Consider the following 71,093-nt stretch of genomic DNA (forward strand, 5'->3'; position numbering starts at 1 on the left):
AGGGTCTCACTAAGTTGCGGAGGCTGACCTCACTTAAACATGTGATCCTCCTGCCTCAGCCTCCTGAGTTTCTGGGATTACAGGTGTGCACCGCTGTGCCTGGTTCAGGTTTATGTGCTAAATAGATTATTTCGCTTGAGTATCCATTGGGATTGCTGGGTCCTGTGGTTTAAGTGTATGTCTAACATTTTAAGAAACTTCCAAACTGCTTTCTAAAGTGACTGTACCATTTTGCATTCCTCTGCAATGCGTGAGAGTTCCAGTTGCTCTGTCTCCTCAGCAGCACTTATCAGTATTTTCTCCCCATTCTAATAGGTATGTAGTAGTAGCTCATTGTAGTTTGAAAGTACATTTCCTCATTGACTAATGATGACTAATGATGCTCATGTGCTTACTTAACATCCGTGTATCTTCTTGGGTGAAGTGTCTGAACACATCTTTTGCCCATTTTTAAATTGGGTTGCTCATTTTCTTACTTGGAGAATTCTTAGAGAATGCTTTATATATTCTGGATATACTTTGTCAGTTTGTGATAGATGGTGGCTTGTCTTTTTATTTTCTTAACAGTGTCTCATAAAGTAAATATTTTTAGTTTTAATGAAATCCCATTTACCATTTCTGTCTCACTTTTCTTTTAAAAGTTTTATATGCTTTACATTTAGGTCTATGATTCTTTTAAACTTAATTTCTAGATGCAATGTAACATACAGGTATTTTTTTCCTGCATATGGATGTCCAATTGTTTCAGCACCATTTACTGAAAATGCTATCTTTTTTATTGAGTTGCTTTTTCACCTTTGTCAAAATCTAGTTGACCATATTTGTGTGGATCTCTTTCTGAACTCTCTATTATGTGCCTCATAGATACATCATTAGATATACATGAGATTCATCTAGACACACACACACACACACACACACACACACACACTGCCTATACTATGCTGGTTTAATAACCATAGGTTTTATAAAATCTTGGAACCAGATGGTTTGAGTCCTTAAATTTTGTTCTTTGTTTAAGGTTGTTTGGCTCTTCCAGGTTCTTTGACTTTCCATATGGATGTTAGAATCAACTTGTCAATCGATCAATCAGTATATCAATCGATCTATCATCTATCTTTCTATAAAAAGCCTGTTGGAACATTGATTATGGAACATTGATTATGAACATTGAGTTTTTACATAAACTTGGAGAGAATTTATATTTCAATAATTTTGAGCCTTCGATTAAGAACATGGTATGTCTCTATTTATGTATGTCTTCTCTAATGTTTTCACCAGTATTTTGTGCTTTTCAGCATACAGATCCTGCCCATATTTTCTTAGTTTGTAAAACTCAGAATTTCACTTCATGAAGTTGCCCCCTCCATTCTGAACACTTCATCTCCTGACTTGTCACCGGTGTGTCTTGGTGAGTTTTCTCAGGTGAATTTTCTTATTATAGCATGCTTACTGCAAAGGGAAATTGTAACTCTTGCAAAAGACCAACAGATTTCATGAGGTTGATGAGAGCATTTTGGGAGAATTACTGTAATCCACACAGCCAGTGACAAAGGAAAGTCCAGATGAGTTGGGCAAATTAACAACAAAGAGAAATTCAACAAAGAAGATGACAAAAAGTGACTTTAAGGGAGACTACTTTGATCATCAAAGGATTATGAGATAGCTTTGGGAAAATTAATGAGCCTGGAATATTTTTACAAAATTACTCTGTGTAAATCAAAGATAAAACACAAAGAAGCTACATATATATGTTTTCCTGTGTATTTTTAGTGGGAAAATAACAACACTTGAGTCATCCTTTAAGTTAGAAAAATGGTTGTAGTGAAAACCTAAATTTTCTTAAATAAAATATGAAAAGTTTTCCATAATTTTGAATTTCATTTCCTCCTTCCCTCTCTCCCTTTCCTTCCTGTTAACACTGAATGATTACATGTTCCAGATTTGATACTCTTCTCTTTTTCAAGACTTATTTCCTTTAAATTTCACAAAAACTCTGAGAGTTGGCATTGTATTCCCGTTTCATTGAAAGATGAGGAAATTGGCTCAGAGAGGTTAAGAAACGTACCTGTCTGTAAGTGGCAAGCACTGACTCACAGCTACTCCATCACCTGGCTTGGGACTGAGGGCTTTTTCAGGACACAGGATTTTAGAGTTAAACCCAGGAAAATTCAGTTCAAGCCAGGATAGGTTTGCCTCCCTATAGAGCTACCCAGTAGGGCCCAGAGAATGGTCTGGGCGTGTTTTGCTAAGATGGCCTGACCTTGCCTAAGTCCTGCCCTATACATGCCGGTGTTTTCCTTCAGCATTGCTGTCACCAAGTTATGGGTGTTGTGTCAGCAAATGCCCCGGATCACTTTGCTCGCTTCCCTATGCTCTGCAAAATGTTGGCGGCCTCACGTGGTACCCCAGGCAGGGCTCTACCAGTTCCTGCCCAGTGCCCTGTGCCTATTGGTCTCCCTGCTCAGTGAGGAAGAGCGTTCTCTGTGGTTCCTGGAGTTCAGAAGTAGAGTTTGGTTTGCTTTCTTTGATGTGTAGATTCACTTCCTGCCCAGAGACTTATCTGAAAACAAAACCTTGCTCAGCACAGCTCCTGAGTAATATCAAACATACCCCCTGCGACCATCACTCAGGAACATTATGAGTAAACTGCACAACCTACACTCTCGGTGTGAAAGCACTTTGGAAAGTCCTGCGAAGTCTCTGAGTGTTGATACATGCCCCAAATTTCCAGACAGCCCAAGTGACCTCAAATTGGTCCCAGCTGTTTTTCTTCTGGTCTTTTTTTTTTTTTCTTCTGGTCTTGAGACAGAACATTAAGTATTTCTATGCATTGCAGATCTGTGGGGATCACCTGCCTGGAAAACCAGCTCTCTCTGATCCCGTAGATCCAGAAAGTTGCTGGAAATTTTGGGGCAAAGAACTCTAAAGGGACTGGGCACTGTGGCACATGCCTGAAAGCCTAGTGACTTGGGAAGCTGAGGCAAGGAGGATTGTGAGTTGGAGGCCAGACTCAGCGACATAACTAGACCTTTTCTCGAAAACCAACCAACCAACAAAACAAACAAAGCCCTCAAGCTCCAAAGGCGAAAAGATTCGGGTCCTACAGAGTAAGTGCAAAGAAGACTTCAAGGCAAACAAACAATAAAGACAATTCTCTCAAACAACAGTTTTTCTGGGTTCCAAAGTAATGACTTCATAAACAATTTAGTTAACTTAATTAAGTCTCTGTTACATTAATAGTGAACTCAAAACGTTTTTAAACAAAACTTTCAATGTTAAAAATGGTATCTAGAGACAAATTTTGCTTATCAATTTTTCTGGTTTTCAATGATAGGAATGCTTAAAATTAATGCTTTTTCACTGCTGTGACTAAAAACCTGATAATTTTAAGGAGGAAAAATTTATTTGGGGGCTCATGGTTTCAGAGGTCTCAGTCCAAAGATAGTCTGCTCCATTCCTTGGGGCTCCCTGGAGGTGAGGCAGAAGAGTGGGGTGGAGGGATGCTCAGGAAGCAGAGACTCCACACACCAGATACAAAATATACATCTCAAAGGCACGCCCACAATGACCCACCTCTTCTAGCTACACCCTTCTCGCCTTCAGCTACCACTCAGTTAAGCTCATCTGGGGATTAATTCACTTACTAGGTTAAGGCTTTCACAACCCAATCATTTCTCCTCTAAATCTTCTTGCATTGTCTCACACATGAGCTTTTGGGAGACACCTCACATCCAAATCATAACATGATGTTCAAATAACTTCTGTGATTACAAAATTACCTGCTGATTATAGAAAACTTGGAAACACAAATAAGAAAGAAAAATTACTCACAATTCCATGTCCTGGAAGTGCATGTCTACTACAAAACAAAACAAAAACAAACTGGGATCTGGCTGTAAATAATGCATTGGGTTCTGCTTCAGTTTTTTTTTTTTTTTTTCCTTCTTCTTTTTGCTTCACCTTGAATTCAGCTCAAGGTGACCACGTGACAACATGTTTAATGGCTGCCCAGTACTGTTTTATGACTCTGCCATAATTTACCTAACCAATCTCTTATTGTGGGACATTTATATTGTTTCCAGTTTTTACTTTGTAAATAACACTGATCTGAGGCTGTTAGCGTCTGAGGTTAATCCTTAGAAGGGGGTTGCTGGATAGCTTGGAGTTGGGTTTCGAGGATCAGAGATTGAATGTGTCACCTCCGGGACAGAGGGATTTAACATAAGGATTCTTGACCTGGGAGGTCCCCAGAACCAGGACAGGTAGGGATTGCAGCTGTTTCTAGCCCAGCATCGACCCTCCAGGATTGGCTTGGGAAACCCCAAAGGGACAGAAAGGCAGAGCTGGATGTGGACACGGAGGCAGGGGCCTGTGGGGCAGGGAGGGATGATGGGGTGTGCTGTGACTGTCACAAGCCCAAGGATCCAGGTGCCTGGGCCCCTTACTACTGTGAATTGAGATTCTCTGTTAGCCGGGCTGCTGGAGATCTCAGTACCCCATCCTCTGGAGAGGGACAGGGGACGAGGTCCTGCCTGTCTCTTCCCCGTTACAGCCTGGCACCAAGGAGGAGCAGAACCGGAGCCTAGGCGCGTTGTGCAGCTGAACTCGACGACCACCTCTCTGATCCAGGTTGCCCGTCAACATCCAGGACCCCTGGAGCCTGAAGCGCGCCGCTGCCGGTGATGGGCGCCGGGTGAGTGGGGAGTGGCTGGGGCTCGGGGGAGGAGCCTGGCGATGCTGAGCCGGGTTGAGCATTTGTTGACGCAGCTCGCCCCCTTGTGGTGCGGAGGGTGCATTCTGGCCCAACCTCCGGCTCCCAGGTCTGGGGAAGCCTACTGCAGATCTGCTTCCTCCTGGGAGTCAGGAAGCCAGATCCAGCCCCAGCTCTACCTCTAACCTACTGTGTGGTTCTGGCCAATCACACCCGTCTCTGGGTCTCACTTTGGTCATCTGTGAAATAAAGGAAGTCCTGTCTGCCTCATAGATTTGGTCTGGGGAGGGGAAGGTTTTGAGTTGCCGCTCCTCTTGCCCATTTTGGTCAGACTATGTACCCAGGGCACGTATGCGCAGAAGATCCCAGAGAGCACTGGATTTGGGCCCTACCGTGGTGCTGCCTGAAGCCTCGAGACTCAGGGTGGGCTGCAGCCTTCCTGAGGCTCTCTCCTCCTGCGTCCAGTTAAACAGGAGTCAAACGGACTCCACAGTGTGGCCAAGAATTCAGAGCCAGGTCCCACTGGAGGGTTGGAAGGTCAGGGATCGCCTCATTTGGAGGTGATTTAGCACCTGGAGGCTTCCAACTGGAAGATCTCTTGATGCAAACAGCCTTTTCCCTGTGGGCATTCGTTGAAAACTATCAGTAGTGACTGCTTAACAAGGCAGCTGTGGCAGCCAGGGATAGCAGCTGGGCAAGCAAGAAGCTGACCAAAAATTTTAAAAGGAAAAGTTGAGGAATGAGCTGTCCATGGAGGGTTTGAAAACCTTTGGCATTTTCTCGGGACTCTAGAAGTCCATACATGTGTAGGGCTGTGCATGTGCTAAGGAAAGGCCCTGGCTCTATTTGCCAATTGCAAGTGGTGTTGCAGCCCCAAGTACCCAAGGCCCTGCCTTCCATGCAGACTGGGGGCAGGAGGGTTGGGTGTGCATAGCGGCTGGGTGAGGGCTCTGGGCAGAGAGAAGGCTGGACTCAGTGTCCCTTGTTATTTTCTGTTGCAATCCATTTTCTCGGTGACTTGAATGTCCCCTTACCCACTGGGTTCCTTTGATGATGGTGATGGCGGGTGTATGTGTACGTGTGTATGTGCAGAGCCTGCGGACTATGTCAGTATATATGTGTGCATGTGTTCACATACATGTGCGCACGCATGTGTTTGTTTCACATGAGCTCTTCCAGCTCTAGAAATGGAAGAATTTCAAGATTTTTCTTTATTTAGGTATAAAAAAAATACAGTACGTCTCATGCACCAGTGTGGCCAATATAGAGTCATTATCTGTAGAGCAATTATGGGAAAGAGAAGGTTATAAGAATTGTTTATCCAACTAAAAAACCTGAATTAAAATTGTTAACCTAAATAGCAACCTGCTTATTATACAAAAACCCTATTCTATATGTTTGTGAGGACTAGAAACTTGTAAGTATTATTAGTAAAAAAATTATGAAAAATTAATTATTAGTTTAAAAAGATGTCGGTGTTGCCTACAGTCCTCCGCAGTGTGAGGGGCCTTGCCAGGGGAAGGAAGCGTGGCCTGTGATGAAGGATGGGCTGGAGAGCTGGTCTCCTTCCTTGCCCCTCTGCATCTGGACGCCACTTCCACAAGGTATGTTTGCAGTGGGAAGTTCCACACGCAGCTTAAAGTGGGCAATGCACAGGTGCTGCAAAGCTTGGGCAGGGCAGGGGCCTCGCCTTCGGGGTGTGCCTGGGGGTCAGTTCCCTGAGATGTGGCAACCACAAGGCGTAAAGGCAAGTGACACTCTGTCACACACTCATGTTTGGGTTTGACCTTGGCCAGACTTGCTGAGGGCCACATCTTGGGTGCCTCTAAATCAAGAGATAAGTAGACAGAGAAAATAAAGAGGGAGCAGGAGTGACCCGCTGAGGCAGAGACAGACAGGTCTTATGCTCCAGAAACATCTGCCCCTCACAGGCAAGCCTGGGTTGGGGTTGATGAGTGTCAAATTGGGGTATCACCTACTCCGGATGCTCTCTGGAAATGGTGGGTATGGAGGTGGCCCTCACCCTATGATCTGTCACTCTTGGTCTTCACTGTCCCTCCAGGATGAATTCACAGTTGCTTCAGGTTCAACAAGCCATTTCCATGAATTTGGCTGAACGGGTCCATGCTCTGTACAGCACAATTACTGGAGTGGCAGGCCAGTGAGGTCGACTCAGGACCCAAGGTCAGGAGCTGCCAGATGGCCCCGTCTTCCCTCTTGTCAGGCCTGGGGAGGGGCTGGGGAATGGAGCACTGAGGATGCATGAGGCAGGGCTGTGAGGGCAGGCATGATGGACAGGCACAGTTTCCCTTGGAGCTGGGCTGCAGAGAGTCTTATCCCGTAGGTCATGCCATCCAGCCCTCTCTTGCCAGGCAGATAGTCACCAGGATCTCACCAGCCCACTTCCCCAGGGAACTCTGGGGAAGACCTCCCAGCAGTTGAACAAGGCCTGCTTTGCTTGGCAGCTTTGCAGAGCCAGAGTAAGTCTTTGGGTTAGATCCGTGGTCTGGGGGACAAGCCCAGAACCATGACTTTTCCAGCGTTTGGGGGTAGCCCATCACTGAAATATGCTCCTTGATATTTCAGAGACCTGGAGTTTGCTACCCTGGGGATGTGAGGCCTTTGGCACCCACAAGAAACGACGCTGGACTGGGAAGTCAGTGCCACACTTGGAAGTCTTGGTGTCTGGTGTCTGACTGGCCTGGGCTGCAGTGGGTTGGGGTTCCCAGGACCAGAGGGCCAGGGCCCCTAATACGCCAGCTCCTCCCGGGGGTCCGAACCGTAGAGCTCCGCCAGCATCTTGAACCTGGGGCCCCAGTCATTGAGGAAGTCGTAATCAATATCCGAGTCGGAGGAGTCGGTGCCCAGGGAGCTGAGCGACTCCGCGATGGACTCGGAGCCCTCATAGCCATAGATGTGCAGCGTATCGTAGGGGGGCCCGCCGCCATCCTGGTCTGCCTCGTCCTTCTTCACCTCGATCATGGTGGCCATCTCTCCGGGCCCACCGTGCGCCCCGGGCCCCAACCGTGGTGGCTTCTTCACCTGGGTGTAGACGGCCGGCTGGGCGTCCAGCGCAGGCCGCGGGGGCTTGGCCCCGCCGTGGCGCACCGAGTTCAGCACTGACACGTCATAGCTGGTGGTGTCCATCTCGCCGCCGCCCTCCTCGTCGTAAGTGACCAGCTGCTCGTGGATCTCTGGCACGCTCTTGCCGTGGGCACGGGCTTGCTTCCGGAGCCGCCTCCGCAGGAAGATGAGCAGAGTGATCACTGCCAGCCCGCAAGCAGAGCGAAGGACCAGTCAGAGAGGCTCAGCTCCCCGGGCCCCTGCCCCCACTCACCAGCCCTGTCCACCCGCTGCGGATTCCAAGGCCAGCCCAGACTCCCAGGGAAGCTCCAGGGCTGGACCAACACAGGCTTGGTTGGGTCCAGGCACCAGGTGGGTCCACCCCCTCCCCATGGGACAGTCGCCTTCCCTCCTCCATGCCCTTGTCTGGGTGGTAGTAAGCCCTGGGGCTGGTGTGTGTGAACAGAGTAGGGCTTCCTCAAGTTAATTCTCGTCTGCCAGTCTCAGTCCTCTTGCCTCCTCATTTCCCATCTCATACCGGGGCGGCAAATTTTTCCATGTCATCTCCAAAAGTCCAGGAGGTTGGGACGGAAATGGGGAAAGAGTTGGAATTTTGAGCACAAACCTTCTGAGTCATTATTTTGTTAAGCCTGTGATGATGATAATGGATTATGGTAGTGCTGGTAGACATGATACTCGTTGCCCAGCAGCAGCCACTCTATTGAGCACCTACTGTATACATGCTTGGCACTACATTGGGCACATTCTCCTATGATCTCACTTCATGTAGGTATTGCTATACCTATTTTGTGGTTGAGGAAAGTGATCTCAGAGAGGTCAGGTGACTCACCTAGAGTCTTGGGGTCAGGCAGTGCTGTGGATGTCCACCCTGGTGGAAACTCTGAGGGGTGTGGCCTTATGAGTGTCTACAATCCCTGAACCACGTGTTACAGAGTTCCTGTAATTAGGCTCAGGCCATCACCCTGGGCTCTGTCTTGCTCACCGTGAGTTACTTAATAAGCTGTTCCATACAAGAGGCAAGTTGGAATGCCCTGGGAGACATCTCACTGAGTCTTAGTTTCCTTGTAAAATGGAAATGATGATTTCTCTGCTCTGCTTATATTTGGAAAGGGTGGTTATGAGGCCAAATGCAATTGTATAGGTGGTGGCAATGTTATTTTGTTATTATTACTAAGCATTATTTGAGGGGGAATCAGGCCTGGACTTTCTACCATGGAAACCAGAGAGGGGGGCAACCCAGTGGAGCCACCGGCAGGGAAGGCCTGAAGTGTACACCTTGTGTGCCACAGCATCCCAGTCCTTGTCTTTGTGGTGCAAGGCTAATCTGGACCCCCATGGGCTTCTTGCAGGACTGACCCTGGATTTATCTAATGGCAGGTGAAGTATGGAAGAATTTATATGCTTGGGAGGAGTCCTCAGTGACCAGAGCTGATGGACAGGCACCACCTCCTCTGTCTCTAGTGGAGAGATGCTAAGGGAAGCTCTATGCTGCTTCCTGGTTCCCCAATGGAACAAAGCCTGTGGCCACGGGTAACTTCTGTGACATCTGGTCCTTTATGGGCTGTCTTCCTTGCTTACTCCAATCCCTCTCCTCTTTATGAGATCTCCAAATAAATGACTTGCACCCAAATCCTTGACCCAGGGTTTGCTTCCTGCTTTCTGGGGAACCCAAACTAAGGCAAACTCCTAAAACTTATGAGGCCCAAATCACAAAACAGAAACCAAAACCAAAACCAAAATACAGATAATATAAAAGTTTGAGGAATTCTATAAAAGGAAAGAAAACCTTCAGTGACAATCTAGAGGTTTTTAAATGTTCCATTTTAGAACTAGATCATTTTTAAAAAATTAAAATAGGTTTTATGTAAATAAATTCCCAGAACAGTGCCTGGCACACAGTAAGTGCTCAAAATGTATATGTTGAAGGAGTGAATGTGTACCTAGAGATTTTTATTTTTATTTTTATCTTTATTTTTGGTGCTGGGGATTGAACTTGGGGCCTCACATATGCTAGGCAAGTATCTACCACTGAGCTACACATTTGGGCCCAAGCTATTTTGAAATGGTGTTGGCTTAAAGAGTGGGGGAGGGTCTTGAGCCCTGCCCCATCCTTCTTCTCCTCCTTGTGCTGGCATTCCACGCTTGATACCCAGGTGGTGGAACTCAGCATCCCTGTAGTCTACACGTGGAACCTTGAACCCCCGGGTGGTGCACTGGCTCAGGCTGCCTTGTGGGCGGGAAGCAGGACTGAGCCCGGATCCCTGGCTTCTTCTGTGAAGCCTCCTCATTGTCTCCTCCCGACACCCTGGGCACTGACCTGTGATGGTGAGGATGCAGAGGAAGATGGCTACCAGCGCCTGGATGCTGACGCCCATCTGGGCAGCTGCCTCCTCACAGAAGGTGAACTCGCCCCACTCATTGCACTTGCACACGGCCACGGTCAGCATGTTGGTGCTGGTCAGGCTCGGCTTCCCATTGTCCGAGATAAGTATGGGCAGGTGGTGCACCTTGGCCCGTTCCCGGTCAAACTGCCCATACTTGACTGTGACATTGGCTGTGTTATCTGGAAAAACCAAGGTCATAGAGTAAGGCTATGCTAGAGAAGTCCACCCCCTCGTACGATGGAACAAAGGGAGCCCTCCTCCACTGTACCAGCCCCACGCTGCCTGGACTGCTTCTCTGCCCTGTGCATCCCCTGCCTCATTTCTAGCCATTGAAGCGCAGGCCTGTTCTTTCCTAGAGGGGATATTTTAGGCAGTTGCATGGTCCCAGCTGAGAAGAGTGGCTCATCTGGATTTAAAATCTTGTGGGCAACTGGTATGCCATTTCCCTTTCTTTATCTCCAAACCCCTTTCCAAGAACAGAGGCCTTTCTCTTTGGCTCAACTAATTATTGCAAGGCTTCAAGCTTCCACAGCAATCAGGAAAAATAAAGTTTTAAAAAGTCTTTTAGCACTGGGCTAACTTCTGTGTCTGCCTTCTTGGAGGATCCTTTGTTATCAAGGAGATTTACAGTACTGAGAGAATGCCTTTGCCATCGAGGGTTCCCTGGCCAGTCCAACTGGGAATGTGCTTTGTCTAAGTATTGGCTTCCCCTCCCAGCCCCAATCACTGGTTTCCTGTATATAAGAATCCCCAAGGAGCCTAAACACACACACACACACACACACACACACACACACACACACACACACACTTATTCTTGCTCTTTCTTCTGATTCAGTGGTTCTGGGCAAAGGATAGAAAATCTGCCTTCTGTAGGTTCCTGGGAAGTGTAATACCAATGGAGAGAGAATTTACTGAGTCATACAGGTTGGACATACTCAGGAAACCAGTCAAGAGCCAAGACTTTCAAAAGCAAGGCAATTACGTTTCATTATTCACAATTACATTTAAGTCTTAAGTCTGTCTAAATGATACACCATTGACATTTTGTGGGAGAAATGAGGGATTTTGACGTGTAGGACATTCATGTGTAAGTAAATCTGAAATCCACAGGCTTACCTCCTGGTTGCATGTGGGTGTCTTTGGGGTGGCACTTAAGCTTCGACCCCTTGGCAGGCCCTATCCAGGTGTATTTGAGGTAACATTGGGAATGGTATTTTTGTTAAATGTTGAATGGCTTGTCATTAACTGTCAACACATCATAGTCCCCTTCTCATCCCAAGGACGTTTCTTAAGACAGGTCTCTGGCTGATTCCTGGGTCTGCTCCTGACTGTCGGGGGTGTCAGTGGGCTGCTTCAGTACAGGGGTCCTCACAGTTTTGCCAGTAAGGAACAGTTAGAGAGCTCCTGCCCTGAAGACCCTGGGTGAAGAATTGCTTTATTTAACCCTTAGGAGGATTTTTCTCTACTTTTTTCTGAGGAAGTTGCAGAGGCCATGAAACACTTTCCACTTTTGATTAGAATTAAATCAACTCAGCATCATCTTCGCAGTAACTGCACATCCCTCAGAAGCTCTGATTGGCCACTGCTGACCTCATAGGACTCTCTGGGGTTTGATTGGTGGACCAGATGTGCTGTGATTAGTGGACCAGATCCTGTTTAGGGTAAGTAGTCATTGTAGCTGAATTAAAACAAATTTCACTATATCTTTGGGATTTAAGGCTGCATGTTTCCAGTTTTGACTATTTGGGAGGGATCTCAAAGCTCCATATCATAGAATGATTTGAAATTTTTCTGAGGTGCAGAGACCCCAGTGTGGAGATGGATCCTTTGTGAACGGACCTAACTGCCTGCACCCCCTTATCTATTCTGTACTTCTCTTGACCAGAGCATCTTAGAGGGGAATGTGGATGTGGTGGCTTGGCCAGGGCATCTCTGCCCACTGTATAATTTATATAGTGGGAATTGTACAAAATGTTCTGTAACATAAAAATCCTTGTGGGGGACTGCCCACCATTCTCTAACTTAGTTCTCGACTCCGGTGTTTCAGGGCTTAAGTAACCCCATTCCTGACACTGTTACAAGCCTACTGATTACTGTGTTGCTCACCATGATTATCCGTGAGGGTGAAGTTGCTGTCCTCAGTACTCAGGGTGTATCTGAACTTGACATTCCGTGGAGTTATGTCCTTGTCTATTGCAGAGATCTGCACAACCAGCTGGAGTATGGGAGAGGGGATTGTCAGTGTGGTTTTGGAATGACCTGGAGTTCAAGGATGGAGGTTTTGGGTTTAGACCTAAGCATGGCTGCCTCTCACCTGCAACCTTCACCTACATGGTCTCCACAAAGCCACTCTTTCCTCCACTATTCCAGACCCCTGACCCAATCTCTCCATCTACACTTCAGACATTGTCTGAGGCTTCGTTTCTCATCTGTAAAATGGGGATGGTATTACTTTTCCTCAGGGTTGTTGTACAGGTTACATGAAGCTCGGTGGAACTGCAGCTGGCTGTCTACCCCTCAGCCTGCCCCCAGGGGGCGCTACCTCACCCTCCCACCCAAGCCAGACTCACCTTGCCAGGGGCCACGTTCTCACACACTTTGGGCTCATAGGGCTGGGCGAACATTGGGGCGTTGTCATTCTCATCTAAAACTTCAATGTGGACCTGCACAATGGATTCTTTACCTGTGGGGATCCCTGCAGTGGAAAGGACTAGTCACTACAGTGGGCTCAGCGGATGCCAGCCCCTGAGGGTTGGAAGGTGTTTGAATGGGTAGTCCTGGAAAGTGTCTGGTGGAAGTCACTTTTTTTCCCAGCAAGAGGGCTCTGTAGGCCTCTGGAAGAGAGGCCAGGGTGGCATTCTGGATGGAGGCAGTGTGGAGGAGGAGGCCAGTAACGCTTTGCTCAAGAGGAAGTTTGCTGAAGTATTATGTGTAAAAATAAAAAATGGTAAGCAACTAAGTGCACTTAAAAAAGTTTTAATTAACAAAATTAATAATTAAATAAATGTAATTAATTAAAATCATGTAATTTAATACTTATTTTATCATTCAAATAATTCACAACCTCTCTGGGCCCGGGTGGGACCTGGATTTAGTGGGAATATTTATCCTTCTCCTTGAGGGTGGTTGTGATTTTCTCATATAGGTCAAGCATGCAAAACCTCCACTTGTCTGAAGTTAGAGACACTAACAATCTTGAGTTAGAAAAACTGCCTCAGGTTTTGAATTAAACCCACTAACTGGTGTCAATGCTGTTCCCCTCTCCCACAGAAAGCGTGTTTCCCAAATGTCCTTAATGATAAGCATCATGTGGTGCTTGTTGCATGCACATTCTTGGCCTCATCTGTGCTCACTGGACCAGAACCTCCAGAGGGGAGTCTGAGAAGCTCTGTGTTGAGTAGGTGAGTTTCATCACTGAGTCATCTACTTAGCCTGTTTTTATAACAGTGCTTCTCAAACTCTGTTGTACATGAAATTCTGATTCAGTCTGGGGTGAGGCTTGAGATTCTGCACAGCTAGCAAGCTCTCAGGTGACATCAATGCAACTGACCCCAAGGACCACACTCAGGCATGGAAACTTGATAGCATCTCAGCTAGGGATGCTTTGCCAGGAGCTTATATAGACCCCAAGTGACAAATGATACCAGCTTTGAAAGAATGAGGGAAAAAGAAAAGAGCCCAGTATGGGTGTGTGTGGGGGGGTGGGTCCCTGGAGATGCAGCCGGGCCACTCACCACTAGAATCCAGTTCTTTGGCCTCCACAGTCAGGTTATACCAGGGGTAGGTTTCTCTGTCCAGTTCTTTCTCATTGTAAATACCTCCCTGCTTGGTTATGCGGAAGAATTGGCCTTTGTCACTGGTCCTGCGGATGGAGTATCTGTCCAGGGGAGAGGGTTTCAGGGCTTTCTGTTATTTTTTGAAGAGTCAAACTCCTCAGCATGACATACAAGGCTCTTCAGAATCTACCCCTACATCCTCCTCCACCCTCCTCTCTCACTGCTCATTGTTCTCTACCACCCAGAGCAGTGAGTACAAACAAAAGGGATTCAGGGAGCAAGACCATGTCTGATCTGAGTGTGCTGCTGGCTCAGGAATGAAAGGGGTACCTGAGACCATCGGTAGCACTCCAGAGCTGAGCAGGTGACCCTGCAATCAACTAGACCACAGCCGGGATACTTTTGTGGGTATGATCAATGAAAAGATAGGTGGGCAAGAGTCAGGGAAAAATAGAAAAGGAGCTGGAAGAGATAAGAAGTGATAAAGGAGAAAAAATTTGCGAAATAAGAAAATGGAAAAGTTCTTGCAGAAATCAGGAAGTTAGAAAGAGATAGAATATGTGTGTGTGTGTGTGTGTGTGTGTGTGTGTATGTGTGTGTTTACATGTATGTATATATGTCAATATACATATCATATGTATAAAAAATAGTAGCCTTTGCTGAGGAAGATCCCAGAACAAATAGATCAGAAGAAATAACAAAAATATAATAGGAAAACTTTCCTGATATGAAGAAAGTCTGGAGTTCATAGATTAATAGAGGCCATTGATATCAGGTATCCTGATGGCACTTTTGAATTTCAAGGCTGTGTGAAGAAACTTTGAAAAGAGTACAGACTCTCAGAAAAAAATAAGTTCCTTATTAATAAAGAGAAATAAGACTCACCCCAGATGCTCCCATAAAATTGCTAGAACATATTGATAGGAAGGTGTTTATTGAAGGAAAGTGTTTATAACTTGAAGATTATATAAACACACCCAGGTGATACTAAAATAAGAAGGGAAAAGCCTAAGTTTTTCTGTAAATATGCAAGCAGTTAGGAAACATGGGGGTCCTGAATTTTGGTTTTGAATACTTACTCTAAGAAATGTCTCAATATGAAGTAAAAATGTGGTTTAGGAGGAATTAGAAATGAAGCTGTTGTGGGTGGGAATTAACTAGAAAATATGGGTCCAGGAAAACTTTTAACATTTTACAGGTAGAAGTAAATCTCACTGATAGAAGTAAAAATGGATACATGTCCCATGCAAATATCTAGGAGGGGGAGGTTTATAGCAAAGACCAAGAACAAGAAGCAACACCATTACATTTGAGAAATGGGAAATGTAAAACAAGAATAAAAGAACTAAGATCAAACGTATCACTTATGGTGAAAAACGTAAATAGGTTGAACACAAAGTATGTCAGTTTAGATTAAAAAGCACAGCCATGTGCATTCTGCTTTCGAGACAACTTAATGTCAAATGACCTAGAAAAGTTAAAAGTAAAGGATGGAAAATTTATATCAGGCAAATAGAAATAACATGAAAACAAACCCAACAAACACAACATTAGGCAACCTGGAATCAAAGGCCAAATGTTTAAGCAGAACAAATTTGGGTAATTTCATAGCGTGAAATTTACAAGCCATAATGAAGGTAAAATAGTTGTAAGTCTTAGTAAGCTGAATAGAAAAACTAAAATGCATAAAGCAAAATCTTGAATATTTAAAAAAAAATGGGCACAAATACCATTGTTATTACCATTATGGTTTGGTTTGTAAGTACTGAAGCGCCCGTTAATGCAGGATACCCAGAGGAGAAATGATTATATTTTGGGAGCTGTAACCTAATCAGTTCATCCTAGTTTGAATGGACTCACTGGGTGGTAACTGTAGGCAGGTAGGGCATGGCTGGAGAAGGTGGGTCACTGGTGGTGTTCCCTGGAAGGGTGCATCTTCCCTGTGGTCCCTGTCCCCCTCTCCTGGCTATCATGTCCTGAACTGTTTTCCTCTGATGCACTCTTCCGCCATGATGTTATGTTGATCATGAACTGAACCTCTGAAACCATGAGCCAAAATAAACTTTTCCTCCTCTGTTGTTCTTGTTGGGTCTTTTGGTCACAGGGACACAAAGCTGAGTAAAACAATTACATCACAAAACAAGCTAAAAGAAATCCAAAAATAATTCCCCACCACTTGTAGATGAACAGAAAAAAATTGAAGTCAATATATTAAATAAACCTATGGATCAAAGGAGCAACAAAAAGTGTAATTACAGACTATATGGGATAGAATGGCAAAGAAGAAGTAGTCCCCAAATTTATGAGATGTAACTGAAATGCAGGGACTTGTTTTATCCTTAATAAGAAGGCCTAATACCATAGAAACATTTGCTCTTCTAAAATTGATATATACACATAAATCTTATTGGAATCCAAATGTTTTTTAAAAACTAGATAAAAAGATTTTAAAGTTCATATGGAAGAATGAACATTTCAGAATGGATAAAAATTATATAAAATAAAGAAGAAACAGGGAGAGACTTGCCTTACACTAAAATTTAGCAGAAAGCTACCAAATAAAACAGAATACCACAGAACAATAAAGAATCCAGAAAGAGATTCAAGTATACACAAGAACTTAGGGCACCACAGTGCTGGGGAAATAATGACTTTTAATAAATGGTGCTGGAATTATTGACCACCCAGGTAGAATAATAAGACTGGACTGAGTTCATACTTACTCTCAAATATCATATAGCTTATTCCAGAGGGTGGAGGAAAGGTGTTTAGTTATGAAAGACTAGTAAGTGCTTTGATTTGAACACATTGCCCAAAAGTTCCTGTGTTGAAAATCTGATCCCCAAATTTATATGTCAATGACATCTGGAGATAGGGCTTTTGGGAAGTAATTAGGATTGGATGAGGACAGGAAGTGGGGGTGGTCCCCATGGTGGCATTAGTGGCTTTATAGAAAGAGGAAGAGAGATCTAGGCTGGCAAGCCAGGCTCTGTCTTGCCAAGAAAGCCCTCTGCCATATATGATACAGCAAGGTCCCCACCAGATGCTGACCAGGTGCCACGCTCTTGAACTTCCCAGTCGCCAGAACTGTGAACAAAACAGACTTCTGTTCTTTTTAAATTACCGAGTCTGTTGTATTCAATTATGGCAACAGAAAACTTTCAGTAAGACTTTCAGAAAGTACTGATGAAAAGGGCATGATACCATCCAAAGAAAAATTTAAAAACACAAACAACAGCAAATGCAGTATAAATCTCTGTCTCTGTGTGAACATAAGGAAAGGTGTGATAGGACCGCTAAGCCCCTAACATGAGCTGTTGTGATGTGGGCGTTATCGGTTTTCTTTACAGACCTTTGTATTGTTTCAGTGTGTGAAATCAACATATCTTTACTTGTGTGGTTTTCAGGACAAATTTAGTAAAACATTTTTGTTTTACTAAATTTCTAAATAACTAAAATTTACTAAATTTCTAAATAACTAAAAGGGGCTTCAGGTATGTCATCTGATTGGCTGCTCTCTTACTGTCGGGTCTCATTTGATGGGACCCGTGGGACTCGTGGGCCAAAGAACAGATCCTTCAAGGTCAAGCAGAGGTCAAACAGGACAGCCTGGACTGTGAAAGGTGGGGGTGCCCAGCAGGGCGAGATCCCAGCAGGCCGGAGGCGTTGGTGGAGAGAGCTTGGGCCACTGATCTGCCTCCGCCACTTTCATGCTGGTGCAGGGTGAAGCCCATTTTCCTCTCTGGTTCTCGGTCTCAACCAGCAGCCACAAGAGCATCAATGCTAGGACTGTCACTGTGGTTATCATCAACACACCCCCGCCCCTTACCCAATGCTGCGCCGGGCCTTGTCGGGATCTACGGCCATCACGGAGCCGATCAGAGGTTTCTTCTGGTTTTCCCACAGCTGGAAGTGGTAGTAGAGCTGCTGGAAGGCGGGGGGCTCGTCCACGTCCGTGATGTTGATGATGACCCGGGCTTTGTTTCTGCCGGAGATGCCGCTTAGGTATCGGAGGTTGATGGTGGGGTCTGTGGCCTCGATGGTGAACACGTACTGCTGGATGAGCTCGTAGTCCAGCGGCTGCGCAGGGGAGAAATATGGTGACCCTTGCTCTGAGCCAAGCATCCTGCGAGGTAGCACTAGGGTGGCAACTGTTTGACACTACGGCCCAGACCAGTGACGTTTCCAGGGTCATCAAGAGTGGCCGGGCCTGGGGTCTATCTTCAGCTGCCCCGGCCTCATTTCACTGGCCTCACAGCCACACCCCCAACCCTGGCCCTGTTCCCAGTCCCCTGCTCTCAAGGTGATCACAGACCAATGGCTCTCTCCATAGGTCCTCAGGGACAGGCCTTTTCTTTATGCCTTTACTCAAAAGACTTCTCCTGCGTGTGTCATCCCTCAAGCGGCAGTGAGGAGGCGACCAGAGGCCCGCTCAGAGGCCTCCTGGCTAGGTAGTGCTCCCTGCCTTCTGTTGCTGTGTAGCAATAAACACAACGGCTACACTTTTTTATTTGTGCCTCTGTCTTCCCTACTTGCTGAGAGCTTTGTGGACCCTGGAGGCTGGATGTCTCCCCCTGTGTCTCTGGTCTTCAGCTTAGGGCTTGGCCACAGAAGGATTCAGGCTCAGAACCCCCAGTCCTCTGCATGGCCATTCTGGAGGCCCGTTGAGGTCCCTGACAGGACCTCTCCCTTCTCTTCCGTATTCAGTCTGATTTCTGCAGCTGCTGTGCATGGCCACCAGTGTCCTCGTGCACTCATTGTTTCCGTGCATGCCGATGACTTTCTTCTGGCCAGGACACAGGAAGAACAGAAAGTGTCAGAGGAATGCTCTGACAACATCGCAGGACTGGGTGTATAAATGCCCCCACTCCACCCCTTCCTGCAACTCAGATGTGCTCTCCCTGTTCCCCAGATGCCCTCCATGAGATTGGACCCCATTTGCCCACCTGCTCATTAATGAGTTCAGTATTAGCTTCCTTCTTTTCACCTGAAATGACTCCCAGGGATCACCTTCTTTAAGTAAGCAATATGCACCCAAATCCTTGCTTCCGGTTCTGATTCTGGGGCAACACTGGGTCTCAGTCTTCATGAGCACGTGGCTAGTTCTGAACTGACTCAGAGCATTCTCCTCTGGCTCAGGAACAGCCCCAGGGTAGATCCTGTGGCTGCTGCAAGCCCCAAGCCCTACATCTGAGGCCATTGTTGCAGCCTACCAACCTTCATGGGTTTGATGATGCCCTCGTTGCGGGTAGGATCCGTCTCGATGGTGAAGGTGTCCCTGTATTCGCCCTGCACGATGCTGTACTTGGTCATCCTGTTCTGAGGCTCGTCTGGGTCATCGACAAACAGAGAACCCACAGGGCTGCCCACACGGATGTCTTCAGGCACCGTAAAGGTGTACTTGGCTGATGCAAATAGAATACCCCAAAAGGTGTTGGATTAATGAGATAGATAAGGCTAATGATCTTTCATATCATCCTACCATATTTTGATACAGGAAATAGACATGATAAAATAATGATGATGAGAATAATTGATTTAGGATTTTAAGGCAAAGAGGTCTGTTCTGTCTGTCCATTCATCCACCTGTCCATCTCTCTGTCCATCCAGCACATGGTTATCGAGCACCTACTACATGCCAGGCACTTTGCTAGGGATTTATCAGTTGGTAAGAGAGACAAGTCTTGCCTTCAGGGAGTTTATGCCATGCAACCCAAGGTCCCTTCAGGAGAACTGGCTCATCCTGAAGCTGAGCCTCTATTTACATCAGCATTGGAGGATGCAGTGAGTACAGCCAACCAACTCTCCTGCCCAACCCCACCTAAGACACGGGACAAGCTCTTATAAGATATTTTGTGGGGCACGATTCAGTTTTAGGTGGGGTAAGGCTCAGCCTTGGCTGTGTATCCCTGCTCCCTGGCTCATGGGGATTTTCTAGCTGGGACTGAGTCTCAGGGTCTGGGTTCTTTCGATCCCATGGGATCTGAGTGAAATTGCTCCTGTGTCCTAGTGGACAGTGATCATATCCAGTAGGGCCTGTGATTCCCCTCTGGTCTGTGAGGAGACCATCACCAGGGGCAGCTGGACAGCCTTGGGAGTGTGGAGTAGGGCTGGAACAGGGCCCCTTCTGCACCCAAACATCTTCTCTGGGCCCACCTTGGGGTAGGGGGAGAGAGGAGGGATTTGGGACATCTCCCTCAGAGTTCCCAAGTCACTGAGTGCCACAACCCCCACCCACCCAGGGCCCTAGGGGAGGGGCTCACTCTGAGTGAAGATGGGGAAGTTGTCGTTGACATCTTGCAGAGTGATTAGCACGGTGGTGGTGCCTGATTCTCCCCGGAGGCCCTGGGCATCTCGTGCCTCCACCACAATCTCGTACCTGGCCTGCTTCTCTCGGTCCAAGTTGTTGGTTGTGGTGAAAATGAGTCCTACAAAAAAAAGTATCCCCAAGAGCCTTGTTACTGGGGGAACTTTGAGACAATACAGATGCCTGGGCCCTATGCAGAGAACCTAGGTGATTCCACTGAGCAGCTAGGCTGAGAACCATGTGTCTACAGGTTACTACTCTGCATCAGTTAAAGATGAACAAACAGGATAGTCTAATATTGATCCTAGTCAGCTGGAGCATTGTGTTAAGAAAGATCATGATGCCACATCCAGACTCAGTGTGGAAGAGTTCTGTGATGGATTGATGATGTCTGCCTTGGTGCACTGTGGAGTAGTGCAGGTATCTGTGCTATGCATTTGCTATTACTCTGACTCTACAGCAGCCTGAACAACTGACCTTCTTGCTTCCATGACTCAGTCATTACTGTTTTTTTTTCTTTTAAAAATCTGTTAAATCAAACTAAATTTGACCGGAAATTCCTCTGTACTTGCATACTTGAGTCCTTCTGTAATGAATGGCAACCTAACTCAGTATGTAAATGAGTTGAAACCTAAATGTGCTTCTGTCAATCACTGGCTGCCAGATGTTCAAACCTGTTCAAAATAAGGCAAATGCCTGAGCCGTAACCAGTCCAGCTTTTTTCTGGACCTCACTTCTGTTTTCTGTATAGTACTTTCCTTTCCATAAACGTTATCCAGACCTGGAGTTTCTCCAATCCTCTTTTGGTTCTGGGGTTGCCTGATTTGTGAATTGTTTTTTGCTCAATTAAACCCTGTTAAATTTAATTCGTCTAAAGCGTTTTCTTTTAAAAAGTCACGAAATACATGAAATACTATGTGGCTATGCTTTCCCTGGAATTACCTAATTCCAGCTTTGTGGCTACCATGATGAACAGTCCTGTTTTCTGGGTAAGGGGAGTAAGACTTTCAGAGGTTAGTAGGCTCATCCAGCATCTCTAGAGAGGGTCAGTAGCAGAGTTGGGTCTGGAAAGCAGGTCAACTGTATGTGAACCGGTATAAAGAACTGTTAGGCAGCACTCTCTTGCTCACTGCTTGGGTACCAAGCTCCTGATGTCCCCTGGATTTAAGTCCACGTCCTGGGTACCTGTCTGCTTCCTTCTCCCCCAAACCAGCACCATTTTGTCTTTCTGCATAATATCCATCACTTCCATGGGACAGTGCTGTTTAGAAGTTGGTGACACACGTCAGGCTGGACTTTCCTCAGCATCTGTACCCAGAATATTCATGTCCCCTTCTCCCCCAAGCTGGTGCCTGCCCAGGAGAGTTAATCACACAGACCAGAATTGTCGATGGCAAAATTCTCTTCCCCTTTCAGGACTTGGTACATGACGGTGGCATGGTCTGACACAGTGGGGTCATCTGCATCCACTGCTGTCACATGCATGACCGAGGTTCCTGTGGAGAGAGAATTTGGGGGTTTCTGCCTTGTGACCGTGGCCCCTCTCCCCATTCCTGGGTGAGGGCAGATGGTGCTCTGTTGTTTCCCTGTCTCCAGGGCCCGAGGGGAAGGCCTTTGTTTTCTGAGAGGCCTGCATGAAGGCGATGTGCTGCAGTGGCGAACCCTCCCAGGCCACCCTGGAGGGGGCCAAGAGCACAGGTGTTTGTGCCTTGAGGGGAGAATAAGGGAGGTAGCGGGCAATCAGGGTCCGGAGTAGAAACCCAGGAGAGCGGCGGCTGTTTCTCCCTCTCCTGAAACAAATGAGAGCAAGGGACTTGGAACGCAAAGGGGCCATGGCTCATGGCTCAGTCCCTTGAATTTCAGGTCTCCCACTTAACAGGAAGCTCTGGCTCCAGGGCCCCAGTTGGGAATCCTGGACTGACTGGGTGGAGAGGGAAACTCTTTTCTGGAAACTTCTGGAGCATGGGACAAGACAGAGGAAGGAGTAGTAACCTTCTTAGGCTGGTGACACACTTTGGGTCCAGGTCTCTGTCCCCTACCTCCACTCCGGCATGGCCCCCAGAGATGATTCTTCTTGCTTGGGTGATAGGGTCTGTCACGCTCTCGGCGTGTCAGTCCTGGGACTCAGAGGCAGTGAGCAGTTCTTGTTCCAGAGTAGTGAGACCTATGTGTGTCTCTGATGGCCAGGGTCAGCCTGGGACTGGAATCGGGGATCAGTCTATGACCAATCAGAGCTTGGGTGGAGGCCGGGTTGGAGTTTAACCTTTAGGGACCAGTGTTTTCAAATCAACACAAGATTTATAATCACTGCCCTGAACCCACTGCCTCCTGATCCTGACAGTGAAATGGCTGAATGACAGGCGCCTCAGCCTGGGGAGGAGCAGGGTGGAGAGGGGCAGATTGGGACATACCCACAGCTGACATCTCAGGCACAGATGCGTTGAACAACCGGCGTGTGAATACAGGCCAGTTGTCATTTACATCATGAACTTTGACAGTGAAGCTGGAAGGAGGTTCCAGGTTTATGTTGGTGTCCTTGTCTACAATGAGGGCAATGAGCTGGTATTCAGAGACTTTCTCCCGGTCCAGTCTCTCAAAAGCATACACATCCCCTGTCTCTGCGTTGACCTGGAAGACCTTGCCAGCAGATTCTCCTCTGAGCACATACTTGGCGTTCTTGCGGTTCACACTAGACTTGATCTAGGAAGGAACAGAATGTGAGTTAGGATGGAGCAGTGGAGGCTCTGTGTATGTACACATGTAGAGCATGTGCACACGCAAGCGTGCACATGTATGCACCTGCATGCGAGGATGTCCGGGTACATGTATGTGCTCATATGCATGCATGCGTGTGCATGCAAGCATGTATGTAGGTGCTGGTCAGAGATCCTAATGTGAGGCTGAAGTTTTTAACAAGAACTTCCAATTGGTTACCAGAGTGTTGTTCTCAGCCAGGTCACTGCAAACACCAGCTGGTAAGTTGCCTAGCAGAGCCCAATGCCCAGAATTGTGCTGGGGGCACAGCAGGGGCTTAGAAGACAGTCTTTTTTGGGGAGGGGTACTGGAGATTGAACTCAGGGACACTCAATCACCGAGCTACATCCCTAGCCCTTTTCATTTCGAGACAGGGTCTCACTGAGTTGTTTAGTGTTTTGCTTTTGCTGAGGCTGGCTTTGAACTCCCGATCCTCCTGCCTCAGCCTCCCAAGCTGCTGTGGTTACAGGCCTGCCCCACTGCACCCAGCAAAAGACAGATTTCCAAGTGGAAGAATTTGGTGAATTGGAAGATGAAGGGTACTTTTGCCCCTTAGAAGGCACCTAACCTCACTGACTTGTGGTGACTTCATCTGTAAAATGTACCTGGTACTGCTTCTGAGGTTGGGTTGCCCCAATGAGCAGAGCAGCTCTTTTGAAAGTGAGTCCTAGGAAACCTTGTCCTCCTTTGCCCATGAGTTTAAGCATTAGCTTAAAATTTTAGAAATATTTGTGAGCTGTTAAACAGCCATTTAAAAAAACTAGATTATATAAACCCACAATTAAATAAATCATATTCAAACAAAGACCACAAATACTCAGAATTTGTCACTTCCTAATTATTTTAGAATATTCTTGAGGCTGTGTGTGTCCTTTGTGTGAGTGTGGTGGGAATACTGAGCAAGGACATGTCTATGCAGGCCTTCTCCCAGCTCTGTCTTCAGTGGTACCATGTTGGTAACTAATTCACACATGCCGAAAGCATTTACACCATGGCAACTGGCAAATGCCACACAATCAGGTCCTTTTCCCCTGGAGAGTCAGTTTCGAAAAGTCATTTGCACTCCACTGGTTCCAGGTCAATTCAGTTTTGGAATGGCACATAGAATGTTCTCTTCTTGGGGATTTTCAATGTCTAGTCCTGGAGAAGAGAACTCCAATGAATTTTGTTTAACTCAGGATTTCCTGCACCTCTTAAACCATTGAGACATTTTTTTCTTCTAGCACATGCTGTTAGTGTACCAGGGAATTCAATTTGGAAAACAGTGTGGATCAAGTGTCTTGCAGAGAATAGGGCTCTCAGCAAATGTTAGTTATTATTAATTATGGATCTACAAATTAAAGGATATTATTAGACATTTGGAAGTGCTGAACATTCCATTTATAGAATGAGAGAGAAAATCAGGACCACAAGACTAGACAGTATAGTTTACACATAAAACATTACTTTTCTAGGATATTAGAAAGTCCAAAAAATAGAATTTAATCTAAAAAATATAAATTGGATGACTACAAGGTGTCAGGCCCTATGGTTAGGTGCACAGGGATAACACAAACCTGTGCTGGCTCTCAGGGATGAGGCTTGAAGCCTCAGGGACTGGAACTCCAAGGAGGGACAGCCCTTACGGGTCAGAGAGATCAAGAGCCTTGGAAGGTGTCCAGTGAGGACTCATCAGGAAGACCAGAGAACCAAGAGCACATGGGAACTTGGGGGAGAAAAGGGAGATTCAGGAAGGGTGTGGTCCAATCCCATGAGGTCTACAAGGTGTTCCTAGTTCTAACCAGTTGTGCAGTCACTGGAGGTCTTGGTGAGAGCAGTGACAGCTGGTGGTAGGCTGAGAAGCCAGATGACAACATGTAGAGAAGAGTCTGGAAAGTGATGGAGTGCAACTAGGGAGGGAGGACCCTTTCCCTTGGGTGGGCAGAGGGAGAGGGAAGCTGCTGAGCAGGGGACAAACATTCTGGAGCAGGGCTGGGATGTGCAGGGATAGGTGGGTCTATGGGAGGTTCTTAAGGCCCAGAGGCCAGGACATATGATGCACAGCTGGAGCGGGCAAGAAGCCTCACCTGAGTTGAGTACCCAGAGTCATGTGACAGTGGGGACTCAAGAAGAAGGGACAGTCTGGGACTCTGAGTGAGTAGCTCAGGTTAGGATAAGATGGCAGTCTTCAAACTGGGTCCTGGGTAGATGCCTAAGGACCCACCAGACAAGAAAGGGTAGCAAGTCAGCTTGCGGATTAGAAGGGTGCATGAGAATTCATGTGCACTCAAGTTTCTGTTATCTTCCCCCCAGTTTTTCTTAAATAGGTTTCAGTTTTTGAAAGTTTTTAGATTTCCAGGAAGAGGGAAAAGGTAGTCTATTGGCCGGCTCTCCTTTCCCCTCAATGTCAACATCTTACATGAATGTGGTACAGTTCATGATAAAGGAACCAATCCTGACACATGATTATTAACCAGAGCTCATAATTTATTTAAATTGCCTTGGTAATGCCCTTCCTCTTTGGGATACTGTGCCACATGTAGTCACCGTGTTTCTTTAAGCTCTTTTTGGCTGTGACAGTTTCTCAGACATTCATTGTATTTGATGACGTTGACAGTGCTGGGGAGTTCCAGTAGGAGTTTCATAGGATGCTCTTCTGTTGGGATTCACCTGATGCTTTTCTCAGGGTTAGGCTAGGATAACAGGTTTCAGGGAGCTTCCCTTTCTAATATCACTGTATTTGGATGGAACATTTCAATGGCACAAATTACGCCTACCCAGATTTGTTGGTGCAGAACAGCTCAGGGTTCACACACCCATTGTCCATCCAGGCTATAAACAAAGACTCCAGGCTACGACCTTGATACACAGGGACTTCCTTCCCTTGGATTACGTCCTTGGGAGCTGGGAGCCAGGAGGTGTTCCTTGAAGTCCTGTGCTTTCCTCTCTCAAGTACCCTTGTTTCCTCCCAGGGAGGGGAACCTACGTGGCTCCTCAGTCCCTAACACTCTTCCCCCTGACCTCATGCCACGTGTCAAGTGAATGTAGTTGTCAGATGACACAGTCCTGACGCTCTTCCTGCTGTTTGCAGGCCCTTAGGTGAGTTGTGGTCCTGGCAAAGACTGGCATGATGCAGGTGGCCCCCACTTTCCGCTGACTCTCCCTGACTCACTCCGTAGATTTTCTGTGGGGCCAGTCATTCTCCTCAGAAGATGATTCATGGCACAATTATTCCACTGGGAAGGATGTAGGTGGGTTGATGACATCTCTCTCTATGACACAGAGTTCACATTTGCCTTGGGAGTCAGGAGCCCCAGGTTCTCCTAGGGCTCTGTCCTGGTCTCATTTTGTGATCCTGGACCCAGGCCTCCTCTTTGATTGGCCATGCTGTAAGATTTACATCTCCCAGTCAGTCATTCTGGGGAGACAGAAGAGCTATGGACTCAGTCAGCTGGTGATGGTTATGAGTGGAGAGGCTTCAGTTGTCTCCATCTCCTTCCTTTGTCTGTGGGGCCATTTCTGACCCCCAGACTGGGCCTGCTTATCCAAGGGCCCTCTCCAGTCTGTATCTCCATCACCAGGGGGCTTCCATCATTGCATTTGCAGAGTTCTTTGTCTGATGTATGCTGTTCCTCTAGACCAGGGTGGGTAAACTATGTTAAGGGTTAGAAAGTAAATATTTTTGGCTTTGTGGAGCATATGGCCTTGCACAACTATTTAACTCTGCTATTGGAGTATGAAAGCAACCACAGACAACTTGTAAATAAGTGGATATGATTGTTTTTCAATAAAACTTTATTCATAAGTCCAGGCAGGAGCCCAGATTTGACTTGACCCACAGGATTCCTGCTCTAGACCACCATCTCCATGAGAGTTGGGCCCACATCTGTCTTTCTCTGTCTTTGTTCATTGCTGTCTTTCCAGCACACTGCCCAGTGCTTGGAGCTATCTGTCCTTTCTCCAGGACATTTGACCTACTCTTCTCTCTTGTAGTTGATATGTAGATTCCAAGAAGCTAGTGTGGTGAGCTTTTTTTTTTTTTTTTTTTTTTTTAAATTTACATATAAGCTGTCTTTCTTTTAGCAATAGATGTATCACCAGGTTACATGAAGATTTTTTTTCTGAAAAAAAGTCTAAAATGATTGTAGCAAAACCTCAGTATTGCATGGTGAGATTTTAATGCATGTTCTTGCTCATGGAAAACTCTCAAAATACCTAGTCCATCTCTTGTCACCATGTGTAAAATTCCATCATGAGTGCCATTCCTTTGAATTAGAGTGGATAGTTTTGAGATTTGTGACAACTGGATTTGGCGAGACAATTCAGCACTCACTTAGATTAGCATCAAGCTCTCAGAAAATGGACTTGGGATGATCACATTTTATAGGTGGACAAAGAAAGGCTCAGAGCTGCAGGCCCTGCACTGCCCTGGAGTCAGGCTTGGGGCGGGCACTTTATGATACACACTCTGCATTCAGGGATCTGTGTGGATCAGTGGAGACCAGGATTGGCAAACTATAGCCTGAATGATTAACCTTGTAACCAGCAGAGTTTTGTAGAAGGCGGCTCAGGCTTCTCCTAATTTCTCAAATGGGAACACTTAACGATGGCCTTGGCTGGTTCTACTTTAAGCCCAGAACTCCTAGGCCAGGCTGGGTTCCTCAGCCTGAGTGTGGGGCACTTTGTCAGTGAAATCTAGTCTGTAAAGCAAGGTCTGGGAGAAAATGAGCCATAGTATTCACCACCATCACCACCACCACCACTTCCACTACTATCGCCTGCATTATTGCCTACTTCTTCATCATCCTGACACCATTACCATCACTACAAACATCACCACTACAACCACTATCACCTCCACCATCACCATCCTCACCACCATTAGCGCCCTGCTTACCTCCCCTTCAACATCATTGCCGCCGCCATCACTACACTAACACTTCCATGATCACCACTATTACCACCTTCTCCATCACAATCACTACTATCACCTTTATCACTACCAATACCACCACTACCACCACTATCACCACCACCACCACCTCTATACCACCACACTGCCTCTGTAATCGCTATCCCCATCATCACCCTCAATTTCCCCTTCACTATTACCACCACTGCCTCGATCATCACCTTCCTCACCTTCCTCTTCACTGTCTCTATTATCATCACCATTGCCAACACCGCTCCCACCAGGACAATCACCAGTAGCACCATCACCACCACCATTACCTTCCGGTTTAGTCCGCTTTCCATTGTGATGACAAAATACCTGATCTAAAAAACTTAAAATGAAGAAAGGTTTGTTTTGGCTCATGGATTCAGAGGTTTCAGTCCATGATTGCTTGGCCCTGTTGCTTTGGGAGTGTGGCAAGGCAGGACATCCTGGTGGAAGTGTGTGGTGGACTACTGTTTATCTCATGGCATCTGGGAAGCAAAGAGATAGAGAGATAGAGAGGAGGGGCCAGGGTTCCTGTTGCCGCCCACAGCAACAATCCTGCGGGAATTTATCGGAGGTGGACTGGGAATGAACTTCTTCTATTATCTTTATCTGGGCTACTTCCTTGCTTGCTTGCTTGTTCACTAGTTTATAGAGGAAGAGAGGCTTTGCTTACTTTTAGAGGTGCTATGCTTTCAGAGAGGCTACGCTTATCAAAGGTCTATTGCTTTTTAAAGGTGGGTCGCTTCTTCGAGGTGCGGGGAGCGGCGTATGGCATACGGCCTATAGCCTGCAGCCTGCGTCCTGCGTCCTGCAACCTGCAACCCAGAGGTGTGTTCTTTAGTCCCACGTTCTGCGATCTAGAGGTGTGGCTTTAGTTCTCCACCCTGCGATCTGTGATCTCCTCCCAGGCGAAGAGAATGTCTTATATACACTAAGGCAGCCAATCAGCTTAGGATTAAGTAGCATGATTGGAGCATGCGCCATGGTACCAATCAAGAAAGAATGAGGAGCATCTGTTGACCACTAGTGCAGAGGAGACATTAATCAATCAGGCAAAAGGTCATGAGAGATCACGCTGTGTTAACACTAATTATGTGTCACCTCTTGGCCCAACGCCAGGCGCCACCTTAGAGCTGCTTAAACATGTCTCTGCAGTTCCAATATCCCTTTCATGATCCTGGTGATCTAACTTCTTTCCACAAGTCCCCAAGTCCCCATCTCCTAAAATTTCCACCACTCTCTATAGAGCTATGGGCTGGCAACAAAACCTTTAGCGTATGGTCCTTGGGGGGACATTAAGAACCAAACCATAACACTCTACCTCAGCCCCTAAAGACTCATGCCCATCTAATAATTCAAAATGCAGTTAGTCCATTTCCAAGAGTCCCCAAAGTCTCAAACAGTTCCAGCATTGCTCAAAAGTTCAAGTCCAAAGTCTCCTCAGAGGTTCGAGGCTAACTCTAGCTGTGAGCACCTTTAAAACAAAACACAAAACAAGTTGCATACTTCCAAGATACAGTGGCACAGGGTAAACATCCCCATTCCACAAGGAAGGAATAGGGAGCTAGAAAGGAAGGAAGGATGAGACCAAATCAAGATGGAAACCTCACAGGGTAAACCCCGAAGCTCCAGGTATAGCATCTGGAGCAAATGTTGGCAAGCTTCAAAGGGCTTGGGCAGTGCTGCCCCTTTGGCCTTGCTGGCTGCAGGGCACGTGTCTTCTCTCTTGGGCTGGCTCTGCTCCCTGCCTGCAGGTGGTCCACATTCCTGGCAACTCTATCGTCCTGAAGTTTTGGGTTCACACCCACAGCTTCCTGCTTGCCGACTCCAGCCCTGACACAGTGCCTGACGTCCAGGCTTTCCTTTGAAATTTCAGTGGCCGCTTCATGGCTCCACAGCTCTTGCAATCTGTGTGCTTGTGAAACCGCCACTATATGGACAATGCCAAGTCTGCCACTGGCTTCAGAGGCAGCTGTGACTTCTTGGGCCATAGCAGCAGCAGGCTTTGAATTCCTGAATGGCTGAATCCAGGAAATGAATCCCAGGGAGACAATTCCCTAGGAAGTACTTTGTGAGCAGACCCCCTCCTCAAAGGGGAGTCTTTTAGCCTGAGATGGGTGGGGTCTGACTGGTTCCTGAGATGCCCTCAAGGCATCTTTCTTACTGTGCCAATGCAAAGTACTTGGCAGCTTCCCCCTCCTCCTCCTCTTCCTCTCCTCCTTCCCCTTCTCCCTTTTCCTCCTCCTTCTTCTTCCTTCTTCCTTCTTCCCTCCTCCTCCTCCCCTCCTTCTCCTCTCTTCCTCCTCTTCCTCCTTCTCCTCCTTCTCTACCATTGAGTTACATCTCAATCCTTTTTATTTTTTATTTTGAGACAGAGTCTCATGAAGTTACTGTTTGGCCTGGAACTTCTGATGCTCCATCTCAGCCTCCCAAATAGCTGGGATTACAGGCACATGCCACCACTGTGCCTGGCACTTGACTTCTTTTGAAAGTCTCTAGCCTCTTTAGCAATTGCACCCTCCTTTTTTGCAACTTTAAATGTTTTCCTTTTCTGGTCAAACTGCACATTTTTCCAATCTTTCTTTTCTGCTTTTTGTTCCCAATTCTCACTGTTAATCTGGCTAAAAACAGCTAACAATACCTTTGACACTGCCTGAGTGCTCTGCTGCCTTGAATTTTCCTCTGCCTGATAAGTCAGTGTACCACCTGGTATGGTTTAGATGTGGTGTCCCCCAAAAGCTCACCTGTGAGACAATGTAAGAGAATTTGGAAGAGAAATGATTGCGTTATAGCCTTAACCTAATCAGTTAATTAGTCCCTGACAGGATTAACTGAGTGGTAACTGGAGGCAGGTGGGGTGTGGCTTGAGAAAGTGGTTAACTGGGGGTGTGGCTCTGGGTATATATTTGTATCTGGCAGGTGAAGTGTCTCTCTCTGCTTTCTGATCACCACGTGAGCTGCTTCCCTCGTTCCCCCTCTTCCACCGTGATGTTCAGGAATGGAGCTGGACTTCTGAGGACTGAGACCTCTGAAACCACGAGCCCTCAGATGAACTTCTCCTCCTCTACACTTGTTCTGGTCCTTTAGTTACAGCAGCAAAAAAGCTGACTACAACTCCACCCCTAAACTCAGCCTCTCACAAAGTCTCAGCATGGACAAAATGTAGGCGAGATCTTCGTTGGAATGTCACATGAATGGCCTCTAGTCTAAGGCCCAGTAGAATTTTCATCCCACCCAAAAGCTCATAAGCATCCCTATTAATATTCTGAGATCTTTCAAGAATCATCCATTAAACTCTGTTTATGGCATTCTAAGCTTTTACTACCCTGTTTCTTCAAACGTTTCCAAATTCTTCCTGCAAACCGATTCCAAAGGCTTCCGAACCTACTCAGGTAGAGTCACAGCAATGATCCAACTTCTTGGTACCAATTTTCTGTTAGTCAGTTTCCTGGTGCTGTGACAAGATACCTGAAATAATCAACTTAAAAAATGAAAGATTTATTTTGGCTCATGGTTTCAGATGTTTCAGTCCATGGTTTCTTGGTTCCATTGCTTTGGCCTGTGACATGTAGAACATGATGGGAAGTCAACTGTGGATCAAAGATACTTACTTCATGGCAACTGGGAAGCAAAGAGAGAGAGGAAGGGGCTGTGGTCCCAATATCCTATTTTTTTTTTAAATTAAATTAAAAAATACATATTTTTTTTTAGTTTCAGGTGGACATAATACCTTTTACTTTTAATTTATATGTGGTGCTGAGGATCGAACCCAGGGTCTCACGCATGCTAGGGGGGTGCTTTATCTCTGAGCCACAACCACAGTCCCCAATATCCTCTTAAAGGACATAACTTGGTTTCAGTAGGTCCACCTGTAAAGTTTCCACCACTCCCAGTGGCACCACAGGCTGAGGACAAAGCCTTCAGCACATAACACACTCAAGGCTCAAATCATAACATGCCCTCCCCCTCCCCATCACTATCACCACCACCACCACCTTTACCACCAATACCATCACCACAACCACCTTCACTAATTCCACCATTACATCCCTCACCTTCCCCTTCACTATTACTTCCACCATCACCATTATCACCAACAACCCCCCCAAACACCATTACCTCCCTCAATTTTTCTGTCATTGTTACTACCACCATCACCATCACCACCACCATCACCACCCACCACCATCACCACCAACACCATCACTATCACCAATACCACCACCACCACCATCACCACCATCACCATCACCAATACCACCACCACCATCACCACCAACACCATCACTATCACCAATACCACCACCACCACCATCACCACCATCACCATCACCAATACCACCACCACCACCACCATCACTACCATCACCATCACCAATACCACCACCACCACCACCACCATCACCATCACCAATACCACCACCACCACCACCACCACCATCACCATCACCAATACCACCACCACCACCACCATCACCACCATCACCATCACCAATACCACCACCACCACCACCATTATGTTCCTCACATTTTCCTTCATGGTTACTGCCATCATCACCATCACCACCACCACCACAACCACCACCATTACCTCCCTCACTTTTCTCCTCATGGTTACTGCCACCACCACCACCACCACCACAACCATTACCTCCCTCACTTTTCCCGTCATGGTTACTATCACCACCACCACCATCACCATTACCACCATCACCACCAGCACCACCACCAGTACCTCCCTCAATTTTTTCTTCATAGTTATTGCCACCATCACCATTATTACCACCACCACCACCATTACCTCCCTCACTTTTTCCTTCATGGTTACTGCCACCATCACCATTACCATCACCACCATCATCACCATTAACTCCCTCACTTTTTTCTTCATGGTTACTACCACAATCACCATCACCACCCCCACCATCACCACCACCACCACCACCACCATTACCTCCCTCACTTTTTCCTTCATTATCACTGCCATCATCACCATTCCTACCACCACCATCATCACCATTACCACCACCAACACCATTATGACCACTGCAACCACCATCACTGTCACCACCACTACTATCAGCACCATCATTACAACTAGCACCACCACCACCATTACCTTCCTCACTTTTCCCTTCATTGTTACTGCTACCATCACCATTACCATCACCACCACCATCACCAGCACCTCCACCAACACCATTATGACCACCACAACCACCATCACCATTACAACCACCACCACCATTACCTCCCTCACCTTCTCCTTCATTGTTACTGCCACCATCACCACCATTGTCACCAGCATCATCACCATTATCACCAGCACTATCACTATCACTACCATTGCCTCCACCAGTATCACCATTACCTCCCTCACCTTCTTCTTCAATATCACTACCAGCACCACCAATTTCTCCTTTCTTAGCTCCACTACCACAGTCTCCAGCACCACAATCATCATTGCCACCACCAGTGCCACCACCAGGTCTACCACCTCCACCATCTCCCACTCTGTGGGCATTACCCTCACAAATCCTACAACCACTCCAGTATCTATTACCATCTCTACCACCAAGACCATCGCTATGGGCCAGCTGCAGATGGCTTCTCCTACCATGGGACCTGAGCCTTACCTTGCCCACATGGTGGGGTAATGAGGTATTTTTCTCTTCATCAATGTGCATCTGGTTCCAAATCCAGTCTCTCTTCTGGCGCCGGTGAATAGGCAGCATGCCGGGAGTGTCAGGTTGGGTAGGGTCAGAGTCTGCCACTGCTGCTGCCACCAGCAGGCCAAGGTAGGCCCCTAAAGCAGCGACCAGCATTGTGAGCGTCTGCATCCCCTGGGGAGCAGTCAGTCTGGGGAAAGAGGAGAGACTCCATCAGGACATGGCGGCCACTACCCAGGGTGTGAGTAGTTCCCGTGGAGAAGTGAACTCCCTTCATCTGTCACCCTGCTGACACAGCAGAACCAGACCCTGTTCCTGACCCAGGGGAGCTGCCAGTCTGGGAGGAGAAGGCAGACACGGAAATGGCTCCTACTGCGTGCGTGTACGTGGGCGAGGATGGAAGCAGGTGCGGGGGCGTGAGAGGCCCAGGGGGCTGCCGGGAGGGTCTCCCAGAGGAGGAGGACAGGCTGATGCTAATCACACTTGCACCAGCTCCACCCAGGCATTCAGGCGGGGAAACGCCTGAACTTACAAATGGAGAAACTGAGGCACAGGGAGGGTAGGTCCACGCTGGCGTCAGCGGCAGGGCTGAGAATGGAGCCAGGCTTCTGACCTCCATTGCTAACCTTTATTGAGAGCCTAATATTTGCCTGACTTCGTTCCAGGAGCTTTATGTATGATCTCTCATTTAATCTTCCTGATAACCCTCGAGGTTGGAATAATTGTGATTCTCATTTGACAGATAAGCTGATCATCAGAGAGGTTTAGTAACATTCTTGAGATCACCCAGACTGGGAGGAGGAGAGCCAGGATTGGAATTGAAGCTGTCTGTCTCAAAAGCTCAAACTGTCTTTCCTGTCCCAGCAGCTGGGATGGGGTGGGATTTTATGAATCCTCTGAACAAACGTGCCCTCCCGGCCAGCCTGCCATTGGGTAGGTCTGCTCCGATGCTGGCTCCAGAAGGTCCCAGGGAAACACCAGTGTCTGAATGCACCTCAGTCTAGAATGTGCAGGTGCTCTCCGCAGGAGTTGTCGGGGACCAAGGCTTGGGTGGTGGGGGCTTGAGAGTCTGGCTTCATGGGTCTGGCTTCAGAATTTGCAGACACGGTGCAAAATGGAAATGTGGGCCCTTGTTTCAAAAGTTATGAAGAATTTTTGAGACAGATGAGCCTTAAGCTAAGCACCGGGCCCTTTGAAATGCAAGCCCTGTACAGCTGTGCAGGTTGCACCAGGCCCTTTGAAATGCAAGCCCTGTACAGCTGTGCAGGTTGCATGCTCTCAAGGGCAACCCTGTGGGCTAGGAATCTGGGTCACCAGAGATCAAGGCCTGGCCTCTGCCTGAATTTCAGAAACAAGCATTGTCTCCATTCCCTCAAGGCAATTAGAGGCCATGCCCTTGGCCATCAACATGCCTCCTCAACTCCGGCCCTACCTGTCCACCCAGTCTGGGTCCCTTGTATCACTGACCTGCAGCTCCTGGGATGGTGTAGAGAAGAGTTGGTGAGTGGGAGCGGGGACCGGTATGCATGCTTGGAGGGACACCAGGACCCACAGGGTGCTGCGTGGGAAGGCCTCTCGCCCTGCCCTGCCTATGTGGGAGGCTGGACTCTGTACCTCATAGGAGGCTTCTAAACTCTAGTAACATTTCGCTGGAGCCACTGGCGCCAGGCTGACCTCAGCAGGGCCCAGGGAGTCTGCTGTTCCAGGAGGAAGTGAAATCCCAGGGTCCCAGAGTGGGGGTAGACCCCAGAATGCAGGGGCCATGTGCTGGGAGAGGCCCAGCCTCCTCCAGGCCTCAGCCTCTTAGCCATCAAGGAGGAGGTCAAGCTGGAAGACAGCCAGTGCCCTTGGAGGTAGGATGCTCCAGGCCGGGGAAGGCAGGGGACAAAGGGTTGGAGGAGGGAGGGGAAGCTGGGAGTCCTGGCCAGGCAGCTGTCCTGACTCGGCAGGCAGATGTTGCCTCTGCTGCAGTCCCAGCCCCAGGCCTGGTGGCCCGGCCCTTTGGGCCATTTCCTTCCTCCCAGAAAGAAACTGCAAATCTTGGTTCTTCCTCCCTCCCTCAAGTGAGAAGTGACTCTGAAATGGAAAAGCAAAACAAACAGAAGTGAAATCAGGAAACAGGAGGAGAGAGTTCTTAGGCCTCGGGGCAGGACAGGGTGAGTGCAGGAACTGAGTAGCTCAGTGTGGCCCAGCCGCCACCTCTAGGTGGGGAGCGGCAGAGGGCCAGCCAGCCAGACCTGCCCTTGAGGAGCACACTGCTGTGAGAACAACAGGAAAAGAAGCAAAGGAAAAAGAAATGGGGACACGGCTCTGGGTGAGGGGTGGCTGCTGAGACTGAATGCAGGGGAAATGTCTGCAAGGCTTTGGAGTTGTTTTTTTTTTTTTTTTTGTGCTGGGGATGGAACTCAGGGCTTTGTGCATGCTAAGCAAGTGCTTTACCACTGATACCCCCCAGCCCACTCAGAGAGATATAAGCCCATTTCTGAGTATCAGCTTTAGGGATACCAGAAAGAGGAAGAGACTATCAGGCAGAAGCACTGGCAGGTGCAAAAGCCCTGAGGTGAGAAACAGTTAAGGTATCTGAGGAACTAAAAGAAGTACCCAGGGTCAGAAGGAAATGAGCAATAAGGGCTGGGCACAAGAGAGGTGGCCAGATCTGTGTAATAGGCTGAATGACTATCTCACCCCTAAATGTCCCTGTCTTACTCCCGGGAACCTGGGATGTTCCCTTATATGGCAAAAGGGGCTTTTGGCAGACATGGTTAGGTTTGGGGTTTCGGAATTTGAGATGAGAGCTTAATCTGGATGATGAGGGTGGACCCAGTTAATCACATCATCCTTGAAGAGGGAGGCAGAAGGCCAGAGTCAGAAAAAAACACAAAGTAATGATAGGAGGCTTGAAGTGAGGGCAGCCTCCACCCGGGGAGGGCCAGGGGTTCCCCAGGAGGCCTCCAGGGGGTGCAGCACTGATTTCCGCCCACCGAGACCCATTTCAACCGTCTGAGCCCCAAAACTGTGAGTTAATCCATAAACGAGCTTGTTTCCCTTTAGGCCCCAGCTTTGTGGCAGGTTGTTGCTGCAGCCCAGGGAATGGATGCACTTGAGTTGGGGTCTGCTCCCAGTCCCGGGCCTCAGCTGCCCATCACTGGGAAGGTGGGGGATGTGCAGGCTCCTCTGCTCTCCCTCCCCCGCCGGCCAGACCCACCCTGCCCCCACCAACCCCTGGCCTGGGTCACGGGGGCTGCCCTGGGCTCCTGTCCCTGATCTCAGCCCTGCGTCATGAGTGCTGCCTCTGGGCTTGTGGCCCTGGCCTCTGGTTGTGTGGTCAAGGGGAGCTCCAGCGGTCCTCCACGACGGAGGAGGGACGCGGGCGACTCTGCTCCGACTCCTGTTTCCGGCTGTGCTCCCTTCTCTCTGCGCTGCCAGCATCTGATGGGCAGCCCCTCGGTGCTTCCGTCTCTCACTCGGCTCTGGCAATGTCCTCCCTCGTCCCTCTGGTCCTGAGGCACTAACTGCTTCCCTGTCCCTGGCCTCTGGGGGCCTCCACTGCTTGACCCTGTGCCCAGTTCCAGCTGTCCCTTCACAAGGCCTCTTCGCTGGACCCCAGATTTCCTGCCGGGGACTCAGACAGTGGCAGGGATAGGGTTTCTCTAATCAGCCAGATGAATAGATGACTGCACGAGACGTCGACCGCAGGGCCTTAACTCCTGGGTGGGCCCAGGAGGACGCCAGGTGTTCTGGGAGGTGTGGCAAAGCCCCCGTTCTGTTCTGTGTCCATCAGAGGCCCAGTGGTGGGCCCTGGAAAGAAAGCCCTAGGTACACGTGGGTCACCTTCGAGCTCCTGCCCTGCAGTGGGCCTGGCACTGGCTTTCCCAGTCAACCATATCAGTATGTTCCCCTGTCAAGAGAGGGAGCTATGGGGGTTTTTGGGAATTGGGGTGGTGTAATTATTGCCCCCTGACGCAGAAGGCTGGCGTACTCTGAAACAGTTTTTTCCTGTTTGACATCCCTGAGCACCTCCCCCAAGGCACAGTATCTCACTTAAATCTTCTAACAACCTTTGACGTAGTTGTCAGCAGTCTGGTTTTGCCCGAAGAATGAGGCTCAGAGAGGTGAAGTGACATAACCCAGGTCACAGAGAGGCAAGAGATGGAGCCAGGATTTGAACTTGCCCTCAAAATAGTGCATCGTGCCCTGTTCCCTCTCTGCAGTGACACTCATGTAATGATCATAAACCATTTTCGGGGCTTGGCTTTTGGAGGCACCGCCTCCTTTCATTTTCCCAGGATCCCCAGCATCCTGAAGATGTAGGAATTGTCATTCCCATTGCACAAATGAAGGGCCTGAGGCTCAGAGACAAACAGCTCATCAGTGGTAGATCTGGATCTCTCCGCCCAATCCATCCTTTTCTAAATCCTGGGTTCCTTCTGCACATGATCTCAGAGGAATCCGAGGGAACGCATCATTTGAAAAACCACTCAGCTTTGTGTTTTTAGTTTTTGTGGCAGGAATTTGGCCACCAAAACAGGGCCGCGGGGGAGGGTTTTGTAGGACAATCGTTCCTTCCTCCTCCTGCCCATAGAGAGGAAGTCAGGGCCGCCAGATTCGCTGTGGCTACAGCCGGAAACAGAATTTCCCTGGGCTGCAGTTTGGAGGTGTGGCCAGGGAACAGTTGGGGTCAGGCTTATTTTAGCCTTTTTTTGCTTCAGCAAGGAGAGTCACGTCTCTTGACTGCTCTTATCACATTTTGGAGAAGGTTGGGGTGTCTCTGGTAGATTTGGGGACTTAGACGTCTAGAGGTTCTGGGGTTTGTGGGCATGGGCTTTGGGCTGAGCAGTTCCTGGCTGAGCAGTCTGGGAACCTGCCTGAGCTCAGGGGTGGGTGGAGAGGGAATCTTCGGGCAACTCAGCTGTGGCGGTGGGACGCACAGAGGCCAGGGCCCTGCCCAGGTCCCTGTCATCTAGGATCTGTGCTGATGTCATCTCTGAAGCTGTGTTGGGCTTTGTAAGCAGTTCCAAGTGGACGAAGGGCCCCTCTGAGGCACACGCTAGGATGGAGGGACTTGGGAAGCTGTGAGAGGCCAGCGGGCCCAGCGGGTGAGCCCAGTCGCTGGAGGGAGCCCTGCTGCGGTCACTCATCCTGTGGGGCTGAGGCAAAGCCCGCTCTGGTCCTTCTCTTTGTGGCCCTATCCACCTCAGGGGTTTGGGCTTGGGTGGGCTCAGCTGCGTGCTCTCTAAATCACGTCAGGAGGGCGGGGACCCCACTGAAGAGGGGAACCGTGGGGGGGGGAGGGGCTGGGGCTTCTCCTGGGACCCCTGGGGCCCTCTGGCTTTGTGGCTAAGCAGATGGTAGGACTTTGCTAACTGGGAGCCCCTGGGAGGGGCACTGGACAGAGGCCTGGGCAGGTCCTGTTTCTGACCGCAGGGCAGATACCTGCCCCTCCGTCTGAGAGAGCCCTGCTCAAGCTTTCCATTCCGGGGCCAAGTCTGGGCTTCTGGGGGCTGCTGGACCGGTCCCAGGGCTGTGCGGAGGAAGCCTCCAGGTCAGACGCCCACACAGCGTCCTCAGGCCGCACAGGCCCCAGCCCTGGTGCCTACGTGAGGACAGCCCTGGCATGGGCTCTGCCCACAGGAGAGCCGCCTGGCTGCCTGTCTAGGCCCTCTGCTCCTTCCAGGCACCCGGCCTTCAGCCAGGACGAGATCTGGCAGCCGGACCCAGCTCCAGGGACAGCCTGTGAAGATGGACGGAATGCTAGGCCCAGCCCAGCCTCCCGCAGGCTCTGGACTCCAGCCTGGAGGCCCTGGGTCAGGGATGAGGGGCAGGCAGTGGGAGGAGATGGCTCAGAACACCCAGGCGGTGTGTCTGCCGGTGGGGGCGCGGGGACCCTAGCTCCCTGTGTGGCCCTGGAGGGTCTCTTCCACTGCTGGCCCCACTCCTCCAGCCTTGGTCTGGGACAGGGTGGGACGCAGTGAGCCCCAGACTCCTCCAGAGCCCCCCCACATTGTCTGCTCAAGTCCCGACCTTTACAGCTGGGCCTTGGCAGTTCCCTGCATGGGGAGGATGGAGGCTGAGGCCCTGGGGGCCTTGGGGAGGGCATGAGGCTCGGCAGCCACGAGAGGCTCCTGGCGCTTTCCCCTGATCTGTGGCCCCCTCAGTCCAGGGTCTTCCTCCTGTGGCCCCAGACCTGCTCCTCTCCCTGCAGGGTCCTGCCAACAGCCTTGCTGTGTACACTCTACCCTGTAGGACGAGGCCTGGCTCCCAAGCCAGTCTTCAAGTTCCAGCACAGAGCGTCGCCTGTCCACCCTTCCAGGTCCCCTGCCTTCCCCCCTCTGCCCCATCGGGCCACAGGCGAGCCAGAAGTCTCCAGGACACACTATGCTCTTCCTGCCACCTGCAAGGGCTTTCGCCCAGCTGCTCCCTGGGCCCGATGCCCTGTGTTCTCTGGGTACATGCTTTGATTTTTTTCAAGCCCAGTCTACCTTCGCCTTGTGGTCTTCCAGTGGCCACCAGGATGGCCTCTGCCTTCTGGCCTGAGCGTCTCTACCCAAATGAGTTCTGGGTCTAGGTCTCCATTTCAGTCCAGCATCCAAGGGCAAGGATGCAGGGCCCAGAGCTGCGGGAGTCAGAGTCCCCCCCAAGTGTGCCAGCCTGACTCCGTCTCCTGTTCTGGTCTTGCTACGTCTCCCTTGCCACTCCCAGAACATAAAAACCAATCTGTATATTTGCAGACAACAGGTCGGGTGGGCAGAGTGTCGCAATCATCAGTATAACTCGGAGAAGCTCACAGCAGCTCCTTCCATGGCCCATCTCATTGTCAAGATCACTACAGCATTTTGGGGAGCAATAAGGTGATCCTGGCTAAGGGTCCTGATGAATACGCACCACCCGTGAGTGGGAGGCCTCTTTAGGAAGGACTGGCAGGATAGAACTCAAAGGGCGCCTCTCACCCCTCCTGTCACCCCTCCTCTCACCCGTGGCAGACATCATTAATCAATCAATCCCAATGTTCATAACCACCACACTTGAACCTCAATGCAGTCTCTAGGGGAGAGACTATCAGTTTGCTATGTGAAACAAATCGATAGCCCAGTCGCTGGGTTTCTGGGTTCCAGGTCCTCCAGTCAGTCCTCCTGTCTCCTTAGGACACAGAAGAAGCCTCATGCATCTTCCTGTCTGAACCTGCCCAGCTGCTCATGAGCTGTGTAACTTTGGGCCCATTCCTTGCTCTCTCTGAGTTTCTCCTTCCTCATCTGGAATGGGGGCCACAGTAGTGGCCTCCCTGGTTGGGAGGATTAGGTGAGCTCAAAGGTGCAAGCCCAGCACACAGTAGGTTCCCCGTAAGTGTGTGGGTGTCGTGACCTCCATCTGCCCACCCCTCCTGTCTGGCGACTGTGACTTGGACTGGCTGACTTGCATCTGATCTCATTTCCGGGTCCTGCCCTGGGCCGACTGCTGGCTCCCCTGGTTCCTCCCCAGAAGGAAATCACGTTCGGCATGGCCCAGCTGGTCCTGGCTGTGTACCTGTCGGGATCTGACCAGCTGGAGGTCCCTGCATACATTTTGGGATCAGCTCTGTCCTAGAGAGATGGGGAGACTGAGGCTAAGGCAGGGGCTGCCCAAGGCCCCCCTAGCATCTCGGGCTCCTGCTCCTCCTCCAGGAAGCCCTCTTGATTCCCCCCTCCACGCCCCTCCCCATTTCTCCGCACTTCCCCAGCCAGAAGCAAGTTCCTGCATGCAGAACCCAGCTCCGAGGGCATTCTTTCCCCGGAGTCCCTGTTCTCCTGGCTGGTTCTTGTGCCTGCTTCTGTGCCTGCTTCCTTCTCTCTGAGCTTCACTATGGAGTGTAATAGGCACGGCGCCCAAAGGACTGTCCTCATTAATATTCTGCTTCTACTTTGTACTAGCTGTGTGTCCTTGGACTAATCCTGTGACCTCCCTGGGCCTCAGTGATCCCATATATCAAATGGAAATTCTTGTAGTAGCTTCAGGTCAGATGAGGGGTTACAGAGGGGTGATGGAGGTAAGAGGAATGGGTCCATGTGGGGATAGTTCCTGAGATTTTTTCCTGGGATGGTGGCCACAGTGGCCACTGCTGGTCCCCAAGGCATCAGTGGAGCTGTGAGTCATTTGACTTTGGAAGAAAATAAGAGTGGCCCCTTCTGGCTTCCTGCCCTATGTCCGGCTCTTGTTTAGCTGCACAATGGTTGGGCCCGAGGCTGCAGGGTGGCAGCTTAACCCCTTCGGAGCTGGCAGACACCTCCCCTAACTTTGGGCACAGTGAGCTGGAGCTGGCAGGGCTGCCTGGGTGCTTGGTGGCTCCTGGGTCCCTTGGGAGGGGTCGCACACTGCCCTCAGACTGGGGCTCACAGATGGCTAAGCATGGCCAGACTGTGGAGGAGCCTGTGGCCGTCCCCACTGGGCCTCCAGGCCTCTGGTCCTGCAGCTGACTGGTCGCCTCAGAGCTGCCCAGGCACCTCTCTTCCTCGGCTGCCTTCCATCTCCTGCCAGAGTCCTGTCTGCCCACCACACAGGCCATGGAGGCCATGGGGGCCACGGAGGTGGTGCCCAGAGGTGCTTGCCACCTGCCTCCCCTCCCCTGGGTGCCCAACCCCTTGCTGACAGGGACGGAGCGGGATGGGGGGCTCAAGACTGGCCTTGGAGTCAAATCTTCATGCATTCATAGCCACTGGGGGCGCAAAGGGAGCGGGCGGATTCAACCACACCCACTGAAGTTCCTCGCAGATCCCTCGCCACGAGCCATTCCCAAGCCCAAGTGAACACCACAGGTAAATGACCAAGAAAAGGACAGTTTTCCCCATTTTACACCCGAGAAACCCGAGGTGTGGAGGAACCACAGGTGCTAGAGAGAGCCTGGGTTTGGAGGCCAAGATCCTGGCTCAGCTCACGCCTCCGTCCCCACCCAGCTCTCCAGGTCCCCGTGGCCTTCACAAGATGTGAGGGAAGAATCTGCTCCTGGGACTGCTCCTGGGCAAATGAAGACGCCAATTGCTCAAGAGCTTTCTACGCGCATCATTCGCAGTCCTTAAAACAAATTGCAAAAAGACTCACTATCCCCGTTGTCCAGACAAGCCAACTGAGGCTTGGAGACCGGTAAAGTCCCCAAGGTCACACAGGAGTGGTCAAGCTGGAATCTGTGCCCAGGGTGAACTTCTCCTAGCTCCTGGCCCCCCACCTGCTGGGCTCCAGCCCTCATGGATGTCCATCTGGGGGGCTTCCCCTGAGCTGTGGGGCCACCAGCTCCTGGTCCCTATTGGTTTCTGAGTGCTGGGGAGAAAGGGTATCGGTGAAAACTAGCAGGGCTGGGTTCACCCTGAGTTAGAGGCCTGCTGATGGGGGAACCGAGTCCTACTCCCCGCTCAGCCCTGATGTCTCCACTTGTGCCCGTGGCCCCACCACTGGCCACACCTTCTCTAGACCTGCTTTGACCCCAGAGGAGACCCAGTCCTCCTGGGAAGGGCTGCTCTCCCTTGGACGCCCCACGATCCCATTCTACAGATGGGGAAGCCAGGACCCTCCCCTCCTGGGCACCCACAATGGGCAAGAGGTGGAGAGGAGCAAGCATCCACTCACCGAGCCTGAGGGCCGAGAGCTCTCTCCGTTCTGTCAGGCTGTCTGTCCGAGGCCGAGTGCGGTGTGGAGCTCTGCTGACCGCCTCGAGGGGAGCCACACCCAGCCAGCGAGGGAGGCCTGGCCACCGCCCCTCAGGTTTTCCAGCTGGCCCTGGCCCACTTCCCCCGGGATGGCTTCCTGTTATTGTTCCTTTGTGAGGGCCAGGCTGCCTGCAGATAGGCAGGCCCCACGGAGGGCGGCTGCTTTGGCTCAGTCAGGGTGTCCCCACAGAGACCTGGCCCTGGACCCGCTTGGGATGCTTAATTCAGACCCCATTTCCAGGCGTTGGCCTGGGGCTCTGAGCCCAGCACCTGCTAAGGGCTGGGGCCTGGACCATCACATAGAACCCTCTTTGGAACCCCAAAGGCAGGTGCTACCATACCCATTTTACAGCCTGGGAAGCTGAGGTGCTGTGGAGCTGAGGTGCTTGTCTGTCATGCTGGAGAGCAGTGAGCCAGCAACCTAGCCAGGCTCAGCCTCACCCTGAGCTGGATTTTCCATAACTGTGCACCATTTATGGTGACCCTGTAGCATATGTGGTGGGGCTGTGAAGGGGGTTCAGAGATCTCAGGGTGGGGCAGGTGAGAGACAGAAATAGACAGCAGCTCCTGGCACTGGAGGGCCAGGTTGCCTTCCTCTGAGAGGTGTGTGTGTGTTTTTGAGTTCTAAGGCACCTGTCTGGGTCCATGGGGGCCATTTGGGTTCAGAAATATTGGGTGAAGTAAAGTGTTCTGGCTCTGCTTCTGGTATGACCATGGGCCAGTCATGTTCCTGCAGAGCCTCAGTTTCCTCATCTGTAAAACGGGAATAATTGTAGTCTTTAGATAAACAAGAGTCAGAGAAGGACCAGAGCACCCCAGAACCAAGAGGCTAGAGGAAGTGAGAACCCAAATCCTGTTCACCATGCCAACCACCAGGGGAGCTTTAAGAACTAGAGATGGCTGGGCCCACCCTAGGCCACTGGTTTGGAATCTAAGGGCAGAAACTGGGACTCTGTCCTTGGAGAGCTGTCCTTGGGATGCCCAGACTTGGTCCATCACTCGGGGGTGCCAGTGGAGACCTGGAGGGGGGCTTGCTCAGGAGCAGTCAGGTAGTCAGGACCGGAGACGGGGAAGGGGACTGAAGATACTGTAGGGAGAGGAGGAGGTAGAGCTCTCTCCACGCTGGACAGCTTGAGTTTGAGGTGCGCACGAGGCACCCAAGCAGAGCTGGGGTTTGGTGCCTGAAAACGAGTAGACCTGACCTGGAGATGAGCTTGGGAAGCCAGAAGCGTACAGCTGGTCCCTAAGGCCATGGCGTGGAGGTGCTTACTGGGACGGACGCCCTAGGCCCTCCGACGTTTGTGGCTCAAAAGGACGAGGTCCAGTAAGAAGGAGGCGGGGAAGGCCAGGAGAGGCCGGTGGGTGGCAGCAGGGCCAGCTTGGTCAGTGGCAGGGACTTGCTGCTGGTCAACGAGGTCACGCATTTTGACCAGAGCAGGTTAAACAGAAAAGAGTGATGGAGGGGGTGACGGGGGCCGGGGGACCAGGAAGTGGAGGCTCAAGTGACCATTTCTCTCTTCCCAAGTTTCTCAGTGAGCGGGAGCAGGGGCCTGGGTTTTTAAAAGCTATGGGGGCAGGTTTGTGTCCTCAGGGAGCGTCTGCGGACGGGAAGGCAGATGATGCTGGTGTAGCAGGGTGACCTACTGGCAGGAGAGCAGTCCTTCGCGAGATGACCACGGCGGCTCAGGGCTCCCTCTCAGCGGTGGACCTGCTCCCTCTGCCCGTGGGAGTCAGGCCAGGCCTGCCCTAGGCTCCCTGGTGCCCTGGCCTGTGCCCTCTGGCCCCACCCCCACGCAGACTGCCTGCCCTCCTGGTCTACGTGCTCATGGGGACATGCCGGCCTGGGCATCACTTCCTGCTGCATCTCAGACTTGGCGCTGGTGGCAGATGGGGACGGGCCCTGTTCTGGCACCACCTGCCAATTCCCTTTGTATTCCCTGCCCGTGTGGAAGTTGACTGTGCCCTGAACGCTGCTGTTCCTGTCATCTGTAAACCAGCGGATGGCCAGCCAGGCACGTGCCCTGGGCCCTGGGCTCCGGGGTGGGGGGGATCGAGGCCAACACAGTAGAGGTGGTTCAGACTCCAGGAGGGGAGGCTGGTGCCCCCTCAGGTCCTCTGAGGGGCTCATCCCTGGTCTCTGGCACCAGCTAGCCCTGCTCCAGCCCATCCAGAGGCAGAGGAGGCAGGAGGAGGGCCCGGGGGCAGGAAGTGCCAACTGGAGCTGAGGGGCAGCCTGGGCTGGGGCTGGCAGGAAACGGGATGGTCTGCAGGACCAGATTAGCAGCCTGAGGAGGAAGCTGGGCCTGGGGGTGGGTGTAAGAACGAGGCAGGGGAAGCCCACCCAGCCTCTGCCAGGATGAAGTCCGACCAGGGAGGGAGCGCGGGGTGGGAAACTCCAGATGGGCAGCCCAGGTCCCGTCCGATCCTCCTGGGGCCAGTCAGGGCCTGTATGACCTGGGGCAACTGTGTCCTCTCTGAGCTCTTCTCTCATCTGTGTCAGGGGAGGAGGAATTTGCAGGAGTCCAGCCTTTGCAGGGCTGATCAAAGGGACAGAAGGAAAAAACAGAGGTCACAAGTCTTACTGAATGCATATTTCTCTTCAAGCATCTGCCTCAGAGTCAGCTGGGTGGGTGAAGGGGTCAAAGATGCAGATTCCTGGGCCTGCCCCAAGCCAACGGAGGCAGAAGGGCTGGAGACGGAACCCTGGGACCTACATGTACAGCCTCCCTAGGTCACAGAGGACCACAGCCTCCCTGTGCGCTGGTCACACACCCACCTCTCCTTGGGCTCCTCAGTCAGCCCTCAGCACAGCCCCACGGGGGTCCTGTTGTGATCTGCTATAGGATGGGGAGGCTGGGCCAGGAGTCAGGTAGTCAGGTGTGCCCTGAGATGGCAGAGCTCCGCGGCGTGGAATTCCTACAATTCAGTCGCCTCTGTCTCCAGAGGCCAGCTTTCTTGCCCCTCTACAGCCTGGCAGATAACACTGAGCACAGTAGTTGCTCATTAAACAAAAGTTGTCTTTCCTTCTTCCCCACAACGTGGGGCGCCCGAGGTCCGGGCAGGGAAGCGTCTTCACTGCAGGTAGAGCCGTGCTCCGGTGGAGGTGGAGGCCGAGCCGGCCCCCTTCAACCTTGTGTGCCCTTCAGCTCTAATGCACCACTGCTCCTTCCAGCCTCCCATTCTCCAATGGGACCCCCTGCCGCCCCTAAGGGGTTTGTGCCACACTATGTCCCTCCCCACCTGCCCCCCTGATCAGGTTCAAAGCCCCTTGGGCTCTTCCCAGTTTCTCCTGCCGCCATTCCTCACAAAACGCTCTGTGCAGACACTGTCCCTTTTCACCTTGAAGGAGGGCTGTGTCAGGGGTGCATCGCCAACCTAACCAACCCCACTTTGTCCCTCTCTCACTCCGTGTGCCTTTGAGGCACCTACTATGTGCACCTACTATGTGCCATCTTGTCCCAGGCTCCGTAGCTTTCCTGCTCGGTGCCAGCAGTCACCTTGGATTCTGGGAACTGCAGATCCGTAAGTATGTTTGTGACCGGGGGAACTGAAACTCCCCCCAGGCAAACGTGAGCTCCCAGGACAGATGGCCCCATGGCCAGGGGGCCCCTCTAAGCAGGAACAGTCACCCCGTGATCAAACAGAGGAGCCGCCATCCCAGACGGGAACGGAGTCAGCCCTGAGAGATGATGGTGCCCAGGAGCAGCGTCACAGAACCAGTGCTGAGATAATGACCCACCAGGGCACGTCTGACCAGGATGACCTCCCCTGCCAGCTGTGCCAGCCCTCGCCACGTGAGTGCCCAACCCTCACCTTCATTCCCCTTTTGTGTCACACCTTGTCCCTTGAAGGCAGACGGTTGTTCACCCTACCCTATATCTATTCTTTCTGGCATGGTCAAAACTCCTTTCCTGCCCTTGGTCTCTGCCCATATTGGGATGGGTGACTGAGCCAGGTCTGTTGGGACCACTGGACCCAGAGCCTTCACTCAAGGATCCTGGTAATGTCCTGAAGAGGGAGTTGAGGCTCAGAAAGGCTGTGTAACTTGCCCAAGGTCACACAGGAATATAGAACCAGGATTCCCACCCTCACATTCTTGGCACTCCTGATAACCTGTGACTGTTTAAAGTGCATTTATTTAAAAAAAATACACTTGATGATACCCAGCACTATGCTGGGCATGGAGACATAAAGGTGAACCAGGCCACGTCCCTACCTTTGATGTCTCCCACTCTAGTGGGAGAGACAGATGCCCACATGAGCGTGAACCACATTGAGTGGGGCCAGGCTGGTGATAGAGGTGTGTGACCTGTGCTAGGGTTGCTCAGAGGTGGCCTGGGTTCCCAAGCTGCTCTGAAATGACGGTCAGGAGCTCACCAAGCACAGAGAGGGGGAAGGGTGCACAGGCAGAGGGACCAGTGGGTGGAAGGCACAGAGCACACATGGGAGGGGATGGGCTGGGCAAGGGAGAGTGGGGGGCTGGGCTGGGGAGCAGAGGCCACTGGAGATGGGGCCACAGAGAGTATGGCGGGGAGCTCTCGAGGCTACAGGCCCCACGGGTGCCCCAGGAGATGGACCTGTCCAGTCCACCATGTCCTCATGTGGCCACTGGCGTGGGCTGTGGTCCGGCCCAGGAGAGGACGCGGGCTGGGGAGCACAGGTTACCAGCTGAGGATGCAGCCGCACCGGAGCTGCTGAGGAAGGACCGAGGAGTGCAGTGCCACCCCAGGGCCAGGAAGGGGCCCTCAGAGCAGGAACCACATTCCCCACAGTGAGAACAATGCCTGTCTGCAGGGGGCGGGGAGCGGGGAGGGCGGCCAAGCGCTTTTCCAGCTGGATCTCACTTTTCCCTGCAGCTTCCTCGGGGCTGGTGGGGAGACTGAGTTGCCAGTTCTGGGAAACAGGAGAAGCCAGTTGGGGAGGGTCCCCTGTGGTGCCCTACAGGTGCCCACCCTCACCTTCTTGGTACTCCTGATAACCTGGGACTGTTTAAAGTGCATTTATTAAAAAAACAAAACAAAAACAACTTGATGACGCCCAGCACTATGCTGGGCATGGAGTCATTCAGGGGCAGAGCTGCCTCTTCCGCTGTGGTCCAACTGATCTTGGACCAATCCCGCATCCTTCGGTACCTTCGTTTCCCCTTCTGCAAAATGGGGGCCATTGAGTGCCTTCCTCATGGGGTTGCTGGAAGGAGGAATTGAGAAGATTCATGTAACGGGCATAGAACGATTCCTGGTATACAGTAGGTGCTCAATACCTGCTGGACACCAAAATGGTGCTCCCGGTGCACTCTGCACAGGCGCTCCTTACGGCTCCTCACTTCACTCACCTGCTCACCTCCCTGTCCCGCCAGGGTGGGTCCCGCCTGTGTGCCCGTCCCTGTGGACTCTGCCATTGGCAGAGAGGTTAACGGCAGGGACACCTGCCAGTGTGCGAGGACACGTGTGCACGCACGAGGGCGGAGCTCGTGCAGGCTGTTTGGTGGCTTCATGGTGATGTGGTTGTCCGTGGGGATGTGGCCTTGCGTGTGGTGTTCATGGGGCACGAGGGAGCAGAGGGTGCCCGCCAGCTCAGGGAGGGCCAGGTCTTGGGCAGCTCCTTCCTCTTCTGTGGTCTGGAGTCATCTGCCTATGTCACCCACTGAGTAAACCTCTCATACCCCCATCTCTTGCAGATGCCCAGAGAGGGCAAGGCCTGGCTCAGGGCAGCCCAACAAGCTGGGCAGGGCGGAATGGAACCAAGGACCTGCCTCCCTGGCTGGAGGGTAGGCCCGAATCGGTCCTTTGGAAGCTGCAACTTCCTATCTCACGGCTCCACACTCCTTGCACCTTCTGTCGAGGCGTCCTGGAGAACAATGGAGGAGGCCTCGCCATCTGTGCAGCAGGAAGGTGGGTCAGGGCCAGTCCACCTTGATGGGGCCAGCAGATGGAGCTCTGGCCCCAGCCTCAGCATTGTATGGCAGGTCCCACCAGGCGAGCCCAGGATGTCTGCCTCCCGCCCCTCTGTTCCTTCTCCAGGCCATTTCCAGCCCCCCTCAACACACACTGCCCCCGGGGCCTGACGTGGGTCTTTTGCACAACGGCTAGGGGAGGGAGAGTCAGCGGGTCCTGGGAAGGATGCTGCTGGGGAGGATCCAAGCAGATTGGGCAGAACCGATCCCTCAGGTTGGTGGAGGTCTCCGGGATCCTTCAGGCTCACTCCGCTTCTGTGCCATTGTGACTAGAGGCTCTACCAGTCAAAAGAAATCTTCTATGCTCCGGGGCTAATGCTCTAGATGCATAGGCCCTCTTGAGGTCTGTTGACCTTGGTTTGCATGTAGTTCTAATAAGTGTGGTTCTCCAGGGCAGAGGGGCACAGCTCTGGCAGCTGCGGACTGGAGCCAGGAGCCAGCCTACTGATTTCAGGTCCTGCCCTAGCTGCTAATCAGTGCCTCTGCCTCAATTTCCCTCTTTGTGACATGACTGTGACCTGCCATGTCCTGTTGAACTCACAGGCAGCCTGAGAAGGCACACAACAGATCTCTAAGTGCTTTGTAAACCCTGACTCAAGTCTCTTCCTCCTCCTCCTCCTCCAGGCCTGCTCCAACTGCCACCAAGCCCAGGGTAGACCACAGGGAAAGGGGGCCAGGGTGAGCATCCTGGGGTGGGGTGCCAGCATGAGAGAGCCCAGGAGGCAGGAAAGAGCAAGCCAGGTGGTGGACACCTTGCAGGAGCTCAGGCCTCTCTGGGGGCAGAAACTGGGTGTCTTTGGTCTGTGCAAATGACTTCTTAAAGTCTGGAGCTATCTCTGACCCTCCTGACTCCATACCTGAGACCTGGTTGCCATTGGGGCTCCCCTGCCTTGGGCTGAGATGCCATCTCCAAGAATATCCCCAGGGCAGCCTGTGCATCTGGGGAAGTTGCCCAATATCCTTAAAGAGGGGACTTCTTGAATGAGGGTCTTACCTGCTTCAGGTGAGAAGGTGGGAGGAGGTCAGAGAGGGACTTTCCTGCTTCTGCTGATTTCTCAAATGCCAAGATGCCATATTTTAGGGTAGTGTGTTCTGAACCTCACCACCATCAAACCTGAGAAGCCATGGCCATGGCCTAATCTGAGGTCATGGGGGTTTGGGAACTCCTGAGCTTGGTCTCGACTGGGCCAGCAGTGTGGGCCACCCAGGGATCCTGTGAATGGTTGGTGTCTGGAATGGGGACAGTCTTTTGAGACTGAGCCCTTAATCTGTGCCCATTGTGGGTGCTTAGTGTCGGAACTGACTTGAATGGGTGGATGTCCAGATGGTGTTGGAGAATCAGAGAAATGAAAAAAAAAAAAAAAAAAAAAATCCACTCGACTTCCTCTGGGCCAGGCTCGACAGTTCCTGCTTCCCGTGTGCTATTCAGTAGTTCATCCATTGCTCCTCTCTCCAGGACAGCTTCCCCAGGTGCGGCTTGACCTGGTAACATCAGCAAATTCTGCTGTCCCACCTGGAGGTGCTGAACCAGAAACTCGGTGGGGAAGCCCAGAGATCAGTGTCACTGAAGTTCTTCCAGCCATGCGGATGCTCACACAGGCTTGGGAGCCCTGGCCCTGGAGCAGAGATCCTCACTCTGGGTTGTACGTGGAGTCCCCACTCCGCCTGACCGCCCCTAACTAGTAGAAGAGGAGAAGGCACACTAGAGGTTCTGATTTAATTGGCATGGATGGGGGCTGGACTTCACTGTTTTTCGCACCTCCTGGGGGTCTCGATGTGCTCCCTGGCTCGAGTCTCAGCTTTAGGAAGCAGGTGCCATCGATCATCCAAATGTGGAGACGCAGAAGATCTGGGAGATAAAAGGATGTGCCCAGCAGACACAGCCAGGTAGAGGGAGGATTCTAAAGGCCTGCCTTTCCACCTCCCCTTCCTTTTGATTTAACTAGGAACCATCTGTGATTTCTTAAGTTTTCTTCGGAGAAGCAAATGGTTCCTGATGTTGCCATCTAGTGGCCAGAAATGAGAACTGTGGAGCATCTTCAAGGACAGTGTGAAGGGGCTCCCAGGGGACAGAAGGGGGTAAGAACCGAAGTAACCATTCAGTTCTGGAACAGACAGTTTTGGGAGGCTTGAGTCCATTTTTCAAAAAAGCCTCCTTTGAGAAGGAGAGGGGGATGATGGCAGGGTGTGTGATTGAGGACTGTGGATGGGAGCTCCTTCCTGACCCCAGGAGAGGCAGGACAGATTTGATTCCTGTAGGGACAGATGGAGAGTCGCCCAGGCAGGACAGCTTGGATCACCCTCAGGGCTGCCAGACCTTTGTTTGCAACCTTGATTCAGTTGACAGGCAGCCTGAGGGAGGCACTGGCTTTCAGACGTCATGGGGAGAGACATAGAATTTTCCAGTTGCTCAGTCCCCTATGTTCCAAGCAGGTCTGTTTTTGAGGAAAAGAGTCTCCTGTGGAGGCAGGTGGGGTGAGAAGGAGGGGGTATAGGAGTGGTGAGGGAGGGGGACCACCCCTTGGAGCTGGTGCCCAGGTTCTGGATAGGAGCACACAGAGATGAATCGAAACTAGTGGCTGTGGTCCAGCACGTTGACCTGTGTGGCCAGACAAGAGCCCCAGGAAGTGTCTCAGCACTGCCGTGCATGGGGTTCTGTCCAGGGCAGGGCATAGGAAAAAAGAAGGCTGTGGAGGAAGGAGGGGGTGGCTGGGGATTATGAGTTCAGGCAGCTCCTAGGATAGCACTCTTCTATAAAATAACAGTGGACAGAAGAGGCTTCAGGACTTGTAACTTTGGAAGGTAAGCCCTGGCGTGGAAATGGTCATGAGCCAGCGTGTTTTCTTTTCACATTGATGCTGTTTTAGTATCTGTTGTTTGTCACCCACACCTGACTGCAAGTTCCTTTGTTCACAGACACACGTGGCATCTCAGGGGAGACAAAAGTCCAAGGAATGCAATTTGGGAACGCTGATCCAGAGGGAGGTCTCCAGTGGCATGCCACAGGGCTCTCTCCCAGGCCTGTCTAGATCAGCACCACTTAGAAGACCTTCTGTTGTCCATCGATGGGATCAGGGGGCGATGCAAGCCCTGCTGGCACAGGGAGTGGACTGGGCAGTGGGATCCGAAGGTTTGGAAAGGATAAAGAAATGGTTTAGAATATTATTACATAATGTTGCACGTATGAGTTGAAGGTCCTGAATGTGGGCTCCACAAACAAACAAAAACCAAAAAATGTCAAAATCGGCTGCCCCCCCAGTAGGAAAGACACAGGTGAGAGCAATGGAGGGAACTTGGTCATTGGTTGGAATAATAATGATAAAAATAATGACAGGGAACGTAGATGACCTTATTTGGCCTTCACGACACAATGTACGCGAGGTGGCTGTTATTATTGATCCCCATTCCACAGCTGAGGAGGTTTAGGTTTATAGGGGTCAGATCATTTGTCTAAGGCTGCAGAGCATTAAAAAGGTTGAGACCTGCCCAGGGTCTGCCTGCCCTGGCCTGGCCACACATGACACTGTCTGTCTTCCCTTCGGGACAGACCTGGGGAACCACAGCCAAGTTTAACCTGAAGTAGAATAGAAAACCAGGGAGGTGGTGAGCTCCCTGTCCTTGGGGGCGCTCAAGTAGGGGCTGGACCACCCTGTCCCTGTGTTGTGATGAACCCAGATGAGATGAGGACGAGAAAAAAAACACATTTACAGTTCCTCCTTCCTCTGCAGTTCTGTAACTCTGCTGCAGTGACTTACTACTTTAAAGTCAAGTTTACGATGCAGGAGAACTGTAATTTTTACACATGGAACGTATGTATTATTTATAATACTTTGGGTTTCTCCTATGATAAATAGGCACGCTATATTTATTCCTGAGTCCTAGGACTTGGGACAAATTTCGAATGACCATTTTAAGGACTACTTTTTGGCTGAGTATTAAGGTATTCCTAGTTGTGTGCATCTCACTGGCACCTCTTTCCTGAATGAGGAAACCCAGGCACAGACAGGTTGAGAAGCTCACCCAGCTCACACAGCGAACTCAGGTTTGTCTGCCTCTAAGTATGAGACGTCCCTGAGTCTAGTGGTTATGAGATCCAACCCCCGGATCAATTTGTCACAGATGAGTTTTCATAAAACAGGACACATATTCCCACTGCAGCAACATGGTCTCATGTTTCATCTTTCAGCCTGGTTTTCTGACCAGCCAGGGACAAGGGCATGCAGTTTGGGATAAACAGGACCAACCCCTCCTTCCATGACCTTGCCCTGTGCCTGATTTGGCACCTGGAGGACATTCAGAGATGAGTCCTCCATCTTTTTTATCCTCCCTGAGACAGAGGTGCCACCTTGGGAACCCTGTCCCTGAAGGTCAAGGCTGCTCTCCCAGAGGGGCTCCATCTCCGGGTGCTTTCCAGGAATCCTCTCACCAAGAAGCGTCTTTTCAGTCAAATTGAGAATTGTGCTCTGGACTTCTGAACTAAACTAGTTCCATCTTAAATACAAGAAATCAATGCTCACAGCCAAGCTGTGGCTACGACATTGATTCGGCATAAATTCTGAGACAGCCTGGCTAATAAGTAAGCGGAAGGGCTCCAAACATAGGGAGAATTATGATCGAGGGACTGGGGCAGGTAGCTGCAGAAATAGGGTGGGGTGGTCGGCTCCATGTCCCCGCCCAGTTCTGAGAGCAGCAGACACTCAGGCAGTGCAGCCTGGTGTGCAGTGGGTTGGGGCAGTAGGGGACATTCTGGGATCTCCCTGGGACTCTCTTGCAGAGACAGCCTGGCAGAGCAACGAGGGCCTGCTTTTCTTCAGGCCTTAACACTCCATCCACTTCAGTGTGAATTCCAGGCCTGGAGCTGTGTGATCCAGGGCAGGTGAATTAACCTCCCTGGTTTTCTCACCTGGGAAATAGGAAAGACCTCTGGCGGGCATTGTGTGACAGGCAGGGACAGTGTCACCTGTAGTCAGCATGCCAATATGTGGCAGCTATGGCTGTCACACCATGAGGGTTGATAGAAAAGCTGTGCCCTAGGACTTCGAGCCGAGTAGGTGCTGTGTAAGTGGCAGGTGGTACTGTGTAGGAGGATTTTGGTTCCTGGACCCTATCTCTGCCTCATCACACTCTCATCCTGCTGCCAGCCACATTGCAGCCGTGCCAAGAAGAGTCACTGTCACTTTCCGTGGTGCCTAGGAGGCCCTGAATGTTCCCCGATTCTCTATGTCAGAGTTCAGGGTCCTTGACAGCTGCACACGCCCCTCCCCCACCTCTGCTGGCCTCTCTGGGCTCCCACATGTCGGGCAGGGGCCCATGGGGTCTCCAGCCATGCCTCAGCCTTGCTTCCCCATCCTGAAGGGGTCCCTCACCGCCTTGTTGCGTTTGTCATAGGCGTCCACACCTTCATTACGGGCTAATCAGAACCTCGCATAAATAACTCTCCGCCTCTGCTTACTGGCAGGGGACGAGGAAGAAACACATGCAAATTTGAAAAGCAATATTTTTCCCCAACGTGATTCTGTCCCTGGTCATAAACATCAGAGATAAATGAGTTGATTTGGTTAAGATCAGCACATTAGTGCAGAGAGGCATCTGCCCCTCTGAATCATGGAGCCCCTGGGAACCCCTCACCCCTGCACCTTCCGGGCAGGTAAGCTTCCTGCAGGAGCACTGGGGGCCTCAGCAGAAAAGGGCTGCACCTGCTCCTGCCATCTAGCACCCCTTCCCCTCCCTCCAACTGAGGCCCTCCCATTGCATCAACATGACCTTCCCCAGGACCCTGACCACAGCTGGCCACCCACTCCAGGCTTCACAGGCATGCAAGACTGAGCTGGCCACCTGGAGGTGTCCGCGTGGGCCCTGCTTCTGGGCCACATGAGGGAGAATCTCCTCCCTTACCTTCCCCAACCTCCAGAGCCTCTGTGGGCTGTGCTGACTGGGAATCCTTCTTCCTCCACTGGCCACAGCTCCTGGGAGCACGGTCAGCCCTGGAGAAGCACATCTGGGGGCAGGAAAGGGGAGATGTGGGCAGGGCCTGGTAGGGGACAGCAGGTCTTGTGTTCAGCGTGGTGCTGGCGGCGGGTGGGAGGTGAGCATCCCTGGAGGCCCCACGTGTCGGGCGACGTGCCGAGGTCCTTCCTGAGTGCGGGCTTGCGCATCTGTCCAGCAGTGCCAGATCCCACCTCACAGGTGAGCAACCTGGACTCTGAAAGGGTGGGAGTTTTCCTGGGCCACACAGCAAGTTGACTGGGGCCTTTCCTACCTGGCTGACTCCACACCCTGTCCCCTTGGCCTGCCTTCAGTAGGTCACTATGGGCCCCATGCTGGACTGGCCATGGCCTCTGTTTGCCCTGTCACAGCCTCTTGCTTTCCTGTCACCCAGGAGGGCCTCCACCTGAGCAGGTCTCATGCCGAAGACTCAGCAGCCCACCTTGAAGTTGAGTTTAGGAAATTCAAGAGGGCTCCAATATCCCCCACATTCTTCCTTCCCTTATCCCCTTGACTACTTGCCAGTGACTGAAGTTCTATCTTGTCTGGGTTCCCTGTTGCTATGGCAACAGAGTACCACACATTTAGTGGCATAGGACAACACAGACTTATTATCTTATGAGTCTGGAGGTCAGAAGTCTGATGTGGAGCTCACCTGGCCAACATCCAGGTGTCTGCAGGGCCACATTCCTTCTGCAGGTTCGAGGGGAGAGCCTACCTACTGCCATTCCAACTTCTAGAGGCTGCTTGTGTTCCTTGGCCCCTGCCATCTTCAAAGCCAGCAGCCCCATGCCTCCAACAGCTGCTTCTACTGCTCCACCTCCTTCTCTGAGGCCAACTCTCCTGTGTCCTTGCATGTAAGGGACCCTTGGGATCACCTTGGGCCCACCCAAAATATTCCAGAACAATCTCCTCACCTCAAGGTTGTCTGATCAGCAGCCTTAGATCCATTTGTAATTTTAATCCCCCTTGCTGTGTTGAGGGACACACCCAGTGGTTCTGGGGAGTAGGATGTGGACATCTTTGCTTACCACACTCCACAAAAGCTTCATGTCTTCAGCTTCAAATTTGGTCAGAGAGGTGGGCCAACCTGGGTTAGTTGGGATCAAAAGGTGAGGTGGTGTTTTGAGGTGGTGTTTTGAGAGTGTATTTGGGTAGGAGCATCTTCTAGCAGTTTCTGTCTTCTCAATGGGCTGAGGAAGGCCAGGGTCAGGGGAAAGATAAGCTAGAAAGAAAAGGCTCATCTACCAAGTGCTGGCTTTGGTGTGATTGTCAGGAAGTCCAGGATGATTGCTTGGAGGAGGAGCTCAGATTCATTCACGCCTTCATTGCCCCCACCCCTACCAGGTCATTTTCACACTCAAGTGACAGTATCAGACATTGCTAATTGATCACAGATCTCTTTTCTCTCTTGTATCCAAGGCTTATGCAGAGACTATAGCAGAGACTATCAATGTTCCTGCTTCTGCTTCCTAGGCACAGGAGGCTCTATTTCCCAGCCTCCTTGCAGTTTGACTGGGGCCATGGGTTGTGGCTTCTGTGCTGTATGCCACCTCTAGGCCTGGCCATCAGCCCACTGCGTAATCCTTCACAGTCTGCCTTCCTCTTCTGGGGTGATTGTGGAGGTCCTTTGTGGGGGCTGAGGATGTCATACAGTGAAAGGAGCCTGGACAGCTGATTTAATCACTTGAAGGGAATTTGCATGGAGGGCCATCTGCACTGGTTTGGATTGTAATGTGAGGCAGAAACAAGTAACTCTTTTGTTAAGTCACCAAGATTTGGGAACTGGGTGTTACTGCAGCTAATGTTACTTATTCGAGCTAATACATAGTTCCAGGATCCCTCCTAAAACTCACTACCCATCAGTCAGGGTTGGAACTGCAGATAAAAGTATTTCCCTCCCTTCTCTCATGTTTTAACTGATGCTTACACTTATAATTGGAGTTAGATTGTTCTTCTGAATTTCAGGCCGTTTAGCTAACAGCCTACTAAGTAGCTCCAAAATGGGACATTCTATTTCTTCCAAACGTGCTTCTTAGCCTATGCTCACAGATTTAGAGACACAGGGAAGCCCAAATTCTCTTTTATTTATTTAATTTTCATCTTTCGTATTCAATCTTTCTGAGAAAACTCCCTCCTAAATACCTCGAGAACCCATGCCTCCCTCTCCTTCCTCCGCCTCCCTTCCCTAGCTAGGGCCTCTCTCTCTATGGGAAGGATCACTGCTGAGACCCCATTTAGCTACCTTCCAACTCTCCAGCCTGGTTGTCATGGTGATCTGTGCCCTGTGCAAATCTGGGCACATCACTTGCTGACCTAACACCCTTCCTCTTGTGGAAGTGTTTCTCCATGGCCCTGAGGACCAAGGCATCCCACTGGGAGCCCAGGACCTTAGTGCTTGTGGGAATGAGGCAGTGGTCAGAAGTCAAAGGAACTTCCTTGCAGGCTCTGCTTGCACAGACATCATCTGCTCCCCAGAAAAATAAACTGAGTCAGTTCTGGAAATCTTTGTTCCTCTCTCTCTGCCTATACCAGAGGATGACATGATATGGGGCTGGAAGAAATCTGGAAGGTTGTCAAGACCAGTGGACTGATTTATAGAGGGACCGGCCGAGACCCAGAGATGGGAGTGGCTGTCCCTAGTCAGGAGGAGAGCTCAGGGCTGGAGGTCAGGAGACCATATTCTGGTTCTGGCTTTGACACTGACTGGCGGTGCAAAGGTGGGGGAGAAACCACTGTCTGTTCTGGCCTCAGCTGTCATGGCTCCAAATGGAGCGGCTGATCCTAGTGCCTTCTCTCCTCAGCTCTGACAGTCCTAGATTTGGTGACTGCATGGTACAGTCTGAACTTTGAAGTATATATTTTTGGATTCTGAGGATGTCCAGAATTAAGCTTACAGTTTAACCATGGGACTAGATATGCTTCTAGAGAATTCTAGTATCTTCAGTTATTTTCCCTGTCCCCTTCCCCAGCAGGGCTCTCTGGTGGGTGGGGTGTGGAGTCCGAGTGAGACTGGGAGCCCCTTCCTGGCTGGGGTCTGCCTGACTTGGAATGCTTCCTACAGACTCCTGGGAAGAGGGCCTGGTAGGACCAGGGAGGCAGGAAGGGTGCCCCCTGCAGGACAAAGCCCAGCAGGTGCAACTGCAGTCCTCACCTGCAGTGAGGAAATCCTAGATTTGGTGCCACCTGATGGCCAGTAGGTTCCCACTCTTAAAACAATTGAAGAATAACATAGTAAATAGTAAAGCACATAGTAAAGTTCACACATCTTAAATGTACGGCTCAATAAAAGAACCTCAGAACTTCCCTCATATCCCTATCAACCCCCTCCCTACCCAAGATGAGCACCAGCCTGGCTAACCACACAGATTCCCTTTGCCACTTACTTTTATATGTATAAAGACAGTCGCACCTGTTCCCCTGTGTCTGTGTTCTTTTGCTTGATATTTTGTCTGTGAGATTCAGTTATCTGTAAGGTATTAGTAGTTGTTTTTTCAGTTCCTGAGTGTCATTAAGTATGCCACTTACAATAGAATATGTCACAGTCTTTTTGTCCATTTATTATCCTTACCTGGATTATTATAGAAAGCCAGAGCATTTCCTCAGTCCAAGGTCATCACAAACATTCTTGAGCTTCTAATCTGCACCCGACAGGTCCTACCTCACACCCATCCTGACCACCTCTCCCTGTTCCCTTCTCCCTGTGGACACCTGTCTGGCTGCTGTTGTTTGGGGGCTTGGACTGGCTCTTGGCAGTGCTGTAGAGTCTCGTACCTCATCAGAGGTGGCCCTGGCATCTGCCTTGTCTGCCTTTCCCTGGTCCCATAGTTGCTGGGCCTCATCCCCTTTGGGCCCCATCGTAGCATGCAGGTGTTCCCACCCACCACTTCCTCCACCCTCCATCCCTTGGGTTTTAGCTGGTCCGTGAGGCTGCGTGTGCAGCTCTGAACAGCCTTCCTGGTGCTTACTTCTGGAGCCTGGAGACTTAGCAGAGGCAGAACGGGAGGGCCGCTGCTCTGAGAAACCTCTGTGCAGTATGTTGGGGGACTTTCCTGGCTGTCTTCCTGGCATTCTTTAGGTATGGGAACTGCTCATCTATGTTAACAAGCATGTGTGTTAACAAGCATGTGTGTCTTAACTGTGTCCATCAGTATGTACGTGTGTGTGTGTGCCTACTGACTAGCACATGCATCCCCACATGTGAACATGCGTTTATCACGCATGTTGCCAAAAAGAATTTCTCCTGAGCTGTGTATTTTTGTTTTAAAAGGATCCTTCCTGTCCTCTTTGTCCACGCCAGCAGGAGTCAGCCACTCAGGGAAAGAACCCTCCTACTGACGGAAGGAAAGAGTTAAGGCCACGCCCAGAGTATTTACTCCACCTTTGACCTTGGCCTGGCCACACCCAGAATATTTGACCTTGGCCTGGACGTGGGTGGCAGTCAGGCCCTTGTTCTTCTTGGGAGGAACAGCATGGGGGTCCTTACCTCAGGGCCGGAGGGTATAAAGGACTTGGCGATGGTGAATGCTGTGGACCAGACATGGGCTTTGTTTTTCAGACAGCTTTTCACTGCTGTGACTAAAGGACCGACCAGAACAGCTGTGGGGGGCGGTGGGGAAGGTTTATTTGGAGGCTCAGGGTTTCAGAGGTCTTAGTCCACAGAAGGCCAGCTCCATTCCTTGGAGCTCGTGGAGAGGCAGAACATCACGGTGGGAGATCGGGAAGCAGAGAGAGAGAGACTCCATTACCACGCCCCAGTTCCCGCCTCCTCCAGCCACACCTTCCACCTCAGGTACCACTCAGTTAACCCCTATCAGGGGACTAAGTCACTGACGGGGTTAAGACTCTTACAGCCCAATCATTTCTCCTCTGAACCTTCTTGCCTTATCTTACCTGTGAGTTTCTGGGGGGACACCTCATCTAGACCCTAACAGGCTTGAATTTGAGTCTCAACATTTTAAAACCGTGTTGATTTTGTTTGAAAAGTGAGGTTGGAGAGGAAGGCAGCCTGGGTCACTGGGTTGATGGATGAGAGCAGGCTTTTCATGCTAAGTAGAAACTTCTGTGATGATGGGAATGTTCTATATTTGTGTCAGTCAATACGTTAGCCACTACCCACATGTGGCCCATGAACAATATGGCTAGTGTGACTGGGAAACAGATTTTAGTTTTATTTCATTTTAATTATTAAACATTCAAATTGACAAAAAAAAAAAAAAAAATTCAAACGCCTCAGGTGACAGATGGCTGCTATACTGGATGCACCACTAGAGGGCAGCACTGGAGGATTTCAAGCAATGCAAGTGGTACTTTCTGAAACTGTAAAAAATGAAAGGATCAGTGACTTTCTTTGTTCCCCTGATGATTTTTTTTTTCTCCTTTTGGACAATGAACACAAATCCTGGGAGTAATTGACCTTCTTCACAGGGACACTGGAGGGCAGCAGTGGGCATTCCTAAATGCCCAACTGCACTGGCTTCCTGAATCCCTTGGTAATGTTTTGCATGTGACTGATGCCTAGCCAGCCACAGGAGAGAATGGCCAGGATGCTGTTTGTTGAGCTCTGTCCTCTCTGCCTGAGCTTCGGGAAGGTGGGGTTTGGATGCTGTACAAACAAATACAAGTCTCCCTGTTGGCTGGTCTCTGTAGAAGTCGAACTCTTGGCTGCTCAGCCTGTTTTGTTTTGAAACCAAGTTCAGAAAAAACAGAGGGAGGAAAAAACAGCTCTGAACTTGGATCCAGGAGATCTGAGTCGGAGGCCCAGCTTGGCTGTCTGCCTGGGATCCTGGGCTAGGTGCATGGCCTTTCTGGGCCTGTGGATCTCATCATTGCTGCAGAGATGATAATAATGCTCCGTTTTCTGCCTGGTACAAGGATCTGCATCCACACTGCCTCCCATTATCTCCTTTTCACTATTTGATGGGGCCCTGTATCAGTCCACTTCCCATCACTGTAGTAAAGCACCTGAGACGACCAACTTATAAAGAGAAAAGTTCTTTTTGTTTTTTAATTTTTGATTGCAGTTTTCAAGGTTCCAGTTCCTGATTGATTGGTTCTGTTGTTTTGGGACTGTGGCAAGACAGAACATCATGGTGGGAGTGTATACTGGAGCACTCACCTCACCTCAGTAATCAGGAAGCAAAAAAAGAGGGAGGGAAGGACAGGGATCCCACACTCCTTTTGAGGGCACTGCACTAATGACCTAAACACCTCCCACTAAGCCCCACCTCTTAAAGACTCCATCACCCTGGGACCAAGCCTTTAACACATGGGCCTTTGTGGGATATTCAAGATCCAAACTGTTGCAGACGGAATAGCGATATCTCCAGTTTGCAGTTGAGGCTGCTCAGTTTCTGACAGATGAGGTGATGAGGCAGTTTACCCAGATCACAAAGCCGATTGGTGGCAGAGCCAGGGTTTGAATCCAGGTGTGTCTAACTCCAAAGCCTGCATCCTTTCTGCTCCATCATGCCAGTTGGCATGGGCCCTCTGCTTCCTGGATGTTGGGGATGGAAGTAGTTTCAAGGAGGAGGCAGGGAGTGGGGAAGCCGGAGTGGATGGCTTGAGTGTCCTCCAGCCATAGAGGTCTGCTGGCACAGCCCTGGATCCTGACCCCAGGTCCCAGTGACCTCATCTGATAAATGGGAGTGATTCTGCTATGAGCTTCAAAACTCACTTTGAAGATTAAACAGAATTTTGATCGTGAAGGCATTTTGCACCGTGGGTCATCATCAATATTTATAAAGCAGCAAACATTTAAAATTCTTTTTTTGTTGTTTTTGGTGGTACTGAACCCAGGGGCCCTCTACCACTGAGCTACATTCCCAGCCCCTTTTAAACATTATCTTTTATTTAGAGACAGGGTCTTGTTAAATTGATGAAGCTAGCCTCAAACTTGCAATCCTCCTGTCTCAGCCTCCAGAGTTGCTTGGATTGTAGGTGTACCACAAACACTGTGCTCGGCACAACCAGCTTCTAGAAGAAGGAGGTCTGTGAGGTCAGGAAAGTGGAAAGGAGCAGGAGGGACCTCTGCTGGGAAGCCAAGAGGATGGGGGTGGTTCTGGTTGGGGATGGCTTGGGAAAAGATTGGATGGGAGGCTCCACAGTGTCTGGATGTGGCAGAGAAGGTCCCCCTAGTGGAAGTTATGTGAAGCTGCAGCTAGGAAGGTGAGGAAGTACTTTATGTGGTTCTGAGCCAGGGGTAGGGGGCTTGCTAGGAGGGAGACAACTTGCAGAGAATCAGGTGGTTGTTGTTTTCATTCCCTTTTAGGGAAACATCTGACAACTCGTGCGCACCACTGGGACAACCTCTCTGGTCACTTTGGCATCTCCTGGGCTCTGCTGTGGGGCCTCTGCTCTCTTCTTCTGAGACTGGCAGAAGTTTCTGGCCCTCTTTCCCACCTTTCAGTCCTCTAGCCCCTCCACTCTCCACCTACTGAGGGTCCCACTTTCTCCTGGGTTGAGCCTGCTGGGGGTCTTCCCTGGTCCCCCTGGTGAGGATGGATTCGGAAGTGAGGGGGCACATGGGGTTGGGGTGGGGGCACTCAGATTGGCCCAGCTTCAGGACACAGTATCTGAAAATCAGTGGACCCCCCGGGGTGGGGAATTGCTGCTGGCAGTTCGCCCACATCTCACTGTGCTGAAAGAGCGTCTGTTCCCCTTCTCCTGAATCACTGTCAGAAATGTCCTTCTCTGGTTTGGTTCCCCCGGGCGAGGCAGTGCTGGGCTGAAGGGAGGGGAACAGGAGACTCCTTCCACCAGATAGGAATGGGGGACACATGGAGAGCAGCGAGGACTCCTTGACCGTCTGTGCCCAGGACACGGGGTCACGCCCACTCGCAAAGGCTACTCTGCTTGACGCCCTTCCCTCCTCAGCCTCCAACATCAGACACCTGCTGTGACTTCTCAGGGTCCTCCTGGGGGCTCCACAGAGGCAAATTCACATGCCCAGCCCAGCAGGAGCTTAGGGACAATTCCACTGATTCCTCCTTTGTGGGGAAACTGCCACCCTGAACTCAGGGTGCTCCCACCTGCTGCCCTTGTCCCATGCCCCTGCCCTGCTCATCAGTGTGCCTGTGGAGCTTCTGCCAGGACCCTTTGGTGCCATCCTCCCTGCTACAGTAACCACTCTGGGGACCAGGATGAGCCCTGAGAGTTGCAAACTTGCACCCAGCAACATCACCCAGCAGAGACCCATCAACTCCAACCATGGCACTGAATTCCTGTCCCACCCTGAGTGGTCCTTGTCCCTGAGCTGATCCCCTGCTCTCCCTGTGTGTAGGGGTGCCAGGTTAGCTCAGGTGCAGGTAAGGGCCATGGAGTCAAGACCCCAGCCTCTGGGAGTTGGGTAGAAGCAGGCTTGTGGCAAGCAGCCTGCAAACTTTTTTATTGCAGGAACAGCTATACATTTTATGTTTCTTGCCCAATCACAACGTGCCACGGGGGATCAGACCACCAAGCTCCTATACAGGTTCCCTTAGTAACACTAGGTCAACTTGGGGCAGTTGTTTACTTTCCTAGGTGGTCAGAGCGGAATGCTCCTCTCCGCAGGTTTTCCTGATGGGCGTGAATGTGCGAAGGTTCTCCTTTTACGCACTTGAGACTTTCACTGCTGCTAGTGAAGACTTAGGATTTCTCCCAACACCTGTGGCTCCCAAGCACCCATCCCCAGTTGCTGGGCCTTCCCCTTGCCTCCACCATCTCCTCTCTTTGCACAGGAAAGAAGCAATTTGTTCAGGAAACAAGGATGTTGGGTTTTATGTCTTTGATCTCTCTCTCCAAAGAACAATCTTGCTGAAGAATTTGAAGAGGAAAAACAGCCACCAAGAAGTTTTTCTTTCCAAGAAATGATGTTTTTCCTCACTCTTTTATTTTTATGTAAAAAGGTGGGGGTGGAAATTAATCTGTACTCAGAAGAGATAAGAAAAAGGACTTGTTGTCTCCTAGGCTGTGCCCAGGTGTGACTCTGGATCCAGGAACCGAGTGGGAAACTTCTTTTTCTTAAAACCCTCCTGTGCTCCCTGCTCACTTAGTTCAGTGCAGGTACAAACTCCTCATCAGAGTCCATGTGACCCCCTTCCACTGTGGTCTCTTTCTCTAACACTTCACCCCACCCCCCACATCCAGATTGATCCACTCTGTTCAGCCCTAGACTTCCAGTGTTAACAAATCCAGAATGGTCTGCCTTGTTCAGCCCACCGTTATCCATGCCAATAAACTCAGGAAGGTCCACTCTGTCCAACCCAGGACATCCTAGCTGGAGAATCCAATAGCTGTTCTATGCCAGCTCCGTTTAGCAGGAATATTATGGGTGCATAATATTAGCAGGAATATTATGGGTGCAAAAAAGATAAAAAGGAAACAGTAGAATCAATGCTGATAATGTTTATTTAGCTCAATAGATCAAAAATAGTATCAAGTCAACACAGAAGCCATATAAAATGATTCGTGAGCTATTTCACCTTTCTTTACACTGTGTTTTGAAATTTGGTGTGTATTTTATACTTACAGTACACGTCTCAATTCTGATATTAATATTTCATTGGGAATACTTGATTTGTATTTAGGTTTCACAAAATATAAATTAGATTTGGGTGAAATAAAATGTTTAGTTCTTCAGTTTCACCAGCCACTGTGAGTGCTTGGTTGTATGTGGCTGGTGACTAGTGATTTAGGCTGCACGGTCCTACACTGTTCTACCCAGGACTGTCCACCAGTGAATTCAGGATGTTTTACACTTTCTAGCTATGGACCAACTCTGCTTCACCCATGATGGTCTACATCAGGGTTTCTCAGAAGTGACCCTTTTGCTTTTTAGGATGGTTAATTCTTTGTTGGGGTGGAGGATGGATGTTTTGTGCATTGTCGGATATTTAGCAGCATGGTTGATCTCTCACCACTAGATGCCAATGAACTCTAAAGTGATGAGAATAAAAAATAAATAAGTTGGGCACACCTGTAAATCCCAGCAGCTCAGAGGCTGAGACAGGAGGATCACAAGTTCAAAGCCAGTCTCAGCAACTTAGGAAGGCCATAACTTAGTGTCTCAAAATAAATAAAAAGGGCTGGTATGTGGCTCAATGGTTAAGCACCTCTAGGTTCAATCCCTAAATATTCTCAGACATTGACAAATAAGGGGAAGTATCGTGACCACCCCCTTGCCTGGCTGCTGTCCCAACAGTTTGAGAACAATAGTCGACTCTGTCCAATATAGGACTATCTATACTGACAAATTCAGTATTATCTACACTCTCCAACCCAGGAGCACTCATGCTGTCAAATGCAGGATAGTTCGCCTGTGTAGTTCAAGGTTTTCCATATTGGTCTATACTATTCTGTACGGTACTTCTCATACTCCTTAGTCTTGGGTGATCTATGCCAGAGGTCATGAATTAGTAATTCAAGAATAGACTCAGTCCTGAAGATCTGGTTCACGTGGCTTCGACAGTGTTTCAGATATTAGAAGTAATTGCCAACAGGGGTGGGGGGGAGGGGGAAAATGGCAGAATGAATCAAACAACATTGCCCTGTGTAAATTTATGATTACACGAATGGTATACCTTTACTCCATGTACAGAGAATCAAAATGTATCCCATTTGTTTACAATTAAAAAAAATAAAATAAAATGTAGAATCTACGATATAGAAACAGAAAAAAAAAAAAAGAAGTAATTGCAAACATTTTAAAATCCAAAGATTTCACTTAAAAATCTGGAGTTTACCTGCAGAGCTCTGGTCTCACAGAGGCCCCATTCCCATTTAGTAGCTGTCGGTTGGAACTGAGTCCTGATTGTTCTCTTAAAGTGCGGGCATGTGATCTCTCCACTTTGTGTTACCCCATCTGCACCCAACTCATTTAATATATTCATAATACCCTCCTGAGCCCTCTGGGCATTGGAGACATGCTCTTGGGTCCACACTGATCTATTGTATTAGTCAGGGTTCTCTAGAGGAACAGAATCAATAGGAAGTATGATTATAAAAGGGGGATTTACTAGACTGGCTTACACAACCAGAAACTGGATAGTCCACAATGGCCATCTGCAACTGGAGAGGTAGAAGAAGAAGCAGTTGCTCAGTCTAAGATGCAGAAGCCCCAGAACAAGAAAAATCAACAGTGCTACCCTAGTCCAAGACCAAGGCTTCTGGAAACTACCTGGGGAATCACTGGTAGAGTCCAATATCCTCAGACGATCTAAGCAAGAAGCTATTCAAGAAGAGCCGAGCTTGCATCTGTATCTGCTTCCTTGTTCTTCCAACTTTTATTCCATCCTATTGGGTGGTGCTACCCATGCTTAGGGAGGGTCTCCACTTCAGTTCACTATCCCACATACCAATCATTCGTAGGACATGCCCTCATTGACACACCCAGAGGCCTCTTAATCATTGGTATCTCTTAATCCAACCAAGTTGACAATTCAAATTAACCATTACACCTATACAAGTCTCATCATTGGTCAGTCCAAGTTGGTTTGGGAGAAGGATATCAAGGAGGTCTGTATGTTCGAGTCACCCATTCATCTTTTGAAAAGTATGGATTTCTGGGCCTATCTCAGACTTTTTAAAGCAGAAACTAAGGGGCAGATGTATTTTTCAAAAGTTTCACAGTTGAGTCTGGGGTCCCCCAGTTAGAAACTACTTGTCCAGATGGGCCACTCTAGGCAGGTTATCCATAGCAGAAAGCTCACTGGGGTCATCTCGGGTCTCTAGGTGGGCTCTGTGATTGCCCAAAGGCTCCTGACATCATTGTCCAGGAAGGCAGCTGACCTTGGATATTACCTTGCTGACCCAGGGGACAGTTCACCATCAGTGAAGTGAACTGAATTAGTTCCTTTCCCCCAAATGGGTGCTATCCCTGAATCTGACTCTGTATCCTTGGAGAATTCATGGGTCAGAAGCTAACTTGTATTCCCACTGTGGTGGCTATTGGAAACTCTGTCCAGTTCCCTCCCCAGGGCTTAATAAGCTCCCTCTGCTGCTGTCATGGTCAGTTCATGCTGGGATACTCACTGGATATTGACCTCTGCTGGTGGGAACTTCCATGATCCTGATGAAAGCCAGAGACTTATGAATGGCTGTCAGGAGTCCTATTAGGGCCTGTCTCCTTGCCTCAGTTTGGAGCCTTCCCAGTTCCTGTAGGATTGGCCAAGACCTCAGGTGCATTGTGGGACAGCTTCTCCCTCCAGTCAACATCTTCCTCATTTCCTTACAGGTGGATCTCCTGGGAACACTTCTCGATAAACCTCTGCATACAAATATTACTTCCAGAGTCTGTTTCCAAGGAAGCCACTCTAAGACACCCATCTTCTTGGCAGTTCTGTGCTAAGACCTGGCATCTTTTCAGCACCAAGATAATCATCTTAGAACATCTGGGTCCCTTTATGGCTTAAAATTCCATAGAAAAATGGGCTTTCCAGCTGTGGCTCGTGACTGAACGTCTGCTGTTTGCTGAGCAAGTCCCTGGATAATTTGGATACTGTTGTGGCCACCTCAGATGTTGATATAAAACAAAGAGAGGCAGTGAGAAGCACATTCCATTTAAATAATCAAACAAAATCCAAGCGTTTGTACACCACAGCTGTTTAGGAGGAAACTGCTCCAGCTCCTTGGTTCCCTCCAACGAGGGACCTTCTGTCTTCTGAAGTGGTGTTTGTCTTGTGTTTTTTACTGAGAAGAGCAAGACTCAGGTTTTTGTTTCCTAGGTGACCAATCCAAACTAGAAAGGCATGTTTTGTAGTCAGGCGAGGACTTCACTGTATTCACTGTATTGAACACCCAAGTGATATTTCCAGAAAATATCTGGCCAGGTCAGTCCCCTGCCTAGGAGCTCCTGGGGGTACTCCGTCATCTTCAGAATGAAATTCAAGTTCTTTGATCTGGGATTCAGGGTCCTTTTTGATTCCCAACTTCCTCTCAAGGCAGTTCTCAGGCACTTCAGACTCCAGCCCAAATAAATCACGGAAACTTTTCTTGAACATGCCCTGATTATTTGTGTCTAGGTATAAATGAATGTGCTATTTCCTCTTCCTAGAAATCCCTCTGCCCTTTGTGTGATGGAAGAACTTCTACTCATCTGTCAAGACTCATTTTGAATATCACCTCCTCTGGGAAGCCTACCCCTCATTGCTCCAGGAAGAACTCATTGCTACCCCTTCTGGGATTCCACTACATCTGAAGCCCTTTCTTAGCATAGCTTAGTCTCATGCCACTGGTGTCTGCTTTTTGATGGAGGATGAAGGGCACAAGTCTCAGCTGACCATTGATATGAATCAGTGTACACTGCCAGTTCTTTCATTCCCTGGCTGGGGATCAGCCCATACCATAGTGGAGAGAGACATTCATTTAAAGGGTGTGCATTTGAAGTTTTCAATGAAATGAACATGTCTTGCCCCAGGCACCTTTGATAGGAGCTGTCCCAGATGTTTATTCTGCTCTGGCCTAAATTCTGGTCTTCTCTTTGTCCCAGGTGTTCTTGCTCTGGGACATGTTGATCTCTAATAGTAAAAATCATCTGGAGATCTCATATTAAAATAGAATTAGAAAAATCCAGGAAGAAAATTTCATATCTCCTACCTTCCCATCAGTCTCTGCCAGAAAGCTTCAGGGCAGGGAGGTACTGAGCAGCCCTCAAATCTTCCTTCTCTCCCTTCTTCCCAGTGAGTTGGATGGGGGTTCCCCTGGTCCAGAGGTATGCTGTCTGGTTATGTTTTTTTTTCACCCACTTCTAAAGTTTTCTCTTATAAAACAGTTTTGGATTTCAACACCACTTGCCTCCTAAGACAAGAAGGGCATCCCATGACCACGACATCTACTTTTCTGTTTAACGGGTACTTACACAGCGCTTACCACATGCCAGGGACTTTTCTTAACACCTCGATGATTGACATGTAGGATGTTTGCAAAGGGTGGAAGAGTCTTGGAATCAACACTCCTGGGGAAGCAGAGGGAGAAATTGAACTGCGGCATGGTCGCAACAGTTCAACCAGCCTCAAAGAACCCTGGAGCTGGGATGGTCCTCCAAAGTTGCCTGAGTTGGGACAAGGTGGCCAGGCTTTTACAACCCCATGTTGATCAGTCACTGACATAAGCTACCCTTGGGAAGAGGTGTGTTTCAGGCAAGGCAGTTTTCTGCAGCCAAGGCAATTCCCCAAAAGGCCAACAGCTGCAGCTGCAGGGATTTTGTTTCAGAAGTGGGAGGCATATCACAGTGTCCACCACCCACATACCATCTCATTTAATTCTAGAGCAATCTAGAGAAATTGCTACTAATATTGTCTCTGCTTTACAGATGAGGAAACTGAGGTTGAGGAAGTTAGCCTACTTTGCTCCAGGTCATGTGGTTCGTGCCTGGGAGAGCTAGAATTCCAACCCAAGAGTACCAGTCCCAAAGTCTTTGCTCCAAACCAGCCTTCGTCTCACTTAAGTAGCCCCAAGAGGCCCTGCGAGTGTTTCCTAATAGCTATGTAGAATTAAAAATCATAAACTCCAAATACTTTAAAACCAGACTTCATTAAAAGTTGAGACCAGAGGCTTCAAGCTTGAGCAGCAGGTGTCTTGAGAGGGCATAGTGCTTTTGAGAATGCAAAACCCTGGATTAGCCATTAGCCTTTATTTAGACAGACGAGAGAAGTGCAGCAAATATTTACATACCAGTTACCATGAAATTCAAGTTCAATCTGTATTTATTCTGTATCTTGTCATCATAAAGTTGATTTTCTGTCCAAGTATATTTCCTAAGGGGATGAGGAGCTTTCCTGAAATATTGAAAGGTTTATTTTAATAGTTCCAAGGACTGTAGACTTTTACATTTGAGACCATGAATATTTGTTATAGGAAACAAAATTTATTAGAATGTTCGTAGAAAACTGGGCTTGTTCACTTAAAGTCGTAAACTACGATTTTCATAAGAGGTTGACTTTATTCACCAACTCTGTGAAAATGAGCCCATGTGGATCTCGTCCTAATGAGCTCAACCAACACAAAAGACTGTGCTGATTCTCAATTAGGGACACAAATAAAGCCATTCGTCCTTGCAGGAAGATTATTTTTTGCAAGAAAATAAGTGACTCCAATGGAAAACTTCAAAATAATGCAGAGCTTGGGTTTTCCATGAAAACTGTTAGCCAGTGAGTGATGAACAGCCCCTCTGCAACCGGGGTCTGTTTTTCTGTTGACCTGCTCAATCGTGAGCCACAGAGCCGAGTTCAAGCTCTGGGTCTTTTCAGTTCTATTGCTAAGGCAGTTTGGTCTGGGGTGCTGTGGGTGGAATTCCCACCAAACCAAACGAAACACAACAAAACATGCTGGAGTTCTAACTGACGGTTCCCCAAGGTGTGATTTTACTTGGAGACAGGCTCTTTAAGGAGGTAACCAGATTAAAGTGGAGTTATTAGGCTGGGCCCTAATCCAATATGACCTGTGTCCTTATAAAGAGGGGCAATTTGGATATAGAGAAAAATGTGCAGAGGAGGAAGACCATGTGATAAAGAGGCACAGGGAGAAGAAGGCCATCTACAAGTCATAGAGAGAGGCCTGGGACAGATCCCTCCCTCCAGTCCTCAGAAGGAACCAACTCTGCCAATACCCAACTTCCAGCCTCTAGAGCCATGAGACCATCAGTTCCTGTTGCTAAGGCCACCCAGTCTGTGGCACTTTGTCAGCATAACCCGAGCAGATGAATACTTGGAGGGGCTTTCCTGATTTCTCTCTGAAGTGCTCTGGGTTTTGACAAGCCATATTATTATTCTCATCCTGCCTGCACTGCTTCAGAGGGGCAGAAGCAACTTCCTGGTGGGGGTCCCAGCTACCACAGTGACTTTCTGGAAAACCATTTATCAACTGCTCCCTGTTCTCTTGGAGGTCCTGGGTGGTAC

At 49.9% G+C, this 71,093-nt stretch overlaps 1 protein-coding gene and 1 long non-coding RNA gene across 2 annotated transcripts; one reads left to right on the forward strand and one right to left on the reverse strand.

Moving 5' to 3' along the window:
• Window positions 1-5,902: 5,902 nt before the first annotated feature.
• Window positions 5,903-43,359, reverse strand: CDH5 (cadherin 5). The gene is made up of 12 exons (XM_079119300.1): window positions 43,204-43,359; window positions 33,580-33,802; window positions 22,680-22,968; window positions 21,648-21,764; window positions 20,225-20,389; window positions 19,179-19,366; window positions 17,791-18,041; window positions 13,920-14,062; window positions 12,756-12,880; window positions 12,292-12,400; window positions 10,116-10,361; window positions 5,903-7,980 (listed from the first exon to the last, which is right to left on the reverse strand). The coding sequence occupies exons 2-12, from the start codon at window positions 33,781-33,783 to the stop codon at window positions 7,463-7,465; spliced, it is 2,355 nt and encodes a 784-aa protein (XP_078975426.1). The 5' UTR covers window positions 33,784-33,802; window positions 43,204-43,359; the 3' UTR covers window positions 5,903-7,462.
• LOC306648890 lies at window positions 33,811-52,383 on the forward strand. The gene is made up of 4 exons (XR_013760525.1): window positions 33,811-34,834; window positions 34,880-35,465; window positions 48,961-49,450; window positions 52,153-52,383. It is a non-coding gene; the product is annotated as an uncharacterized lncRNA (long non-coding RNA).
• The last annotated feature ends 18,710 nt before the right edge of the window (window positions 52,384-71,093 follow it).

Source organism: Sciurus vulgaris (assembly GCF_902686455.1).
Source record: "Sciurus vulgaris genome assembly, chromosome: 17".
NCBI classification, from domain to species: Eukaryota; Metazoa; Chordata; class Mammalia; order Rodentia; family Sciuridae; genus Sciurus; species Sciurus vulgaris.

Coding starts and splice junctions, on each gene's coding strand:
- CDH5 (XM_079119300.1), bottom strand. CDS start 33,783: ATGCAGACGCTCACAATGCTGGTCGCTGCTTTAGGGGCCTACCTTGGC. Junction 21,765..22,679: donor GCCTGAGATGTCAGCTGTGG/GTATGTCCCAAT, acceptor CTCTCTCCACAG/GAACCTCGGTCATGCATGTG. Junction 19,367..20,224: donor CTTCCCCATCTTCACTCAGA/GTGAGCCCCTCC, acceptor TATTTGCATCAG/CCAAGTACACCTTTACGGTG.